A 72,089-nucleotide genomic window follows, 5' to 3' on the forward strand; every position below is an offset into this window, starting at 1 on the left:
CTGTAGGTAGGTAGCACCCCCTACCTGTAGGTAGGGGGTGGTAGCATAACTACCACCTGTTAGGTGGGTAAGGGGTCCTTACCACTTGTAGGATGGGTCTGGGCCCAATTGGATAGGTATGGGGTCCACTACCCATTGGATAGTGTGGTGTTGTGTGTGTTACTGAGGAAGTCTTGTTTGTAGGGTTGATATAAAGCCATTGCTTGGTTATTGACTTTAATACTTAAACTGATACATGACTAGTAGCTACCAAGCTTGGCGGGCGTCCTGTACGCTCTTGTTTACCTCTACTGGCGTCTGAGCCGCTGCACATAGAAAACGGATGGTACCGTTTTCTGTGAACATGACAGATAGGTATGGGGTCCACTATCCATTTTTTTTTTTGAGATATATACAAGAGTTGTTACATTCTTTTACAGCCACTAGTACGCGTAGCGTTTCGGGCAGGTCCCTGGAATACGATCCCCTGCCGCGAAGAATCGTTTTTTCATCCAAGTACACATTTTACTGTTGAGTTAAACAGAGGCTACAGTTAAGGATTTGCGCCCAGTAAATCCTCCCCGGCCAGGATACGAACCCATGACATAGCGCTCGCGGAATGCCAGGCGAGTGTCTTACTACTACACCACGGAGACTGTGTACACGGAGACACAGATATTGGATAGGTATGGGGTCCACTACCGCCTACTGGATGGGTATATGGTCCACCACCACACACAGGATGTGTATGGCGTCCACTACCGCCTGCAGGATGGATATATGGTCCATTAATACATACAGGATGTGTATGGCGTCCACTACTGCCCACAGGATGGGTTTGAGGACCGCTGTCCTCTACAGGATGAGTATGGGGTCAACTACAGCTCAAGGATAGATATAAATTCCACTACTTCCCACGGGGTGTTGGTGTTGGGAGTGGTGGTGGTGGTGGGAGTGGTTGGGGGTTACAAGTAGAATGTCGAATTTCAAGAAAGAACAAGTATATACTATGCTAAAGCACTAATACGCACAGCGTTTTGGGCAAGATCTGGGAAAAACCTTAAAAACTAAGACTTCATACTAATTGAGATCAACAGCATGAACTGAACTGACATATGTTGACATTTAGGAGATAAGGTAAGTTACAATTCAATTTCTTTCTTTATTATGCATCCTATACCCATCCCGTGGGCGGTGGTGTAAAGGATTACAGAAGCACAAAATCTGTTCAGGAAATGAACCCACTAGTTCGTTTAGCTAAGCAAATAACAATCTTTTGACGCTAGTTACACAATTATTAATGTTATATATACATGTACACATACTTAACATTGACAAAACTTTCTATATTCTGTTTGGCAATAAATCCTCTAATCAAATAAATCTCATAATAAACAATACCCAAATTTGTAACAAATTAGATGGCAAATTCCTTGGCGTTCTCATTGACCACAAGCTGAATTTCCAGGGACACATTCTAAATATATCAAAAAAAGTTTCAAAAACTGTTGGCATTCTTTCTAAGATCAGATATTATGTACCCCGCCCTGCCCTGGTTACTCTCTATTACTCCCTTATCTATCCATATCTCAACTATGGTATTTGTGCTTGGGTTCTACTACCCAAAATCATTTACGTCCTCTAATTACTCAACACAAAGCTGCTATTAGGACAATATCCAATTCTGGCCCCAGACATCACTCGGTACCCCCTACTCAAATCTCTGAATATGTTAGATATTAAGTCACTGCACATTCTCTCATGTGTATTATACATATATAAAACGAAGAACTGTAATGCCAATCCTGACCTCAAAAAGCTTCATTGAAGGTTGTAACAGAACCCATGAGCACCACACCAGAAATAAATACAGTTTTGATATTCCAAGAGTACGACTTTATCAAACTAGAAATGCTCTACAAATCAAGGGACCCAGAATGTGGAATGACCTTCCCAACCATGTTAAAGACTGTACCTCTCTCAACCAGTTTAAGATAAAATGAAGCTATACCTAATAAATTCCCTGTAACCTACCTTACCTCTCTATTGTCAACCAATGTCTGTTTTTTTTTAAATGACGCTGTTTGTCGACCGAATTGTATTTGTGCTGCTTTTTCAGCCATGTTCCCCCCTTTTTATTTATTTTTTTATTTTTTTGTTCTCAACTCATTTTATTCTTTATGCTCAATTAGTATTAAGCTTTAGTCATTTAAGTTTTTCCTGCCCGAAACGCTTTGCGTAATAGTGGCTTTAGGCATTGTATGTACTAGCTCTATCTATAAATCCATCACTCTTTGTAAAATCTCTTGTATGTATGTACCTTACCTAAATAAACATTAATTTATTTTATTTATTTATACTCATCCTGTGGGTGGTAATGCACCCCATACTTATCCTGTGGGTGGTAGTGGACCCTATACCCATCCTGTGGGTGGTAGTGGACCCTTATTCCCATCCTGTGGGTGGTAGTGGACCCTATACCCATCCTGTGGGTGGTAGTGGACCCTATACCCATCCTGTGGGTGGTAGTGGACCCTATACCCATCCTGTGGGTGGTAGTGGACCCTTATTCCCATCCTGTGGGTGGTAGTGGACCCTATACCCATCCTGTGGGTGGTAGTGGACCCTATACCCATCCTGTGGGTGGTAGTGGACCCCATACCCATCCTGTGGGTGGTAGTGGACCCTATACCCATCCTGTGGGTGGTAGTGGACCCTTATTCCCATCCTGTGGGTGGTAGTGGACCCTATACCCATCCTGTGGGTGGTAGTGGACCCCATACCCATCCTGTGGGTGGTAGTGGACCCTATACCCATCCTGTGGGTGGTAGTGGACCCCATACCCATCCTGTGGGTGGTAATGCACCCCATACTTATCCTGTGGGTGGTAGTGGACCCTATACCCATCCTGTGGGTGGTAGTGGACCCCATACCCATCCTGTGGGTGGTAGTGGACCCCATACCCATCCTGTGGGTGGTAGTGGACCCTATACCCATCCTGTGGGTGGTAGTGGACCCTATACCCATCCTGTGGGTGGTAGTGGACCCTATTCCCATCTTGTGGGTGGTAGTGGACCCCATACCCATCCTGTGGGTGGTAGTGGACCCGATACCCCATCCTGTGTGGTAGTGGTCCCCATACCTGTCTTGTGGGTGCTAGTGGACCCAACACCCATCGTGTTGGTGGTGGTGAACCCTATACCCATCCTGTGGGTGGTAGCTAGTGGACCCAATACCCATCTTGTAGGTGGTAGTGAACCCCATACCCATCCTGTGGGTGGTATTGGACCGGATACCCTTCCTGTGTGTGGTAGTGGACCCCATACCATTCTTGTGGGTGCTAGTAGACCCCTATACACATTCTGTAGTCGGTAGTGGACGCCATACACATCCTGTGTGTGGTGGTGGACCATATACCCATCCAGTAGGCGGTAGTGGACCCCATACCTATCCTATGGGTAGTTATTGGGCCCAGGCCCATCCTACAAGTGGTATGGATCCCTTACCCACCTAACAGGTGGTAGTGGACCCTATACGTATACCCATCTAACAGTAGTTCATCTTCTTGATAGTAGGTGCAGTTTGCATGAAGGGTTTGTCCTCCCGATGACTGCACCAGTACAGATGTTGGTAGAGGCGTTTATGTTGAAGATGATAAGAGTTTCAAAAGTGCTTGTTGCGTTGTGCTGTAGACAGAGGAGCGGCGACTAGAACAGAGGTGTGTGTTAGAGGGAGACTTGCCGCACTGTAGGACGGTGTGTTGTGTTTATGGCGTCAACTGATCCTTGGTGCTGCGACGAGGCAGTTGTTGTCTGTGTTTAGCTGTTGGTGGCGCCAGGTATAAATGTGACGCGGGTCAGATGTGACCCAATTTGTTGGTCGACTGGAGATATTTAGCCAGTGCTTTAACTATTTGGTATTTTTCTTGTAACGAGTGGTCACCTCCTAATATATGCTCGATGGTAAAGGGTATTTTAAGTGAGATAAGTACTTGTTTGAAATTTACTCTGGCACTATAATGTCGGAAGCAATGTAGGAGATAGTGTTCGATTGTTTCAGGCACCTGACAGTGGATGCAGAGTTCGTTGATGTCTGTTCTGTACTTAGAGCTGTGTGCTGCTAGTTTGGTGTGTCCCAGCCTTAATCTGGTCATCGCTATATCAATTTCTCTGCTTTTATATCTGACATGTTTCCAAGTTTCCCATTTCTTTTTAATGGACCCATAGTACAAAGGTGAGCATGACGTTTTCCATTTCGTCGCAAAATCTTGGGTGATGGTATTTTTGAAGGTTCCTTTACGTGCAACATGGGGAATTGGATGACGGGTAATGTGCGGTGTGTTGTGCATTGCTTTGGCTAGTTGATCTACTAGTTCATTATGGAGAATACCACAATGCGCTGGGATCCATTGGATAGAGGTATCATAACCGTTCAATCGATGTTCAAGAAGAAGTTGAAGACATGGGTAAACAAACTCCTTGCACGTTTTTGAAGAGAACGTAATTGCTTGAATCGCACTCTTGGAGTCACTGCAGATTGTATGTCCCGATTGGTAATGTTGTGATTATTTGGAGAGCTTGATATAAGGCATATAATTCAGCTGTGAAAACAGATAGTTGGTTTGGTAATCGCCATCCCTGCTTGAGATGGTATTCCGGTATCCATACAGCGCTAGTGACCGAGGGTACGTTGTTCATGATGATGCGAGATCCATCTGTATAAATCGCTGTGGTATTTGGGTAGCAATTTTTCATTGTTGAGAGAAAGACTGAGGCTATGACTGAGTTTGGTGCAGACTTTGGAATGTTGTCTTCGAGTTGTATTGCTGTATTAGGAGTTGTATAAAGCCAGGGTGGAATAGGGGGAACAGTAAGTTGGGTTTCCGAGTTTTGGAGTAGAGAGAGGCCTATATTGAGGTTATTTGTAGCCCGTGTGAGGAAAGGTTGTGAGTGATTGGGAAGCGGGGGTTATGTGGGTTAGCTGTTGGGTTAATTTTTGATCTGTATGGGTGTGTCTGGTGAGCAGTGGTACAGAGTGACAGATAGTTGGCACACATTATGTCTCGTCTGGTGGCTAGATTTGTGAGGCCCGTTTCCCCGTAAGGTCCGAGGATAGGAGTGGAACGCATTGCGTCACATATAAGTCGCATGGCATTGTTTTGGATGACCTCTAGGCTCTGTAGGTTAGTTATTAGACACTATACCATCCTGTTTGCAGTAGTTTACCCTTTAGATATTTCAACGAAACATCGTTTTCTATTGACGTTCTTACAATACATTCTTTAAAGATTTTTAAAGCACAAACTAATGTATATAATGTTGATTGGTGTTGATTTTTTTTGTATTCTATGTAATAATTTATAGTACTTATTATAATTTACTAAGAACAACTAATATTTCTCAAAACAAAACTACGAGCCTTCAATAGGATGTAGCTGATCTGTAATATTCTAAGAGCATGGACAATAGTAGGTAAATTTCTCAACCCATGTGGGACCTGAAAACTACAATTTTCATTATAATTGAACCAATCACGATTATTCTGCTGTCTTCGGCGATGGACGGGTACTGTGAGACGTAAATTGATATGTGAGGGAAGAGTTTGGGCCTTGGAAAAAATGTAACTGGGAATATACTACATATACTAATTCATATTCAACATATTGACTTTAAGCATTAAGTCATAAATGTGCTGTCTTGTGCGAGAGCGGGTTGCATCATTAGACTACATCAATAAGTTACATCAACAATGTAGAGACAGACTCATATCTATCAGAACTGTAGTGGGGTACAGCCCTAAGTACTGTGTTAATATTAGAATAGCAAAAATTATGTATTTAGCATATATAAGGTCTCTGATAGACTATCATGCACCAGCTGCCGTCCTGAAAAATGGCAAAAGTATTGATAGACTGGAAAAAATGCAAATTGAAGCACTCAGAATTATACTTGGCTGTCCTATAACTACCAAAGTTCTCAACATGCGGAAAGAATTAAATATACTTAGCTTTAGAGACAGAATATTTGTTAGAATATTAATTACATTTGTAATTAATCTTATGATGGGGCTAAAGCTTCTGCGTGGTAACAAAAACAACATTGTGTCAGTTTCACTGTTAGAACACATACGAAATGGAATCAGCGAATATAAATGGATTCAAAGAACAGCCACTCATATTAAAATAAAGGGACTGCACAATGTATATACAGATGAAAGAGTACAGCACTTCCTTCCACCCTGGCAGATAGTACCTTTTGAGATCCTGACCCCTGCATACCTCACCAAGAAACTAATCACAAACAACCCTCATGCTCAGCTTGCTGCTAAATTAAGCACCATAGAACACATTCACAATTAATATACTAGCTGAAAACAACATAGCACAGACCATATACACTGCCGGATCACTCAATAGAGCTACAGGGAGGGCAGGAAGTGCTGTTATTGCTCATCAGCCCGATGGCAGCACAATTCAAAGGAATATCTGTATTAGTAACGGGGCATCCACAATGCAAGCTGAGTTCGTAGCAATACTGGTAGCACTCGAAATTATTGACAACACTGAAGTAGACAGCTTAATTATTTCCGTCTCCCTTTCCTCACTACTAGCAATAAACAGTTTGCAATCAAGTAATAATGTGCTTGTCTTGGAAGCTAGACGTAGATATATAAGAATACTTAGCAAGAGGGTAAATATAAAAATGTTGTGGATTCCTTCTCACATTAGCCTGCAGGAACATGACAAAGTTGACGCCCTTGCTAAGGCTACAGTAAATAAAGACAGTATTGAACGGAATCTTGAGTTATCAAATAGGTCCCTTAAAAGTGTCATTAGACGAGAACTCCTGGATGAATTTGAAGAAAGTAGAACAGTGCAAACTGGAACTAGCAGGTCCATTGTTCATCACAATGAAATGTGTGAAGTAAAACATGTGTATAAGGCAGGTAACAAAGTAAGTAGATTAACAGATGTTGTCACAGCTCGTATAAGACTTGGCTACAAGTATCTCTGGCAGTTCGGCTTGTATAGGGATCTAGATGAAGTAAAGTGTGTGGACAAAGACAGGGACACACACTCGAACACTCTGGTTAGGCCCCATTTAGATTATGCAGTTCAGTTTTGGTCGCCGTACTATAGAATGGATATAAATTCACTTGAACGTGTCCAGCGTAGGATGACAAAGTTAATTCCCCAAATTAGAAGTCTTTCATATGAAGAAAGATTAATAAAGCTTAAATTGCATTCACTGGAAAGACGAAGAGTTAGGGGTGACATGATAGAAGTTTACAAGTGGATGAATGGACATAACAAAGGGGATATTAATAGGGTATTAAAAGTATCAACTCAAGACAAAACACGAAACAATGGGTATAAATTGGACACGTTTAGATTTAGGAAAGACTTGGGTAAATACTGGTTCAGTAACAGGGTTGTTAATTTGTGGAACCAATTGCCGCGTAACGTGGTGGAGGTGGGGTCACTCGATTGTTTCTAGCGCGGGTTGGACAAGTATATGAGTGGGATTGGGTGGTTATAGATAGGAGCTGCCTCGCATGGGCCAATAGGCCTTCTGCAGTTACCTTTGTTCTTATGTTCTTATGTTCTTAAAACCAAACAAATCCCCAGGGCCGAATGAAGTGTTTGCCAGGGTGCTTAAAGAATGCGAAGAGGAGCTTTCCAAGCCACGGTCTACCATATTTAATAAATCAATAGAGTTAGGCAGAGTGCCAGAGTCATGGAAGGTAGCTAATGTGGTACCAATTTTTAAGAAAGGAGATAGATCACTTGCGTCAAACTATCGTATGGGTATCACTTCAAGATCAACTTGAAGCGATAGCGAGTCTTCTTTCGTGTTGATTTCCTTACCGATTTTTATATCATCTGCAAATTTGCAGATGTTGCTACTCAAACCTGAATCTAAATCATTTATATATATTATAAACAACAGAGGTCCCAGGACAGAGCCCTGAGGTACTCCACTAACAACATTATCCCACTCTGACTTAACCCCATTTATACTAACTCTCTGTTTCCTTTGGAATAGCCATGCCCTAATCCAACTTAATATAGCACCCCCAATACCATGAGCTTCTATTTTTTTAATTAGTCTTTCATGTGGCACTGTATCAAAAGCTTTGCTAAAGTCAAGGTACACAACATCACAATCCTTACCACTATCAACTGCCTCAACTATGCTGGAATAAAAAGTTAGCAAATTTGTTAAACATGAACGGCCATTTGTAAAACCATGTTGTGACTCATTTATTAATTAATGTTTTTCAAGATGAAGACGAATTGCATTTGCTATTTTTGATTCAAGTAACTTTCCCACAATAGACGTTATGCTAATTGGCCGATAGTTTGACGCAAGTGATCTATCTCCTTTCTTAAAAATTGGTACTACATTAGCTACCTTCCATGACTCTGGCACTCTGCCTAACTCTATTGATTTATTAAATATGGTAGACAGTGGCTCGGAAAGCTCCTCTTTGCATTCTTTAAGCACCCTAGCAAACACTTCATCCGGCCCTGGGGATTTGTTTGGTTTTAGTTTTACTAATTGTTTAATTACATCCTCCCTGGTAACTGCTAAACTCGTCAACCTGTCCTCATCCCCACCCACATAGACTTGTTCGGCTGAAGGCATATTGTTAATTTCCTCTTTAGTAAATACAGATACAAAATATTTGTTAAAAATACTACTCATCTCCTTGTCATTATCCGTTATTTGACCTGTCTCAGTTTTTAATGGACCTATCCTTTCCCTAGTCTTAGTTCGATATAACTGAAAAATCCCTTTAGGATTTGACTTGGCTTGCTCTGCTATGCGAACTTCATAGTTTCTTTTTGCTTTCCTAATCTCTTTTTTACCATTTCTAACCAGTTGTATGAATTCCTGTTTTAAACTGACTTCCCCATTTTTAATCCTTTTGTACCAAGCTCTCTTTTTACCTATAAGGTTCTTCAAATTCTTTGTTATCCACTTTGGGTCATTAGTATTCGATCTATTCAATTTGTATGGTATACTACGTTCCAGTGCTTTGTTTAGAATATTCTTAAATAAGTTATATATTAAATCCACATCGAAATCCCCTTTTACGTCACCTATCGCTGGGTTCATGTCTCGCTCCAAGACCGGCCCCCACCCCATACCCAAGACTTTCCAATCTATTTGACCCCAAATATTTCTTAGGCTATTAAAATCAGCTTTTCGAAAATCTGGCACTTTAACAGAATTTTCTCCTACAGGTCTATTCCATTCTATGCTAAATCTGATTACTTTGTGATCACTGTTCCCTAGCTCACTCCCTATTTCGATGTCATTAATTTGTGTTTCCCTGTTAGTTAACACTAAATCTAAAATATTATTTTCCCGCGTTGGTTCCTTAATGTGTTGCGTAAGAAAGCAATCGTCAATTAATTCTAGAAAATCTTCTGCTTCACTATTCCCTTTTTTGTTCAACCAGTTTATTCCACTAAAATTAAAGTCATCCATGACATAAATACTGTTAGATCTAGATGCTCTAGATATTTCATCCCATAGATGCTTTGCTTCCATTCTGTCTAAATTTGGTGGCCTATATATTACTCCTATTATAATATTATTTGCTTTTTCGTTTAATTCTATCCAAATAGTTTCTGTGTGTGGCTCAGTTTTGATTCCCTCTTTGAGACTACATTTCAAATTGTCCCTAACAAATATGGCTACTCCCCCTCCTCGTCTAATATATCTATCTGTGTGAAATAGTTTAAATCCATTTATTTGATATTCAGCTAATAGTTCTCAATTTTCTACATTCATCCACGTTTTGGTAAGTGCAATAATATCTATTTTTTCTGTGCAGACAAGAGCATTTAATTCGTTAATTTTATTTCTTAGACTTCTACTGTTAGTGTAATATACCCTAAGTGAATTGTTATTTTGAGGCCCTTCTCTTTCCCTGATCATTTTGCCAATTCCTTTCTCCCACGAACACATACTTTTATTACCTCCTTCCTCCAAATCAATTCCCATACCACTATCTACTAATAGTTTAAAACCAAACAAACACCTCTAACCACTGGTTCCAACGAGTTCGCAACAGCAACAACCCCAGCTCTCTATAGATGCACCCCATCACGAGCATACATTTCATTTCTTCCATAGAAGTGTTCCCAGTTGTCTATGAAAGATATTGCATTTGATTTGCAATATCTTTCCAGCCGGCAATTGACACCAAGTGCCCTCGACATCCATTCATTTCCTACTCCCTTTCTTGGAAGAATGCCACATATGATCGGGATTCCTCCCTTGCTCCTAACTAATTCAATGGCTGTCCTGAATCTCTGTATTAGTTCCTCACTCCTAACTCGTAAACACCAACAACAAACAAAACAACAGGACTAGACTGAGCTCAAATTGCTGTAGCTCAGTGTCCATTGATGGGGTCAAAGTACGCAGCATTCTCTACTAGTGCATCTTTCACAGCATCAAATGCATTTTGCTCGATATCATTCCAGTACAATGACGCATTTTTCTTCAGGAGCTCACGTAGAGGCTTGGTAATGGTAGCAAAATCTGGAATGAAGCGAAAACAGTAGGTTGCCATTCCCAGAAAACTGTATTTCAGTGGACGTTGAAGGAGGTGCAGCATTCTTGATATCTGCAACTTTCTTAGGCTCTGGAGACAGACCTTTGTCACTAAGTACATGTCCAAAGAATTCAATTTTATATTGATTAAACTTACACTTTGCTCGGCTTAGCGTCAGATTGTTTTCTCGTAAGCGTTGCAATGTTGCACGAAGAGCTTTGTCGTGTTCAGCTTGGGTACGGCCATAAACAATGATGTCATCAGACATGTTGTCAGCATTATGTATATCTTGCAATACCTGGCTGATGATGTGCTGGAATACCTCGGCAGCACTGTTAATACCAAAACTCAGGCGTTTTTACCTATACAGACCTCGATGTGTTGTTAACGTTGTGATGAAGCGACTCTCCTCATCAAGTTCAAGCTGATGATAGCCCTTGTTTAAATCTAACTTGCTGAATACAGTTGCACCATTCAGGCGGTAGATCATATCATCTACAGTGGGTGTAGGATGGCGTTCACGCATTATTGCCTTGTTGGGAACACGCATGTACACACAAATGCGTATCTCATCAGGATTCTTCGGCTTTGGCGGAGTGACAATTGGACTTACCCATGGTGTTGGGCCTGTTACTGGTTCAATGATATCTAGTTCCATCAGTCTATCTAGTTCGGCATCGACTTTCTTGCGAGTATGGGACGGCTGTCGGCGATGTGGTTGGGCAACTGGAATTACATCTGGGTTGATGTGCAGATGTACTTTGCTATCAGTATAACAACCTATGGATTTAAATCGATCAGAAAATTCAGCAACAATTGCATCAACATTGTTTGCAGATTCCACTGCTACAGCATTAGTAAGCTGAAGTAGTTACAGGTTGGTTGAAGTCTTGTAACTGAGTAGGGACTCCTTTGCATTCCTAACAACATGGAACGTAGTAGTAGTGAGCATTGCATTCTTAGACTTAATCTCTGCATGAAAGTTCCAATCACTGGCAAGGCTACCTCTGAAGCATAGGCTGTGGCTTTACCGTTGTAGTTCTCTAGCTTTGGGAACTGTTTTTTAAATTTCTCATAGCAGCACTCAGCAATGATGTCAATGTTTGATCCAGTGTCAATGAGAACTTTGAAGCAAACACCAGCAATGTATACTATAGTCTCTGGGTTGTTTGGAAGATCATTCCATTCTGTGATTGCTTGTACTCCATAAGTATAATCACATTCACTGTCATCTGAGATTGGTTGTAATGACAAGTTGTCTTGTACATTATTAACATTCTGGATATGAGGTGCAATATTGTGTTTGCCACCTCGACCCCTATGACCTGACCTTCCTACAGAACTTTGTTCACTGACTGTGGTTTCTTTAGTGCGGAACGACACATAGCACCAAAATGACCTAATTTTCCACACTCATAGCACTTCTTACCTTGAGCAGGACAAACATTACCTTGGTGTGGGTAGTCTCCTCCACAACTGTAACATTTTGTGTTGACACCCTCTGATGTGGGTCGTTGTGGCTGCTTGGGTCTTATTCCTTGACTTCAGTTGTGATGTGGTTCTCGTCTCAAATTGCTGTTGGGTTTGCCATGATACCTCCTATGATCACGGTGTCCTCCCTGAACCTTACGTACTTCATCACTGTTAGTAACTGGCAGCGCCGTTGTTGGTACAGCACTCCATGACACGAGCATCACGTGCAGCACCGTTGTTGGTACAGCACTCCATGACACGAGCATCACGTGCAGCACCGTTGTTGGTACAGCACTCCATGACACGAGCATCACGTGCAGCACCGTTGTTGGTACAGCACTCCTTGACACGAGCATCACGTGCAGCACCGTTGTTGGTACAGCACTCCTTGACACGAGCATCACGTGCAGCACCGTTGTTGGTACAGCACTCCATGACACGAGCATCACGTGCAGCACCGTTGTTGGTACAGCACTCCTTGACACGAGCATCACGTGCAGCACCGTTGTTGGTACAGCACTCCTTGACACGAGCATCACGTGCAGTACCGTTGTTGGTACAGCACTCCTTGACACGAGCATCACGTGCAGCACCGTTGTTGGTACAGCACTCCTTGACACGAGCATCACGTGCAGCACCGTTGTTGGTACAGCACTCCTTGACACGAGCATCACGTGCAGCACCGTTGTTGGTACAGCACTCCTTGACACGAGCATCACGTGCAGCACCGTTGTTGGTACAGCACTCCTTGACACGAGCATCACGTGCAGCACCGTTGTTGGTACAGCACTCCTTGACACGAGCATCACGTGCAGCACCGTTGTTGGTACAGCACTCCTTGACACGAGCATCACGTGCAGCACCGTTGTTGGTACAGCACTCCATGACACGAGCATCACGTGCAGCACCGTTGTTGGTACAGCACTCCATGACACGAGCATCACGTGCAGCACCGTTGTTGGTACAGCACTCCATGACACGAGCATCACGTGCAGCACCGTTGTTGGTACAGCACTCCATGACACGAGCATCACGTGCAGCATCTTCCATTCGACGAGCAATGTCCATTATCTTGGTGAGAGAACTTTCATCTTCAACAAGTTCCAGAGCTCTTCGACGGAGACGTGTAGATGTTTCAATTATTTGCTGTTTGATTTCTTTGTCAACATCAGCAAACTCACAATGTGCTGCTAAACCCTGTAGACGTGTATGGTATTGATCTATAGTTTTATTAGAGAGTTGTTTGGCTCTCCAGAACTGCATAATTTCCATAGAAGTGTTTTCTCTAGGTTTGAAATTTTCAGTTAATTTGGCTTTGGCAATGTCATAATCTTTGTCATCACCTTTGTCAGTGTCTTTCAGTGTATCAAAGATGTCAACAACACGATCACCTACATGATGAAGTACAAAGGTACCCTTTCCTTCAGCACTTTGGATGTCTGAAACTATTACAAAAATTTCAAACCTTTTTAGCTATTTGGTCCACCTCTGTGACAGGTTTGTCAGGTCACAGTCAGGATCAAATGCAGGAAACTGAGGAATATTTGCCATTTTTACTGTTTAAATGTAAACTTTTTATTTTAATGTTCCTCAGAATACTAAACACTTACTGCACTGTGTATGTTAGTTAAGAATTCACTGTAATTACTTTAATTTTGCAAAGCACACAAGCATTTTAATGCAAAAGTTCACAACAGTGCTCAATACAGCAGCAACTGACCTCTTGCCTAGCCTTGTGTACATGTAGTGTTGTTCCTACTCACAGCTGCACAGTAGTTGGCACAACAGTTGTCAACAAAGTTGTGTGATGCGTTTTCAGCACTGTCAACACAGCATACAGCACGAAGAATTGTGTAGCACTGAGCGTCGTTTTGTACACAGCATCTGTAGATATCACACAGCTTCCTCAACACATAGCATCGGTAGATATCATACAGCTTCAGTTAGCACATAGCATTAGTAGAACACAGCACTGGTAGCACACAGCATTGGTATGGTGCTCACAGACAGCACTTCTTCTCCTCCTCCTGGACAAGACAGCATGTTTATCCCTTGTGTTTTGAGCTGGACAAGTACCTGTGTCGGAATCCGACACACAGATAATAACATAGTCTCCCCTTTCAGTATTCCCTTCAGGAAAGAAAATGGGTGAGAAAATTGCTATCACAAGTCAGCAAACCCTTCGACCCATTAGGACTATTAAGTCCAATCCTAATTAATGGGAAGTTGATAATACAGGAATGTTGGCAACAAAAGATGATCTGGGATGATCTTCTAACACCTGCCCTACAAGAAAAATGGCAAGGGTTAGTGAAAGATTTAAGTATCCTAGAGTCTGTCAAGTTCCTTCGGAACACAGTAGTAAATGAAAAGGAACCAATTAAGCTACATGTATTTTGTGATGCCTCAGGAAAGGCTTATGGCACAGTAGCTTACCTGGTCTCAAATGGGCAAGCCAATTTGCTCACATCAAAGGCCAGAGTGGCACCTTTAAAGAAAAGATCACTGCCACAGCTGGAATTAACAGCCTTACTGCTAGGTGTAAGATTGGCTCATTATCTGATCAAGTCCTTAAGCCACATCCACTTTAAAGAAACAGTAGTAAGGTCAGATAATGAGGCAGTGCTACAGTGGGTTAAAAACAATAACAGTAAGAATCCTTACGTGAGTAACCGCGTTAAGGAAATATGAGAGTTGTCAGCAGGGTATAAAATAAGATATGTACCCACTAAAGAGAATCCAGCTGACTATCTCTCCCGAGGCCTGACTTTACGGCAATTAACAAAGGCAGAGATGTGGTTCAATGGACCTCAGTGGCTAATCAGCGACCAGTGGCCTGAACAAAAGCCACAAGTCATTGTGACCAATGTCACTGTTCCCACTGAGAACCCGGAACTACCTCGGACTTTGGTAATTGATCCTGCTCGGTACTCTGAACTGAACAAACTTATAGGTGTCACCCAAATAGTGTTTGATTTTCTAAAGAAAATAGGAATCAAGCATAAATTCCCTAGTGCCCTAAGGTACTGGGTCAAAAGAGCTCAGACCGACACATTTGGACAGAATTTGACAATGTTCCTAAGAAGCTACAACATGATCTGGGTCTCTGGTTAGACACTGACAATTATAACTTGATAAGATGCGGAGGACGCTTACAACATGCTGACATAGATCTGGAAGCAAAAAATCCAATATTGCTCCCTACCACCACATAGTAAGCAAACTAATTGTGTTACATATACACAAATACTGCACTCTGCATGGTGGGGTATTAGATACTCTCACGGACTTAAGACAACAGTACTGGCTACCCCAAGGTAGGCAGACAGTAAAATCAATAATCAAATCCTGTGTTATTTGCCGGAGACACGATGCCAGAGTGTGTCCATATCCTGGCCCTCCTCCACTTCCGAAGGAACGAGTTGTACATATTCGTCCCTTTGAGACAACATGAGTAGATTTCACAGGAGCACTAACACTAACAGGCACGAAAGACAAGAAACCAGTAAAGGCCTATATCTGTCTTTTTACTTGTGCCACAACAAGGGCAGTCCATCTAGAAGTGACTCCCGATATGAGTGCCGAAGCATTCTTACAGGCTTTCCGCAGGTTTACTTCACGTAGATCTTGTCCTAAGTTAATGATCTCAGACAATAGGTCCAACTTAGTGACAGGAGAAGCATGTCTGAGGAAAATCTGGACACACCCAAAGGTAACGCACGGCCCTAACCCAACGGCAGTGCCATTGGAAATTCATACCTCCCAGAGCACCATGGCACGGAGGCTTCTATGAACGCATGATTGGTATGGTGAAACGTTCCCTACGGAAAACCCTACACCGCCAAAAGATTGACCTACAGGAGCTTCAAACAGTAGTAATAGAGATAGAAGCACGAGTTAATAACCGACCACTTACCTACCTCTCTGATGATGTTTTGCAACGTAAACCATTAAGTCCAGCTTATATGATGTATGGGAGACCTCTCAAAATACTTGTGTCCCTTACGGACGAGGAATCAGAGGATCCTTCATATGTCAAAGAGAGTGATTTGGTTCAACGTTTCAAACATCTATCAGGGGTGATAAGTCGGTGGAATGACGTATGGACTCATGAATACCTTACAGCTCTGAGGGAGTATCATTACGGGGCAAACAACCCCTACAACAGAATTAACTTGAACCCTGGTGACATAGTTCTGGTGGATAGTGATGGACCACGCTCAGAGTGGCCTATAGGTCAAATAGTCTCTGTTCATCCAGTACAGCCAGGGCATCTTGAGAATAGTGAAAGCAAAATGCCGAGGCAACACTACGCTCAAAACTTTAGAGAAATTAGTTCCTTTAGAACTGGCAAGGAAAGAAGACGTTCAACGACTTCCAGCACCCGATACGCCAGTACGGGACATATGTCCCCAAAGGACTGCTGCACAACAATGTAAACTCAAATTAAAGCAGCACTATAATTCTGAAGGAGAAAAATAAAGTGATCGCAGTCCTTACCGGACTTCGACCCATGTTCTTCTCCCCCTGGAATTATGTCGGAATCCAACATATAGATAATAACATAGTCTCCCCTTTCAGTATTCCCTTCAGGAAAGAAAATGGGTGATCCTGTGACGTCAGAGACGCCACATTATTCTAATACTGTTTATACAACAGTCTTGTATCTAAATTTAACAAGAAAGTACTCAAAGACTGAATATAATTACTAACACCAAAATGTAGCTTGACTCCCTTGTTAATGTAAATTTAAGTTCAGAAGTGTAACCATGCCCTCAGGGGCATCAGTCCCACAGACTCACGCTCCTCACATCAACAACAACAAACACAGAGGGTGCTCCAGAAGTGTTGTGATATTAGTCAGCTTGGATAGACTTACTCTGCCCCAAGCAAACTACCACGACAACACTACTACTATCACTAGAGCAATCCTGTATCCCGCTTACCAAGTATACTATATATTTGATTTATTGTGTACACATTTTAATCATTTATAAGGTAGTCGGTTAAGATGTATGAATAACACCCAACAAGAAGAACGTGTACCCCATTTAACACCCACCTATTTCATGCCATACCTGTAATTATATATTTAGGGAACTGTTATTAACTCCTTGTATTCCATACAGGTAAATTGTGATTTGGAATAGCAAGAAACAGAGCAGACAGTTGGCCTTTCACATTTACCTAGCTGTATGCCAGGGCTTATAGTCTTCACGGACGCCATTACGTGGCACAAAGAGGCACAGCGCCACACCCATATTGATACTACCATTACACAGCCTTAGCAGGCCCCTTCAACAGGAACAGCTAAGCCCTCTTTAGTTATAGTAGTATTAGTATTCATAATTAGTAATTATTACTAGTAGATTAGACCACCATATAGTGGTATGAAATAATAATAAATTGGACCACCATATGTGGTATGATAATTATATTAATAAGGTAAACAATTTGTGGTTTAAGCTACAAATTGTCCCTCCAACTGTGTGAGATAATTTCAGGCAGTTTAATCAAGTACATACAGTCCACTCAATTAATTCTTACTTACAAATAAAATAAATAAAATCAACTTTATCTTATTAAAGTCAATTTAAAAAAGGAGAATAGCTGCCTGGAGTTTTCCCCACAACCTGCGTTCACTGTTCATCCTCGTCGCCAGTGTGGTGTTGTGTGTTGCTGTGAAAGTCTTGATTGTAGGGCTTATATAAAATCATTGCTTGGTTACTGAATTTAATACTTATAATGATACATGACTAGCATCGTCCACGTGTGGCGGGCGTCCTGCACGCTCTCTGTTGTTTATATACTCTCTTGCGTATGAAACGCAGCGCATACAAACGGATGGTGCCGTTTGCTATGAACATGACAGTCTTGAACCAGGGTTAATGTTGGCTCTGTTGTCTTTGTTAAAAACTAAAGTAATAATAGTTTCAGATTAATCCGAGTGTGTTACATTAATATTCTACACTTCTATCTAAATAGTCCAAACACTTGGGCTGGACGGTAGAGCGACGGTCTCGCTTCATGCAGGTCAGCGTTCAATCCCCGACCGTCCAAGTGGTTGGACACCATTCCTTCGCCCCTACCCCTGTCCTATCCCAAATCCTTATTCTGAACCCTTCCCAGTGCTATATAGTCGGTATGTCTTGGCGCTTTCCCGACAATTCCCTCCCCTTACTGCATCCTATCTAAATACAGTGTGACGTCATATTGTAGACTTTGCAACGTGCCATATCTCTGCAACAGAATCTCCGTAGCTTGAGCTCTTAAAAGCTATACCAAAAGTCATACAAAGTGGGGTATACCAAAAGTCATACAAAGTGGGGTATACCAAAAGCCATACAAAGTGGGGTATACCAAAAGCCATACAAAGTGGGGGTATACCAAAAGCCATAGAAAATGGGGTATACCAAAAGCCATACAAAGTGTAGTATACAAAAAAACGTGAAATAGAGACTAAAGATATAGGAACTGAAGAGACAGAAAAGTCATAGAGCCTAGAGAGTTAATGGTAAGTCAGATCTTTGTTAAGGACGTTACTGGATCATTTATGTTCAGGGAATGGCAAGAGTCAACAGCAATACATCTAAGACCAAGAGAATAAGGCTCTTGTTGTGTATGAGAGCCGCTGTGACGAGAGGCTCTTGAGGGGTATGAGAGCCGCTGTGACGAGAGGCTCTTGTTGTGTATGAGAGCCGCTGTGACGAGAGGCTCTTGAGGTGTATGAGAGCCGCTGTGACGAGAGGCTCTTGTTGTGTATGAGAGCCGCTGTGACGAGAGGCTCTTGAGGTGTATGAGACCCGCTGTGACGAGAGGCTCTTGTTGTGTATGAGAGCCGCTGTGACGAGAGGCTCTTGAGGTGTATGAGACCCGCTGTGATGAGAGGCTCTTGTGGTGTATGAGAGCCGCTGTGACGAGAGGCTCTTGAGGTGTATGAGACCCGCTGTGACGAGAGGCTCTTGTTGTGTATGAGAGCCGCTGTGACGAGAGGCTCTTGAGGTGTATGAGACCCGCTGTGACGAGAGGCTCTTGTGGTGTATGAGAGCCGCTGTGACGAGAGGCTCTTGTGGTGTATGAGAGCCGCTGTGACGAGGCGGCGCCTGTGAAGAGCAGAGGCAGGACACATTAGTTTATAAGAAGAACAGTCTAGAGCATGGTATAGAGTCCCTAACATGACCCAAGACAGCTTTAAGTCTTTCACTAAGTCTTTGAGTTCTTTAAGTTCTTGTAAGACTTGTAAAAGAGAGGAACTTGAGTACCAAGAAGGTGAGGGTCACTGAAGGTCTGGAGGAAGAGAGAGAGAGAACACCTGTCTCAACACACCTGTCTCAACATACAGGGGTGGAAGGAAGACTGGTGAATGCGATGTGTATGTGTGTCACGTCCTGTATTGTAAGTTGTGTGGGTTGGCCGCAATAAAAATAATATTTGTGAGAAGAGCAACATGTTGTTAGGAAGAGCAGTGTAACGAAAATATTTATATATAACCTCATTAGTGTATCTCTTGAATGAGGGAAAGTGGAACAGTTTCCTGGATGTTACTGAAGTCCTCGTAGCTCTGTTGCTATAGTCAGTAGTCCTCGTAGCTCTGTTGCTATAGTCAGTAGTCCTCGTAGCTCTGTTGCTATAGTCATTAGTCCTCGTAGCTCTGTTGCTATAGTCAATAGTCCTCGTAGCTCTGTTGCTATAGTCAATAGTCCTCGTAGCTCTGTTGCTATAGTCAGTAGTCCTCGAAGCTCTGTTGCTATAGTCAGTAGTCCTCGTAGCTCTGTTGCTATAGTCAGTAGTCCTCGTAGCTCTGTTGCTATAGTCAGTAGTCCTCGTAGCTCTGTTGCTATAGTCAGTAGTCCTCGTAGCTCTGTTGCTATAGTCAGTAGTCCTCGTAGCTCTGTTGCTATAGTCAATAGTCCTCGTAGCTCTGTTGCTATAGTCAATAGTCCTCGTAGCTCTGTTGCTATAGTCAGTAGTCCTCGAAGCTCTGTTGCTATAGTCAGTAGTCCTCGTAGCTCTGTTGCTATAGTCAGTAGTCCTCGTAGCTCTGTTGCTATAGTCAGTAGTTCTCGTAGCTCTGTTGCTATAGTCAGTAGTCCTCGTTGCTCTGTTGCTATAGTCAGTAGTCCTCGTAGCTCTGTTGCTATAGTCAGTAGTCCTCTTAGCTCTGTTGCTATAGTCAGTAGTCCTCGTAGCTCTGTTGCTATAGTCAGTAGTCCTCGTAGCTCTGTTGCTATAGTCAGTAGTCCTCGTAGCTCTGTCTGCTATTGTCAGTAGTCCTCGTAGCTCTGTTGCTATAGTCAGTAGTCCTCGTAGCTCTGATGCTATAGTCAGTAGTCCTCGTAGCTCTGTTGCTATAGTCAGTAGTCCTCTTAGCTCTGTTGCTATAGTCAGTAGTCGTCGTAGCTCTGTTGCTATAGTCAGTAGTCCTCGTAGCTCTGATGCTATAGTCAGTAGTCCTCGTAGCTCTGTTGCTATAGTCAGTAGTCCTCTTAGCTCTGTTGCTATAGTCAGTAGTCCTCTTAGCTCTGTTGCTATAGTCAGTAGTCCTCGTAGCTCTGATGCTATAGTCAGTAGTCCTCGTAGCTCGGTTGCTATAGTCAGTAGTCCTCTTAGCTCTGTTGCTATAGTCAGTAGTCCTCGTAGCTCTGCCTGCTATAGTCAGTAGTCCTCGTAGCTCTGTTGCTATAGTCAGTAGTCCTCGTAGCTCTGCCTGCTATAGTCAGTAGTCCTCGTAGCTCTGTTGCTATAGTCAGTAGTCCTCGTAGCTCTGTTGCTATAGTCAGTAGTCCTCGTAGCTCTGTTGCTATAGTCAGTAGTCCTCTTAGCTCTGTTACTATAGTCAGTAGTCCTCTTAGCTCTGTTGCTATAGTCAGTAGTCCTCTTAGCTCTGTTGCTATAGTCAGTAGTCCTCTTAGCTCTGTTGCTATAGTCAATAGTCCTTGTAGCTCTGTTGCTATAGTCAATAGTCCTCGTAGCTCTGTTGCTATAGTCAGTAGTCCTCGTAGCTCTGTTGCTATAGTCAGTAGTCCTCGTAGCTCTGTTGCTATAGTCAGTAGTCCTCGTAGCTCTGTTGCTATAGTCAGTAGTCCTCGTAGCTCTGTTGCTATAGTCAATAGTCCTCGTAGCTCTGTTGCTATAGTCATTAGTCCTCGTAGCTCTGTTGCTATAGTCAATAGTCCTCTTAGCTCTGTTGCTATAGTCAGTAGTCCTCGTAGCTCTATTGCTATAGTCAATAGTCCTCGTAGCTCTGTTGCTATAGTCAATAGTCCTCGTAGCTCTGTTGCTATAGTCAATAGTCCTCGTAGCTCTGTTGCTATAGTCAATAGTCCTCTTAGCTCTGTTGCTATAGTCAGTAGTCCTCGTAGCTCTGTTGCTATAGTCAGTAGTCCTCGTAGCTCTGTTGCTATAGTCAGTAGTCCTCGTAGCTCTGTTGCTATAGTCAGTAGTCCTCGTAGCTCTGTTGCTATAGTCAGTAGTCCTCTTAGCTCTGTTGCTATAGTCAGTAGTCCTCTTAGCTCTGTTGCTATAGTCAGTAGTCCTCTTAGCTCTGTTGCTATAGTCAGTAGTCCTCGTAGCTCTGCCTGCTATAATGAGAAGCATAACATTTACTGATACAGAACTTCAATATAGAATAATATTGATGATGTGAATCATTATCATAGATGCATTAAATGTCAATATATTGTCAACTATAATACGATGACCAATTTACTTTCATGAGATAAGAGCGGAATTTTCGGAAGAAAAGATTTGATTTATTGAGGATGTTGCAAGATATATTGCTTCGAAGTTTTCAATTTCTTTGACAGTCAGATATGCACATCTGGACTAGTACATATGTATCATAGTAAAACATTTATGGAGTTTTCTTTAGGACACTTTAGAAAGCACTTAATATTTGGCTATTTACTTAGGCGTCCAAACAATAAAAAGATGTGAAAAATCCTTTAACAGGGTTTAACAGATTATGAAATTAACGTGAAACATTATGGAATGTCTGTAAGATGGTGGCATGTGGCATCTGCTGGAGGCCGTGAAGGAATATATAGAGCCACCTCTACAGAACCTTGTCAGCTCTAGGTGGTCAGGTGAGGGAATATCTAGAGCCACCTCTATAGAGACTTCTCAGTCCCACGGCGTAAGGTGAGAGGTATATATATATATATATATATATATATATATATATATATATATATATATATATATATATATATATATATATATATATGTGTGTGTATATCACGAAAATAAACACGTGATTAAGAATGTGACAATGTCAGACCACGGAGGAAAAATGAAACAGGAAATTTCCTTAAGTACTTTCGTATATTAAATACATCTTCAGAAGGTCATTTTACAGATCGAGTGATGGGTATAAATAGGCAGGAAGGAGTGGTGAAGTAAGGTGAGGTACTTGGACACTTGGACAACGCAGACGGCCTATTGGCCCATCAGATGCACCCAATTGGCACATCCGATGTAGCACAATGGCCCATCTGATACAGCAGACATACAAGCATGTATATATTTACTTCTTTATGTTATAATTACCTATATATTATGCTTGTATGTCTGCTGTATCAGATGGGCCATTGTGCTACATCGGATGTGCCAATTGGGTGCATCTGATGGGCCAATGGGCCGTCTGCGTTGTCCAAGTATTGTACCTCACCTTACTTCACCACTCCTTCCTGCCTATTTATACCCATCACTCGATCTGTAAAATGACCTTCTGAAGATGTATTTAATATACGAAAGTACTTAAGGAAATTTCCTGTTTCATTTTTCCTCCGTGGTCTGACATTGTCATATATATATATATATATATATATATATATATATATATATATATATATATATATATATATATATATATTAGGATAGGTAAGTTATATTAGGATAGGCTAGTACAGGTAAATAAGGTTAAGTTAGGTTATGTAAGTTAAGTTAGTAAGTTAGGTTATATAATGGTAGGGGAGGGATAGGTAAGTTACTTTAGGATAGGTTAACTCAGGCAAGTAAGATTAGGTACATATGTGCAAGTTGGGTTGGGTAGATAAGTTATGATAAGTTACATTACGAGTAGACTAGTACAGGTAAGACAAGGTTAGGTAAGGTTATGCAGTGATGTTTAGAGAACAGTTTTAAGATAAAGTGACTAAGAAAATATATTTCAACAGAATAATTAATAAATAAAATGAAAGTTTGATATGAAAAATTTAACTAGTTACTTAAAGAATCGTGTTTTTGTGAAAGAGTTACTATTATCAGAGATATGAAACAGTAAAATGCAAAGATCATGCTGGTCTTAGTACCTTTGTATTAAGTTGATAGAAAGTTTTTAGTCATTCATACATGATGTATAAGTTTATTAGTACCAAAAGTTGCCAATGTTTAGATATATTACATAAAGTTGTTTGTGGCTACATAATGATATGTCTCAGCTTACATATGCCTTGAAAAAGAGGATTTGACTATTTTCTGATGAGTGAAGAGCAATTTAGTTACAGTGAAAGTATTACTTAATGTACGAAGAGAGAAATTCTTTTATATAAAGTTGCGTATAAGAGTGCAAATGACAATTAAATAACCTTGGAACGTATTATTGAGGTCTTGTTGCTGTTGATAATATTTGACAAAGAAATGGTTACTGAATGACAGAAACAATTGCACATTTAATTTTAAAGAACATGTAAGAGAATGCGATGATCACAGTGAACGTGAGGGGAATTTGTACAGAACATGAAAGAGTATGTGAAAAAAATATGGTATGATTATTGGTAATAGTTGTATTTCAATTTCTTGAGGGTACAGAGTTGTGAACGAAACTGGGGAAGAGGGAGTTAGGGAATGAGCGAGAAGCGGGGAAGTAGGGGGTGAGGGAGAATAAGATATGGGTGCTGGGAGTGGGGGAGATAAGGAAGGGGAAAGGTAAGGGGTGAGGGAGATAAGGTGTGTTCTGACCGTGTGATTATTACCTGGTAAGTAATTATTTACATAACTGAGTAAACAAGAGTATTGAAGGAGAGGATATGTTTACTTTGAATAGGTGATGGAGAGGGAGTGAGTCTGATGCTCTGGAATAATTAAATTTGATAAACGTTGAACTAAGGCAGAGGACAGGAGTTGGGACTTGATAACTTTCTTGATCTTATTTACTAATAAGATCTAGTAAATTCTGACTTATTTACTAAGTCAGAATTATAGCAGTTTTAAGTTTAGCTAGTGTTTGAACTGATAAGAGCAGTGTTGCACAGATTAACTAGGATGGGGGCCAGATCTGAAACTCGGTATTTGTTTTTACTTGATTTTACTACGTTAGAAATGTAGCGGGTTTAAATTTCTGGAAACTTGGGCTGATAGTAGTCAATCTGCAGAAGTAAAGTAAGGCGAAGAACGGGAGCTACAACTCGGTAACTCTATTTTCTTTACTTACTCCGCCAGAAGTATGACTGTTTTAAATTTTAGGGGGTTTGGATTGATAGTAACAAAGTTGTATGAATGAACTAAGGCGGAGGACAAGAGCTGAAACTCAGTAAAAATCTTGGTTTATTTTACTTCATCTGAAATACAGCGAAATTAAATTTCAGGGAAAGAAGTTATATGAGTATAGTAAGCGATGGACAAGGGCAGAAACTCGATAATTGCCTTGACCTTATTTAATATGTCAGAAATCAACCCGTTCTCGCAAATTCGTAAAGTCAATATTGACTTATTAACTACGTGCATAGGTGATATACTAAACATAATAGATACCCTTAAAAAGATTCATAGAAAACACCGACCTTACCTAACCTTGTTAGTTTGTTAAGATAAGCATCTTATTGCTTCGTAATTACAATTATTACTTAACCTATACCTATTATAGGTTAGGTAATAATTGTAATTACGAAGCAATAAGATGCTTATCTTAAGATACTAACAAGGTTAGGTAAGGTCGGTGTTTTCTATGAATCTTTTTAAGGGTATCTATTATGTTAAGTATGTCACCTATGCACATATTTAATAAGTCAATATTGACTTATTAAATTTGCGAGAACGGGTTGCAGAAATATAGTGGGTTTATTTTTGGGGGGAAACTAGAGTGATATTAAAGAAGTTGAATGAATGAAGTAAGGCTGGGGGATCGGAGCTAAAACTCGGTAACTGACTTTATCTGATTCACTGAGTCTGAAATATAGCAGGTTTAATTTTCATGGGAATTGATTAGGTATTAACAAAGATACGAGAGGGGGATAAGTTGAGGGGCACGAGCTAGAACTTAGTAATTCTATTTTTATTTATTACTACATTTGAAATTCAGTGTGTTTAAATTTGAGAAGATTTGATTGATACTAACAGAGTTGTATGAATGAACTAAGGTGGAGGACGGGAGCTAGAACTCGGTAACTGCTTTGATCTTATTTCTTATATCTGAAACATGACTTTTAAATTGGGCTAAAATTGGGCAATTAGTAGCGAAACTACACTTATAAACATATATAGCTGGGGTCCAAGAGCTAATATCTGATGAACTTTTAAAAAAAATCTGCTCAACCCCGTAGAGTTTATTTACATCCATAAGAACTCTTTTTAAGAACGTAGGTATACGTAAAACTCTAAATAAGTATAAGTAAAATTATGAATAAGAAAATAATTTGGTCTTAAACAGGTCTGTAACAGATTTAGGTCTTAAACTGAACCCCCTGATAATATTTGAATTTCTTTAATAAGAACTCTTACAGAATGCAGCAAGGACTAAAACACTGACACAACAAATTTTGGTCCTAAAGTTGTCTCTGATTAAGTTCAGTTTTAAACTGGACTCTAAATAATTTTGGTCTTCAACGGGTGTGACAACAGTAAGTGGATATTATAACTAAAAGTTACTGCTAAGATGTCTATTTTCCTTAACAAACTTCTATGAACATACTCTCCGAAAAATGTTAGTCTTAGAATGGGTGTTATAGTGCGAAGAATAGAACTCTGAAAAAAGTAGGGCTCAAATGTGGCACAGCGACGATATTTTGGGAGTTCGTTAAATCGGGTGTGACAAGAAATTAAAGAAAAACAATTGCCACTACGCCTTCAACCCTACTGGTGTGTGGTATGACTGGTTCTCCATGATGATGCTGGTGTGTGGTATGACTGGTTCTCCATGATGATGCTGGTGTGTGGTATGACTGGTTCTCCATGATGATGCTGGTGTGTGGTATGACTGGTTCTCCATGATGATGCTGGTGTGTGGTATGACTGGTTCTCTGTGATGATGCTGGTGTGTGGTATGACTGGTTCTCTGTGATGATGCTGGTGTGTGGAATGACTGGTTCTCTGTGATGATGCTGGTGTGTGGTATGACTGGTTCTCCATGATGATGCTGGTGTGTGGTATGACTGGTTCTCTGTGATGATGCTGGTGTGTGGTATGACTGGTTCTCTGTGATGATGCTGGTGTGTGGTATGACTGGTTCTCTGTGATGATGCTGGTGTGTGGTATGACTGGTTCTCTGTGATGATGCTGGTGTGTGGTATGACTGGTTCTCTGTGATGATGCTGGTGTGTGGTATGACTGGTTCTCTGTGATGATGCTGGTGTGTGGTATGACTGGTTCTCTGTGATGATGCTGGTGTGTGGTATGACTGGTTCTCTGTGATGATGCTGGTGTGTGGTATGACTGGTTCTCTGTGATGATGCTGGTGTGTGGTATGACTGGTTCTCTGTGATGATGCTGGTGTGTGGTATGACTGGTTCTCTGTGATGATGCTGGTGTGTGGTATGACTGGTTCTCTGTGATGATGCTGGTGTGTGGTATGACTGGTTCTCTGTGATGATGCTGGTGTGTGGTATGACTGGTTCTCTGTGATGATGCTGGTGTGTGGTATGACTGGTTCTCTGTGATGATGCTGGAGTGTGGTATGACTGGTTCTCTGTGATGATGCTGGAGTGTGGTATGACTGGTTCTCCATGATGATGCTGGTGTGTGGTATGACTGGTTCTCCATGATGATGCTGGTGTGTGGTATGACTGGTTCTCCATGATGATGCTGGTGTGTGGTATGACTGGTTCTCCATGATGATGCTGGTGTGTGGTATGACTGGTTCTCCATGATGATGCTGGAGTGTGGAATGACTGGTTCTCCATGATGATGCTGGAGTGTGGTATGACTGGTTCTCCATGATGATGCTGGAGTGTGGAATGACTGGTTCTCTGTGATGATGCCGGAGTGTGGTATGACTGGTTCTCCATGATGATGCTGGAGTGTGGTATGACTGGTTCTCCATGATGATGCTGGAGTGAGGTATGACTGGTTCTCCAAGATGACACGTGGCCCGAGATTCAATGGATGTCCTGGAGAACAGTGTATTCAGCACCCTAGGAGAGGATGATTGCTACAACCGAAAATTTGGTTTTAATACACTCACACTTATATATTGGGTGGTTCCTTTACCTTCATTTAAGCACTGAAACTCACTTACTGAGGTAAAACAAATTGTAGTAATTTATCAATAGAAGTTTTATATAGTTTTGACTACATTAATATTTTAATTGCCAGTTTTAAGTTATTTTATTTTTTCCATAGAACGGGAGAGGTGGAGAGAACGTTACGTGAGAGCATGGCGTTCCCTGCTCCTTGGCTTCTCATGCTGCTGCTGGCACCAGGTACCACTGTCTAAACCCATACATCTTCCCTCTATGTTTTGTTACCTGCTGCACCCTGTATAGCTGGCTGGTGGTCCAACATCACCTCTAGCATCACACAAAACTGATCCCTTACACACGGAGTACAAAACCATTCAGCTCACAAACTGGGAACATGGCGATGCTGTCCATCCGAAACCCCTTGATTATGAACCCACAAGCTGTTAGATGATCACATGCGGCCCCCACAAGCTGTTATGTGATCACTCGCGGCCCCCACAAGCTCTTATGTGATCACTCGCGGCCCCCACAAGCTGTTATGTGATCACTCGCGGCCCCCACAAGCTCTTATGTGATCACTCGCGGCCCCCACAAGCTGTTATGTGATCACTCGCGGCCCCCACAAGCTGTTATGTGATCACTCACGGCCCCCACAAGCTGTTATATGATCACTCGCGGCCCCCACAAGCTGTTATGTGATCACTCGCGGCCCCCACAAGCTGTTATATGATCACTCGCGGCCCCCACAAGCTGTTATGTGATCACTCGCGGCCCCCACAAGCTGTTATATGATCACTCGTGGCCCCCACAAGCTGTTATGTGATCACTCACGGCCCCCACAAGCTGTTATATGATCACTCGCGGCCCCCACAAGCTGTTATGTGATCACTCGCGGCCCCCACAAGCTGTTATATGATCACTCGCGGCCCCCACAAGCTGTTATGTGATCACTCGCGGCCCCCACAAGCTGTTATATGATCACTCGTGGCCCCCACAAGCTGTTATGTGATCACTCACGGCCCCCACAAGCTGTTATGTGATCACTCGCGGCCCCCACAAGCTGTTATGTGATCACTCGCGGCCCCCACAAGCTGTTATATGATCACTCGCGGCCCCCACAAGCTGTTATGTGATCACTCACGGCCCCCACAAGCTGTTATGTGATCACTCACGGCCCCCACAAGCTCTTATATGATCACATGCGGCCCCACAAGCTGTTATATGATCACTCACGGCCCCCACAAGCTGTTATATGATCACTCGCGGCCCCCACAAGCTGTTATATGATCACTCGCGGCCCCCACAACCATAACAGTGTACACACTGTGTGAACCATAACAGTGTACACACTGTGTGGACCATAACAGTGTACACACTGTGTGGACCATAACAGTGTACACACTGTGTGGACCATAACAGTGTACACACTGTGTGGACCATAACAGTGTACACACTGTGTGAACCATAACAGTGTACACACTGTGTGGACCATAACAGTGTACACACTGTGTGGACCATAACAGTGTACACACTGTGTGAACCATAACAGTGTACACACTGTGTGGACCATAACAGTGTACACACTGTGTGGACCATAACAGTGTACATACTGTGTGGACCATAACAGTGTACACACTGTGTGGACCATAACAGTGTACTCACTGTGTGGACCATAACAGTGTACACACTGTGTGAACCATAACAGTGTACACACTGTGTGGACCATAACAGTGTACATACTGTGTGGACCATAACAGTGTACACACTGTGTGGACCATAACAGTGTACTCACTGTGTGGACCATAACAGTGTACACACTGTGTGAACCATAACAGTGTACACACTGTGTGGACCATAACAGTGTGCACACTATGTGGACCATAACAGTGTACACACTTTCGTCCAGTGAACTGGACGAAAGGGCACAAGAAGAAAACCCAGATGCAATAGCACTCACAGAAACTAAATTGTCAGGCATCATAATAAATGCAGTGTTTCCCTAGGACTACTGAATCGAAAGGAAAGTGAGGAAAGGGAGAGGAGGATGAGTGGCCTTGCTGATAAGGAAGGACTCGAGTTTTACCTGAGAACCACTAACACTAGTGACCTCAACGAGGACAGGAACAGGCAGTTTGTCGAATGTCCCCTGAGTTGCCTGGATCTTTTCCAGCTGTACTTTAAAGTTGCATTTTACAGTTTCGGCGGGTAGGCAGTTCCATTGGTTTATAACTGTGGGGTGAAAAAGCATCTCCTTTTGTTACATCTAACCTTTTGAATAAATTGTCCAGATCAACATCCTCCAAATTGTTCAGTATTTTAAAAGTTTCAATAAGATCGGCCCTGTCATGTCTGGCTTGTAGTCTTGTTCGTCCTGTGGCCCTCAACCGTTCCTCGTACGTGAGTTGACTATCTCAGGCTGTGAAGAATTCAGAGACTACATAACAGAAACTTTGACAATAGGTGGACCTAAGATAATAGTGACAGTCATTTATAACCCTTTATTAAGGGGCCAATAGGAAGTTTTTTTTTAAATTGTTCGATTTCAATCAAATTGTTTTGAGGAGTTGTATATGAAAAGGATTTCATCTGGTCCAGGTCTCAGCATCGTAGCATAAATAGGAAGGGCGAAAAAAATATTGAATTATGTGTTAAAATTTTTCCAAAATGGTAAAAAACGATTATCAAACACAAGTGTCAACTGAAATCATGTCTATGACTCTCAGCTATCACAATAGCATATATTAGAACAAAATTATAATTAGTTTTATTAAAAAAAATAATAAGTTAAAAAAAAATTTGATTTTTTTTCCAATTTAATTGTTCATATTTGTTTATTGGAAGATTTGATTTGCATGAAACGTATACACCTAACTGCACGTAAGCCTATCTGTAAGGGTGCCAATTTTGGAGGAAATTGGTTGATGTCAACCTCAGCCACAGATGGCAGCACCTTAGACTTTATGTTTTACTTATTTATTTCAAGTAACATAAACGTTCATATAACTCTTTCATTTTTGTTCAATTTACATGAAACTTACACCTTACATGTAAAGTTGTCTCTCTAAAATCTGGGGCCAGCGTTTTTTCCTAAGTTCATTTATTGATTTTATAATGGCAATAAACATGTTACACTTGCATTTTTTTTTTGGGGGGGGGGGTCTTTGACTATTAGTATTAGGAAAACTAAACGTTTTGGAAAATCTGCAGCCTCAGATCCTTTATTATGTGCTAATGTGTCAGAAAAGTGTCATAGAATGATTATATCTGAAACATGTGGTTGTATATACACACTTGAAAATGTGTAATATTCGTTGAAAAAATAAAAAAAAAAAATAAATCTCCCTTTCTATTTTGGCTGCAGTACTGAAACTTGAAACAATTATTGGTCCCTTAAATGATAGAAGACCCAGACAGGAGTTTGATAGAAACAACATGGCAACCATTAATATAATTGAGAGAGCAGCTTCACTATGGAAACAAACATAGGAATGTGCCTCAGTGCCAACAGTGACTGCCCAGACAGGTATAAGAGGAGTGTTGTTAATGCTTATGTCGACCGTGCTCTCAGCCACAGCTCAGGATGGAAGCAAGTCGATGAAGAACTCTGTAGGGTAAGGCAGGTCCTAGCCAACAACGGCTTCTCCAATGGTTTTGTTGAAGACATCATAAAAAGGAAGGTGAAACGCCATGCAACCTCTAAAGAGACAACTAACACAACACCTGTACCCCCTATTAGGCTGTTTTACAGGAACTTCTTTTCCACAGCTCATAAAATGGAGGAAAGGGTCCTGAAAGATATTGTTAATAGGAACGTTATCCCTACAGACAAAAATCACAAGATACAATTGACGATTTACTATAAAACCAAAAAAAGGGCCAACCTACTCATGAAAAAGTCTCTAGACACAAAGCAGAACGCTTTAAAAGAGACCAACGTCGTCTATGCCCTTAAATGCCCACTTGGGGACTGTAAGCCCCAAAGAACTCAGTATATAGGCAAGACAACAACATCTCTTTCCAGGCGATTAACAATGCATAAGCAACAGGGCTCCATTAAGGAACATATAATCTCTTCCCACAACCAGACCATCACCAGAGAAGTCTTAACAAACAACACAGAAATCATCGATAGATACAGCGATAGCAGGCAGCTTGACATCTGCGAGGCACTACACATCAAGAAGTCAACACCAGCAATCAACAGCCAATTAATGCAAAACTATATTCTACCCACTTCAGGACTCCGTACCAATATAGAAGCATCAAGAGGAAATATGGGCCAATAGGCCCTTTGCAGCTACTTCCATTCTTCCCTTTCATCTATACCCATTGAACCGTGTTCTGTCTTGTGTTGAAAGTTTGATCACCTCATCCAAAACTGTTGTAACATATCACCTCACCCAAATGCGAGTATATAAGACAAAAGCTGTTTAAATATTAGCATAGTCATACTCTGTTTAGTGTTTGCAGGTTATAGTTATGTGTGTGTAAACTAAAGTCTTTGAAAATGTAATAAGTTATTATGAAACGCGTTCAAGTGTCGTGTCAGACTAGAAATTAAAATGAATTTTGGAGAATTGATTTTTCAATTACCATCAACAGTAAAAAGGAACATAAGAAATATTGAGAAAATTTGTGTTAGAATTATTAATCTTACTTTTTCGGTCATATTTAAAAATAAGATTAATATATGGTGACATGAGATACATCATATACACAATAATCGTGATACGAGGCTATCAACAAAGATATCACTGTATAGTTTGAGTACACTTATACACCAATCTCAGTATAATCATACTGATGTATGCATGGTTATAACAGGTGCTTAGTGCTATCGCTGTCAGTATTACCTCTAAGAGGCTGGATTGGGTGATTAGGGCTACGACTATTTTGGTTTAAAGTTTCTGTTTCCGCTTCAGTCTTTGATTCAACTTCAGCCTTGGTTTCAGCTTCAGCTTCTGTTTCAGCTACAGCCTTTGTTTCAGCTTCTCCCTTATGCTCACCTTGGATCATAGTAATTCAGTAGCCTCATGTATTGAGTTTTCAGAATCCACAGAGAATATGTTGTTGTTGTTAAAGATTCGCTACCTGGAACAAGAAGTTTCAAGTAGCACGGGCTATGGTGAGCCCGTAGTGGACTTCTTATGTACAGAGAATATGGATAAGTTGTCTGAGAATTATTCAGTTTCTGTTAGTGTAACATTGGGTGAAGATGTGTTGGATGAGGCTGTAGTGAATGAAGTTTTAACCTCAATAATTGAACCAGTGTAAGGATCTAATCTGAGTAGAGGATCTCAGGATCAATATGAGGATGTAATCCTCATATTGATCCAGATCATCCATTTCATGTAATGAGCTAGGTGTTTGCCTTTGTGTGAGTTTGCTGCAAAGGGGATCCTGTCCTGCATAAATATCCTCTGGTGCAAGCACCTTGTTATAGTGATCCAACCTGGTTTGAATTTCGCCTTCATAGTTGGCCAGGTCAGATATGATTTGATCTATTTCATCAGGATGAGTGTTACTGACAGTAATTATACCTATGTACGACCCAATCATTTCTTTTGCTTTTTCGAACTTTTGATTAGCCACCTTTATGGAGATTTCTAGCATCATGACATTAACTGGATGCTCTTGTGACCAATTATCACATTTAGTGAGTAATCTTGTCAGTTGGTTTTGAAAGCCTATCAAGATTCTTTTTACCTTTTCTGGTGTAGCCATGTTGGCTGTAGGTTTAAGCCTTGTAGGGCTTATATGGTTATTACTGATATAGCTGGGGTACTGTTCATAGAGTTAGAACAAGTAGTGTTGGTGATAGTCTAGTATTTAATTTTTATCCTTTACTAAGCTATATTATCCTACCTCACTTAGAGGCTGGCACATATGTTAATTATTGAATATATATACAAGATTTGAGTGGTACTATGTATCACTTCAGGATGTTCCTCAGGTTGTCCTTCATTTTCAATATTGGATGGAGTAGTAACACCTTGTAGCACTCAAAGATGAAATACAATAGAAATAAAATTTTAATTTTAAATAAAATGTAGAAACACAATTCGTGTAGTTGATAATTCCCACCCTATTTCGGGTCTGCACAATAGATTAAATGTTAGCTAAGTTGTACATTCCTTTGTACATCACTTGATAAATGATAATCCAACCCTTGTTGGGTTAGCACAAATAAATGTATTAGGCTACGTTAAGCATTACTTAGTTCAGCTCTAGCCCAAAGTTGTCCTACCCACATATAAGGGTTTGCAAGAATATTATATAAGTTGTGCAGGAAATAGTGTGCGCAATATTTGTTTGATTTTGTTTTGTTTTATATTAAATGGCTCTTTAATTTAGAGAGATGTTTATACAATTGAAATTGGTAAACTCTCATCAACTCTGTTGTTTGATTAGAATTTATTAATTTGTTAGCGACCTTAACGCAAAAATAATCTACACAATTATTGGATAAATTTACGTGAAGGTTTAGTCACAATTTGGTTGGATTATAATGTGCGCGTCAACTCTGCGGATTTAAAACACCACTATTTTCTGCGGATATTTTTTCTTTATTTATATACAAGAGTTCTTACATTCTTGTACAACCACTGGTAGCGTAGCGTTTCGGGCAAGTCCTTAATCCAATGTTCCCTGGAATACGATCCTGCGAAAATTAGTTTTTACAACCAAGTACCCATTTTACTGTTGAATTAAACAGAGGCTACAGTTAAGGATTTGCGCCCAGTAAATCCTCCTCGGCCAGGATACGAACCCAGGACAAAGCGCTCGCGAAACGCCAGGCGAGTGTCTTAATTAACCACTACAGCATGGGGACTGCAAATAGTTTTCAACTGTGGAAAGTTTACAATGTAAACACTGTAAAGCAAAAGTCCTCACAGCTAATCTCAAATCAGTAGGAATTATTCCTTAGCTATATATGTGCTGGGTTGAGTAAATCACCTTGGAGATATTGGTTTCCATGCAGTCTAACCGATGGATCACTCAAATACTTTGTTATATGACCATACACAAACAACCAAGTATATATATAACCGATCGGATACCTTGTACTTTATAGTCTGAAGGTTGCAGTAGCATTGGAACGTTGTAGAACCACGGACGACTTAGATATCCGTCACTACTAATTTGTTTCCCTCGTGATCGAGACTTGATCCTCTCAGATCTTTTGCACAAGTGCGTCTTCCTCCTCCTATCGAGGTGTATGTCATAATAATAGTTACGCTACTAACTTTAACTCGTTCATTAACTAGAACAGTTAGGCATTATTTTATGCTTTAACGAATTGATTCTAAATCCAGAAAATAGTTTTTATTGTTCCTAACGCTGGACTAGAAGTTTGTGGGGTTAAAGCATATCTGGTATGTGCTAGACTCGTGGCGTGACTATTTCACCGGCAGTGAGATAGCATTTACAACTGCGGTAATTTACCACGGGTGGAAGATTACATTAATTCTTTCTAAATCTTAGTTAATTCCAGTCTAAAATAAAGTTTTCTAATTTAAAGAAAATAGTAGACCAGAAATATTAATAATATAAGAAGATTAATAATAGCGCTGCTTCGATGCTGGCTAACGCAATCATCCGTAAATTTTCTGAGGGATTTCTAGATGTTTCCTAACAGGAAATTTATAAGGTTAGTAGTGTTACGTCTCTGATAAAACGATTTTAACTACTTGTATCAGTTATTAATAGTTTTGGGGTCGGAAATTTCCGATACCACCCACGGTCAAGCCCTCATCACCTGCAGTAGTCAAGATAAATCCCGCAATGGCCCATAAAGTCACTGCCACCCCTGCTTCCGGACCCCGTCAGCTCCCTGGCCTCCACATCATCAACAACTGTCACCCCCCTCCACTTCCCTGCATCGCCAACTCCTACAGTGCAGCCCGCGGGCCCCACGATCTCCACCACCGGACATTATCGAACAAGAATGAACACTTCGATTTGTCAGACAATGAAGTCTTTGTAGGGTAGCCGTCACACCACCATCGTCAAATACGCCAAAACCACACCCACCATTCATGTCACCCCAGGAACAACCCCACAAACCTAGGAACACCGACAACAGACGCGACTACAGCTACCATTGCAACAAGGCGCACCGTAAACAAAACAAGTGGACCCTACCATACAAGTTCTACATGCCCCCAGACATCATCGACCGATTATGTGTTCCAGTTACTTGACACACGGTCCTCCAGAATGCCCCGATTCATGGGATCTGACACCAGCAGCATGAGAATCTGAAGCCAAGCTTGCAGGAGAGCAGCGATGAGGAAAAGGGGAAAAATACGCCCATAACAGCGTAACAACAGCCACCCACCACAAAACAGGAGGTGAAAACCTCCATAACCCTCCTTAGGGGGATAGGGACCTAATTTGGCTCGTTTTGTTTTCCTTGCTTGGTACCAAATCCGCCTCTGTGAAGATCGCCACAAAAGACAGAAGACTCCACCATTCAAGAGGACAAAAGTCTACATTTCAAGGTCCCCCAACAAGACGTTCTTATTTATTTATTTATATACAAGAAGGTACATTGGGTTTGAGAGAATACATAGCATAGTATTTACAATCTTGTAAAGCCACTAGTACGTGCAGCGTTTCGGGCAGAAATCTTATCTTATTCTAACCAGCCCTGTGAGAAAGCCACGAGAACGTCGAGCAGCCAGGTCAAGCCTTGACACATTTTATAAGACTATGACGTTTCCACTCACCTTACTATTCTTCAGCTATACCCACTTTCTCGCTAGCCTCATGGGTATTTTGACCTATATTTGATCGATTGAATGACATTATGCATGTAGCTCCTAGTGCCAGCAGCTGGCTTGATGTTTCAGGAGGCTCCATAAGAGGCTTGCAACCAAAATACTTGCGCAAAAATATATTCGTCTGCTTGCCCTATCCTTAGCTTCTCCATAAAGAAATAGATTCTGTGCCATTCCAAATGAATGTACAGGTGGAATAACCCTTATACAGGCAAGGTGAATATTAAGATCATCAGGGAAATATACCAATGCATATTTTAGCTCAATATCATCTATTATTGGTTTTGAGGTATCCTCGATAGCCTTTCTGTATGAAGAGAGAGGGGATGTTTGGACGAGTATGGGGTTGATGGAGAGAAGTATAGTGTCATGGGAATGTGATGTAGTGCTGAAAATGTGCTAGTAATCTATTAGTAATAATTAGAAAGTAATTATCAAAAAGAAGGCATCAAGCTGGGAAGACTATGTGGCATTATTAAAGTTATAGGAGATTCAAAAGGCATTAAATATCATAAAGGATGTCAATACAAAAACAAAAGTACATAAAGGGAGCGATATTAAAGGTATTGAATTCACCAAGGTCACTTTCGAGGGTCAGGTGACTGGGAAGGACAGTCGGGAAGCAAGATACTGATATCTTGGAAGTCAGGACATATAACAAGGACATGACAATGCATGACAATGTAAGAGGGACAATGCACTTTGGACAATAAAGAGCAGGGTGGCGCTCCATTAAGTGCCCGTGAGTTAAACAAGTATGGCCAATATGTAACCTCGCCAGAGCCGTTTCCCACCGTCGGTTACAGTGGTAGGAGGAAGGCCATGGAGATGCGCTACCCCCTTAAAAGCACACAGTTATTACAGAAGACCCTACCAGTTGGCAGGGTCTGCCAATGGACACGTATTGAGGAATGAATGAAGGTTAGAAATCGGAATAAGGAACACCTTTGTTGGAAATAAGCCAAATGTGGATAGCCTCCATAGTGGCAGTGTTCACGCGCTCCTTTGAGCAAATACCAATATGGCCGGGAATCCAGCAAAACTCAACCTGTTTAAATATGCTAAGGATTAGAAACAGCCAATATTGCATTTCAACTACCACAGGATCTATGATATATAAATCTGACATTTATGTATCAGCAAATATTGTTGAAGTTTTTACAGACCACACTCCCTTGACCTTTATTGCTAATATGAAGAACTCAAATCAAAGAATATTTGGATGGTCTTTACTGTTGCAAGAATACATTACTATTACAATAGCAGATGCACTTTCTAGATTGCCAAAACCTGGGATGACTTAAAGTTATACCTCTGCACAGAGTTGTATATATTGATCTATTTATGTTGTTTATTATTGATTATATACAATTTGGGTAAAATTATTTTGAAATCAGTTTTAGTTGCTGAAATGATAAAAAACAACGTGAAATTCACTTCCAGAAAAGGAGCAGTGTGTTAGGATAGCTGTCAGTGAGTTATATAGTAACATGTGTCTGGGTCTCTGGAATCTTTCGGGCAAGGTTAGCACCAACTGACGAAAAGGAGCTTGAGATTTTTCTCTACGCCTACCTCCCTTAGGAGGTGGACTACAAGTTTAAAGGCTGCTCACGGCAGTTAAGCATGAGTCCAATAGAAAAAGGAAAAGTGGGAGCAAACCGCCAGGCCTCCACCACTAGGGGTGAAAACCTGTCCACAATAGGCCGCTGGCTCCTCCTAGTTAAACAGGACGTTAAAACTAATAAAGGGTAACCGACGGGTTCTCACAATCAAATATTTATATTTGATGTGGCGCTATGAATTGGAATTCGAATTCCCAATGACAGCCGTCATATCAAGATCACATCAACATTCAATCGTATAATGCAGAACATGGGTGGAAAAGAATGGTTGAAGGGTTGACATCAAAGACCGTTTTCTATAACATAACAATTTATTAATAACAAGAGACTAAACTACTACATTACCGAGTTTACGTTACGTTAATGTCTATCCAGTGGCACGATAACAAACAACTAATTAGCAACCCTTGCTGTGCGGCTGCATACTGAACTAACCTGAACACAGGTGTGCCCACTAATGACGCAATATTGCAAATCAAAAAAATATCACAGACTAAGTTACACCACAGCGAGTGGTTACGTTATTGTCCATCCGGTGGCAATTGCAACACAGCTATTCAACAGCCCCTCGAGAAATGACAGCAGGCTCCATCCTGCTGACACTTCGGGCTGACAAGTGAACTAACTGAACAATGATGCCCACTGATGATACAAGCTTGCAATCAATATTGTCACGGCTTCACGGTGACAGAATACTATAATCACAATCTTACGGGTCCTCCTTCCATAACAGGAGAGACCCACGTAACTAGGCGGGTAGTCCAACAGTGACTCCCCTATCACAACCAATGAGAACACTCTTTGCAACTCCCTACAAGAAGTTGCACTGTAAACAGTAACCAAAGTCAGGCAAGGTGGGATTCTAGGACACAGCTCCAGTAATCCCTAAGTTACTTTACTCTCGTCAGCAGACGATGAACAAAAGAAATTGCCTTAATCAATTACCAAACTGATCATGTGTTTAATTACGTTAATTGACTGATCACAGCAGTCAGCAACAAAGTACTACGTTAATCACAACCAATTGTCTCCCTTAGACAACAACATGATGGTACTCTACGTTAATCATCAACACTTGTCTCTCTTAACACAAGTCATCTTGTTAACAATAACTCAAAACTCTCTTATATTACATCACACTTGACTCCTTGCAAGTATTCAGTGAGTAATTCTTAATTAAGGTCAAACGGACCACTAATTACATTCCCATTGAGTTACGTTAACTAAGCCTACCCTAACTTGGTAGCTTCTCAACAGTCTGTGTCAAAATTTACTTTACTGAGTGTTAATTACCATAATTAACTCCGAGCAATTAATTAACTGTCACCAGGACCGATAATTAATCATACCAAAATACGTCTCACTCCGCACTGCCTAAGCAGGTCTCATCAAACACTGTGAATTCACGGGAGAAGAGTTAATTACCCTAATTAACATGAGTGCAATTAATCCACTGTCCTCAGACAGGTTATGATTAATATAACGATTTATGCTAGCTCCATGACCTCGCTTTACTGAGTCATCTGAGTCCTCAAGACTCCAGACATTAATTACTCCACTAATTATCATGAGCCACTAATTGCTATACCCCAGAAAGGTAATTAGTCCCGAGCAAATTACGTTAACACAAACACTGACAGATCCTCTCCCACTACGTGAATTCATGATGAGAAGGCTAATTACATAATTAGCTAGAGTAGTCAATTAGTTGTCACACGGACAATTAATTGCACCCGAGACGTATCTCGCTCATGCTCAACACTGTTCTCCTATAACAGCTCTCACTCACTCAACAATATATGTGCACCCCTTATCCAGTTAATTACCCCTTTAATTAACTCACTGAATCCTTAAGTCCTCAACACAACTTAAAGAACAAAGTAACCCCAGTGTTACATAGGTCACACTTACTACGGCATGCAACAACACAAATGCACTGCCCACATACAGTTGCGGCTACTGCAACTCGTTAATTACTGTGCCTACACAGTAATGACACATGGTTGTGCAACAACAAGAGTATACCAATATTACTGCCCCCCTTTATCTTGCAACCGTTGCAAAGGACTACTTCAGCAAGACAATTTACGTTAATATAAAGCACCGTCGCTATGCGGACAGCTGGCACTAATTTTCTTAATTAGGCAATTAACAAATCAATTGCTTGCTCTCATTAAGTACTGTGAATTCCCCTGAATAATCAAAGAGGCCCCTAAAAGCCTCAACACAGTTCCTAGGGCAGTAATATGGTATACCTGATAACAACACTGCACAAACCCCCAGCATAATGATGCCGTCAGCATACCCCACATGCTAATGACATCATTAGGCAATCAGTCAGCAATCACACCTACTGACTCACCACACAACACAGTACATAAAAACATGCAAATGAACACATAGAAATGGCATTCACATGATCAATGAAAATTATATCACCAGAAAAATGTATCCCTAACTACACAGACCTTAGGGTATCCACTGACATCCCTGCAACACTGGCCTGCCTACCTCTGCAATGATATAAATTTACATGCGGTACTCTATAGCATTAATCCAGTCTGACCGATTATATAGAATCGACAACTGGATCATTTATATGGTTGATCTCTACACTGACCGGTTACACACCCGAGTCAGTCTACACACTTATATAAATATACATATAATTACTTGTGTGGTACCGTGTACAACATCCATCTCCAGGTACATCCCAACCAGTCACCTGGACGACAGTACAGACAGCTGTCTCTCAGCTGCTTCCTCACTAACAACTTTTATTGTACTCACGGCTCCTTAAAGCCTCAACAATCCTTTCCCTGGTCACTACCTCTCTGGCTGTAAACACCTAGCTCGCTCCTCGTGCGAGGTGTGGCCCTAGAATGTCCAGGGAAGGTGGCCAAAACATGTGGCCACCTCGTGGCCCTAAGGGGGTGACCACGAGTTGCGCGTGACGACACAGCACCCCACCCAGGCTGAGCTGGCGCGCGGGGTGGGGTGGGGGTATGGCCGGGGTGGCCCCCCCCCTGGGGGCTGGCCAAGGTGGGCGGCGCGGGTGGCACGCACATAAGGCTTGCCTCGGGCTGGCTGGTTGGCGCCCACCAGCATACACACGTGGATGGGAGATAACCTACACTCCCATCAAACCAGCATGCTCGCTCGTACACTCGGGTGACAATGGCCGGCGGCGTCACCACATGGCAGACCAACTAGGTGGAATTCAAAGTACAACAGGGGCCTGTAATATCACCACAATTACGCTGCCCATATTCCAACAATTGTCCATTGTCCATTAACACTAGACAGGATACTCAGACCCGAGGGATGAGGGATCAATCTGATACACCATGAGGCCTGCCAGCTGCCTCATGGGTTAACACTGTAACTGTCTCTTAGTTTGTCTCATCGGCCCCAATTTCACGCAAATTGGGCCTTGACACAACCCAGGATGGCAGGAGTGCCATCCACGATGAGTAACAAGGGATGACACAGTAATTAACGGGGGGGGGGGGTGTGTGGAGGTGGCAGGCTGCCACCCCCACCCAGCTACGTCTTTCTCAACTTGCTGCCCAGCTCAAACTGAAGATTTAGGGAAACTCAAGATGTCCATATCTCCCCCCTACTTTGTCTTGACCAATCAGCACAAAGCCGGCAAAGCCGGCACACTACAAATCACAGCTGTTCGCGCCAAAACTCAGCTAAGAGCAGAGATGCCTAAACCAATCACAGGCCTCCCTCACCCTCACCCTCAGGCGTCCTGTGACGTCACAAGGAGGAGGAGGAGGAGGCCTAAAGACAATGTCTGCCTGTCTCACATGTTGGGGGGGCAACGTTCACCCCTCTGTCCTTCCCCTCTCTAACGATTTGAGAGTCAAGTACCTACTCACACCACATCACTCTCAACTCCCATCCTATTTTCACAGAAACAGGAAAAACTCTGTAACTTCCTCTACAGAGTAATCACAGACTTCTGGCTAGCCTCAAATGATAGCCCATAGCATGAGCTTTCATCCAACACCCCACAAGTGTATGTTAGTTTGAAAACTTCTTGACTAGAGTCCCTAGAGCGACTAGCTTAATCTAGAAAACTAGGAAAACTAGCTGAGGGAATCTACATTCCCTCACAGAGCTAATAAATTCAGTTGTCATTTATAAGTCTGTTTCACGTGTATAACCATCCGTGAATAGTTTTCTCTGTTTGTTATGTGATTGTTGTTTAGATCTTAGAATGTTATAGTTGGCTTTCGTGTGCTTTTCATGTTTCGTTTTGCTTCTTTGAATTTACTCTCATAATAGGAAAGTTTCTCTCCTCATATTATACTGGTAAGCATTGATGAGTATCTCCTAACTACTTCTTTTGTAACTAAGCCAATCCTATTTTTTTTCATATTGATGTTTTTGTTGATTGCTTTGAGTATGCCACCTGTGAGCCAGGGGGGTTATTAAATCTTTTGGCAGTTACTTGCTTGGCGAGGAAAGGACAGTGTGTGTTGTAGAGGCCTAAGGTTTTGGAGAGAAAGATGTTGGCATGTTGACCAAACCACACATTAGAAAGTGAAGGGACGACGACGTTTCGGTCTTTTCTGTGTGCGCGATGTTGGCTTCTCTTTGATCTCCTTAGAGTCAAACTAAATCTATGTAAACACTCCATACAAACAAAAGGACCCAGTCTATGGAACTCACTCCCTAATGAATTAAAAAACTGTCCAACCTATGCCCTATTCAAAAATAAAACCAAAAAGTACCTAATTTCATCCTCATAGTTTCGTACCTGGTGCTTTAAACTCGCACTGTATCTTGTGCTGCTCCTTCCCCAATGTTAGTAATTGAGACATGCAGCTTCACCAGTATAATTAATGCTATCAATATATATTCTAGTTATTATGTAACTAATAATAACTTAGAGTCACTATGCCTGCTTTTACCAACTTCAAGGTAAACTTTGGAGCTGAAGCCCCTAAGGCAGTTCGTTGTTGCCTTCAACCTCGTTCTGATAGTTTCTGCGACGGTGCTGGACCAATTCGTATTTGTGTTTGCCTTTCCATGGGAGACTTTCGGTGCTGTGGAGAAGGGGGACCTGCTGCATGGGTGACAACTTCTCTCCCCATATCCACCTACTCTGGCTTTACACCCTGGAGAGGCCACTCCAGACCAACAACCAGAGCGCAACTCCATAGTCTCCTGAGACTGATGGATGCCTACTACTACCACTACTATTATGTTCACCTAAAATTTTATTACATGTACTTTTAAATACTCTTAGTTTATCTGTTAGATTAAGAAACTGCCCGAAGCGATATGCGTGTTAGTAGCTTTGCAAGAATGTAAGAACACCAATTTTATGTACTCACACAAACCCAATAATCTCTCTTATACATAAATTGACGTAGCCGGGTCTGGGGCCAATGTAACCGGGGATACGGAGCCCGGCCTTCCATCACGGTATGATTCGGGGGGCCTGGTCCCCGAATCGTTAGAGAGGAGGAAAGTGTGTCTGAAGTCGGCATAGAATGAACAAAGAAAAATTCATCCATGATTAAACCTCCACACCCACCATGTAGCCACAATTAGGGGAGTCGGAAAAAACTGACATCCCTTAATAATCTTTAATACAAAATACAGTTAATAATGCTGTTGTTCTTATACTAACAAATTAACCCACACTAACACAAATTATTTTATTTATCCACACAAATATACCAGGAATAAAATGACTTGGGGCATTTTCCCGGATAAAACGAGTAATAATTGCCACGCCACCAGAAAATATACTATTAAAACATAAATAAGCACTTAATACACCAGTCTAGCATTATATTCAATAAAAAAAAAGTATTCTCAACGACTGGAACAAATAAAATAATAAATAAAATCAACACCTCCCTACGTTTGTCCACAAATGAACCGAAAATTGAACCGGTTTCAAGTGACATCAATAGACCGGTGAACGAGGGAGAATGCCATCTGAATTTACATCCACTCCCGCAAGGACACAAGCAGTATCGTCAATACTCGTAACCCGAGCCATCTTCTTGTTCATCTACTGCCGCAACCTCATCATTACGGGAGACCTCATTTCCGGTTTGCTATAATATTGAGCTTTTATTACAGTGCCATTTAATATAAGTGAAACCAGTGATGGGGCGGGCGAAGTCCCAAATAAGGATAAGCCCTTTATAATAATTTAACAATAATTTGTGTTCCATAATATCTGTTATTAGGATGTTATTTGCATTAGTTATAATGTATACTTCCGGCAGATCTTCTGTGGCAACCTGAAGACATTAGCAACGTGATGCAACACGTGACGCTCATGGACGTCATGAGCCCGTGACGCTCATGGACGCCATGAGCCCGTGACGCTCATGGACGCCATGAACACGTGACGCTCATGGACGCCATGAACCCGTGACGCTCATGGACGCCATGAACACGTGACGCTCATGGACGCCATGAACACGTGACGCTCATGGACGCCATGAACACGTGACGCTCATGGACGCCATGAACACGTGACGCTCATGGACGCCATGAACCCGTGACGCTCATGGACGCCATGAACCCGTGACGCTCATGGACGCCATGAACCCGTGACGCTCATGGACGCCATGAACACGTGACGCTCATGGACGCCATGAACACGTGACGCTCATGGACGCCATGAACACGTGACGCTCATGGACGCCATGAACACGTGACGCTCACGGACGCCATGAACACGTGACGCTCACGGACGCCATGAACACGTGACGCTCATGGACGCCATGAACACGTGACGCTCATGGACGCCATGAACACGTGACGCTCATGGACGCCATGAACACGTGACGCTCATGGACGCCATGAACACGTGACGCTCATGGACGCCATGAACACGTGACGCTCATGGACGCCATGAACACGTGACGCTCATGGACGCCATGAACACGTGACGCTCATGGACGCCATGAACACGTGACGCTCATGGACGCCATGAACACGTGACGCTCATGGACGCCATGAACACGTGACGCTCATGGACGCCATGAACACGTGACGCTCATGGACGCCATGAGCCCGTGACGCTCATGGACGCCATGAACACGTGACCACAAATCTGTCTAGCCACTCAAGTGTTGTACGCCAATACCTGAATGTTGAAGCCTACTAGTTAGATAAAGCTTTCAATTATTCATACTAATCCAAGTAGAGTAACCTATTAACAATTAATCTAAATTTTCCTGTCAATCGATAATTTTCGATTGATAGGCTATAATTAATTACCCCCAACTTGTGTAGGATATGACATGTGGGATAATTTAATACCATACAGTCTACTACTGAAATTAATTAATTAATTATAAAATATTAATTATAAATCCTTAAGTAAATAAATTAATTAATAATTAAAATATATAATAAAATCCTACGAGTCAGTATTCCCCACAAGGGGACCCGACAAGAAGGGCCTCCTCAAGGAAGCATCGTGGATACACCCTGCAAGCGTCCAACCCGTTCTCGCAATTTGTAAAGTCAATATTGACTTAACTACGTGCATAGGTGATATACTAAACATAATAGATACCCTTAAAAAGATTCATAGAAAACACCGACCTTACCTAACCTTGTTAGTATCTTAAGATAAGCATCTTATTGCTTCGTAATTACAATTATTACTTAACCTATACCTATTATAGGTTAGGTAATAATTGTAATTACGAAGCAATAAGATGCTTATCTTAAGATACTAACAAGGTTAGGTAAGGTCGGTGTTTTCTATGAATCTTTTTAAGGGTATCTATTATGTTAAGTATGTCACCTATGCACATATTTAATAAGTCAATATTGACTTATTAAATTTGCGAGAACGGGTTGCAGCGTCACCTTAATCGAGATCGGGTTCAGCAACGAGGGCAGAGTATCATAAAAGTTTCCCATCGCTCGACCACGTCAGGTACCACAGTTCGACGGACGAGAGAGAGAGTGCCGTCTCAACTCGCTCGACATCAGGACAGGAGGCGGCAACTGAAAGAATATTCAAGAACGGAACTGAGTCGTTAGGAAGGAACCACAAGAAAGGAGAAGGGGGTGGAGAGAAACACTTAAACAAGTGGAAGAGAAATGGGATCCAGCAACATTAGTGATAAAGGCCGGAGGAGCTCAAGACTTAAAGGACAGAAGAGACCCCAGCCCATCAAACATCACACTCCAACATCCGCCCACCAAGCCCCTCTCACGCCCACAACGGGCTGGTCAATGTTGGGGTAGTAATAGTAAGATCAGCTTTACCACATCCAGCTCGTGAAAGACAAACTGAGACTCTAGAAGAGTTGTAGGTGTGGGTGGTGTAGGTGTGGGTGGTGTAGGTGTGGGTGGTGTAAGTGTGGGTGGTATAGGTGTGGGTGGTGTAGGTGTGGGTGGTATAGGTGTGGGTGGTGTAGGTGTGGGTGGTATAGGTGTGGGTGGTATAGGTGTGGGTGGTATAGGTGTGGGTGGTATAGGTGTGGGTGGTATAGGTGTGGGTGGTATAGGTGTGGGTGGTGTAGGTGTGGGTGGTGTAAGTGTGGGTGGTGTAGGTGTGGGTGGTGTAGGTGTGGTCCAGGGAGTTGTTGTTCTGGTGGAATATATGATGCTGCAAGTTTTGGTCTGCCATGGGAATGACATGCAAGTGTGGTTGGAGAGTTGTTAGGTCTCACTGGTTGGCCAGTGTTTGGGCGAATATTTGTTGAGAGGAAGTTCATATTTGAATGCAACTTGTTAGTATTGATACTCCCACATGTGCCTCACGAGGTGATGATGTAGCTGTATGTCCGATTATATGAATGTTTTTAATGTATTTTCTGTTTAAAATCATCACTTCAGGTCACCAACATCAGGTGTCAAAAGTTAAGTATATCCTATTATTTATTTTCATAATTTATAGGAATGTCCTGTTTAGTCAGTATTGTGTGAATTCTTTGCAAGTGGAAATTTGTTAGTCTATGTTAGTCGTTCCATCAGGGTGCAAGTGTCTTTATGTATCTCCGGTATTAGAGAGACTCGTGTATTTTATTATTTTATTTTATTGATTTATATACAAGAAGGTACATTGGGTTTATGAAAGTACAGAACATTGAAGTTTTACATGCTTGTAAAGCCACTAGCACGCATAGCGTTTCGGGCAGATCTTTAATCTAACATAATTTTAAGAAGGTAATTTCTAGCAAAATGAAATTTTTTTACAGGTTCATTGTAAGAAAGTATAAAATATATTGTAAGAAAATATAAAAATTCATTAAAAGAAAGTATAAAAAATACATTGTACAAGAAATTAGAGGATTAGTAGTGTCACGGGGGGGTGGGCCGGGGCTTTGCTAGCACTCAGCTGCTAGGGGCTCAAAAGGCCGAATACTCAGCCCCTCCGACTCCCGGGATTCACCGGAGTCTCCTTGGTCACACAGGAGAAGACCAACAATGCCCACCTCCGCAGGTCTTTGCTTCCACCACAAAAGGGGGTGCCACTGATTCACCCTGGAAGCCCTTCAGTCAAACACGGGGAAACTGCTGTTAACAGTTCCGGCCTAGACCCGGGGAGGAGTGAAGGAAGATTCAGGCTTACCTTATAACAATAACCTCCCTGAGTCTTGCCTGCCAGACAAAAAGGTTGCAGGAACTCCTTTCCCGCCTGTCTTCTCTATCTTCTTCTTAACAAGGTCGCCAGCTGGGTTATTATATCTGCACCCCAGCAATGCAGTTCAGTGGGTGTATTATATATTGTTTGTAACCAGAAGGTTGCTACTCCCATAGATCTGCTACTAGACTGTCGGCCCAGGGTACTCTCCCCGGAAGGTCTGTGTGGCTTTACCTCTCTCTAGCCACCACGTTACTAGTTGCCACCATTCAGGCACTGATACTGATCGGATGGCTAAGGGTACACTTTTATGTAAGTCCGTGCTGTCTTTACCACTCTCCAGGCAATAAGAACTTCTATAGAGAACGTAGTGTTCCCTAGGTGGTACTATGATAACCTTCGTGTATGCTCATAGAGAAATATTATAATGGAGGAACACTTAAACACAATGATAAAATGTGTGAATTTACTGATGCAAATTACATGAACGCACATACAATCACAAGTAATACATGAATATGAAAATAAGGATAATAAGTCTGGAGATCGTCAGCCTCTTCTTCCACGACCTCCAACACTCCTTCAACTGGGCAGAAAGACAGGAGTCCCACACTCTCTCACAGGAGGGCCTCTGCACCACGTCGGCGCCTCTTCTTCACTGCCCTGCCATCCATACACACAGTCCCCTCTGACAGTCCTGGACACATGCTGCCTTGCAGCCTATTCTACTACTAAAGTATTAATGTCCTATTGCCACATACATAAGTAAATATTGTGGCCTAACTAGCCTACTCACACAAGGGGTAATGGGAGGAAAAACGATCTACCTTACATTCCTGGCTCACGACGCCTATCCCTCGATGGTGTGAGGTTCCCACGCTTCCTGAGCCGATCCTTGACGATCCAGGAACGTTCCACAGGTCCTCAGGTGTCGTGGAGCCTTCGCGTCGTCGCCATTAAAATCCCTGAGATTCAGCTACCCCAATCCTGGTTCATCGATGGGCACTGAGCTAATCAATATTTTCCCACACTCGCCCCTTCCACAAGGCGTTGCTCCTTGTCCTAGGAACGGTGTCGTCCTTCCAAAACCCTCAGTGGATGTGACCCGGTCACAGCTAGGCCTGCCCGCCACACCTTTCCAGGCCCTCAACGTCCATCGTCGCCGCCCAGCGTCGTCGCCGAATATTTTCCAAGTTTGGCACTCTTTTGCTCAATAAACTTGGTTCCTTTTTGCTTCCCAGAAGCGCGGGGTCTCCAATACATAAGATGGGCTGCGATAGCCAGCTCTAATCCACTAAGAAAGGCTTGTAGAGCCTCAAATACTTGAGAGCTGACCGAGGTGCGTCCTCTCGCCTTCATGGTCAGGTCAACTCTGACGTTGGCGCCGCCCGGGGCACTCGGTGACGTCACGGCGGGCCCTGATTGGTCGCCCACGATCTAAGTCGGCCAATCCGCGATCGGCTAGTGTCCCTTCCAAAACGTCATATCTGAAGTAGGGGATACTCTCATTTTATATCAGGGCGTCAATTTCCCCTTACTTACAACTTATAATATAACTTTCTCCCTTAACTGGCAGCCGGTCTGGTCGCCACATATATCAATAGACTCCCTGAACCTCAGAGAATCAGTAGGGAGAGCTGATATGACTCTTAAAGCAGGCAAACGAAAGAAATAGGAGAGGGCACCGTAACAGTAGGTACATTAAAATAAATTTAAGGGCAATCCACAGGTACATTATAGCATAATTTGAGGATTATTGCAAGGTATAATGCAGTAAACTGTGTGTTCAGTATAACAACTATGATATAAGATAACAGCAAGGATTACAATGGTAAAGTTGTATAGCTTAGGTACATATATTTGAGGATTGGGCAGCACTAGATACAATGCTTGTTTCAAGCACTAGGTAGGAAACTATGAGATGAAATTAGGAAGTTTTTGGTTATATTTATGAATAAGGCAAAAGTTTGACATCTTTTCAATTCTTCAGGGGAGTGAGTTCCATAGACCAAGTCCATATATTTGTATAGAGTGTTTGCACAGATTAAGTTTGACTCTGGGGATATCAAAGAGATATTTATTTCTGGTGTGGTGATTATGTGTTCTATTACATCTGTCCAGGAAGAGTTTCAAAGTAGGGTTTGCACTTAAGAAGAGGGTTTTGTAAATGTAATTGACACAAGCAAGTAATTATCAAAAGAAGGCACCAAACCAGGAAGGCTATGTAGCACCATCAAATGCGCAGAATAATCAGAGGGCGCTAAATATCACCAAGGATGCCAATACGAGAACAAAAACGCACAAGGCGAACGATATCAAAAGTATCCAAGTCACCAAGAATTCTATTGAGGGACAGGTGACCGCGAGGGGCGGTCGGAAAGCAAGACACACGCTCGTCCTGGAAGTCAGGACATTCAAGTAAGTAATTATCAAAAGAAGGCATCAAACCGGGAAGGCTATGTAGCACCATCAAATGTGCGGAATAATCAGAGGGCGCTAAATATCACCAAGGATGCCAATACGAGAACAAAAACGCATAAGGTGAACGATATCAAAAGTATCCGAGTCACCAAGAATTCCATTGAGGGACAGGCAACCGCCAGGGGCGGTCGAAAAGCAAGACACACGCTCCATCAAGTGACCATGGGTTAAGCGAGTATGGCCAATACGCAACCTCGCCAGAGCTGTTTCCCAACGCCGGTTACGGTGGCAGGAGGACGGCCACGAGGAAACACAATATTTAAGAGTACGAAGTTTGTTACCAGTAACAGACGACCAAGAAGTCTGCCAACGGGTAAGAATGGAGGAATGAATAACCGGGTAAAAGTCGGAATATGGAATACCTTTATGAGAGATGGGACAAGAGCGGACAGCTTCCTTGGGGGCAGCATCCGCACGCTCATTTAAATACACACCAATATGGCTGTGAACCCAACAAAACTGAACCGACTTAAATTTACTGTGGACAAGAAACAGCCAATGCTGGATCTCGACAACTACTGGATGAACCGGATTAAAGGACCCGAGAGCCATGAGGGCACTACGCGAGTCAACAACAACTACAGAGGAAGACTGACAACGAGAAAGCAGGAGACGAAGAGCATAGAGAATAGCATAAAGCTCCGCTGTAAAGATGCTAGTCTCCGGAGGTAAGCAACACACTATAAGTGCGATCAGGAAAGACAGCAGAGTAGCCAACACCGTCCGCTGACTTAGACCCATCGGTGAAGACAGAAACGGAGCGGGAGTGAGAAGAAAAGTGCTCGAGGAAAAGGCGTTTTAGAACCGTAGGAGGGGTAAAAGCTTTAGTGATACGGGTCAAGGAAGTACAAAACCGCGGAAGAGGGACCCTCCACGGGGGCAAAGAAGGAACAACACGAGGAGAAACATCAGAAATACGAACGGAGAGAGAATCCTGTAGGCGAGATAACCGGACAGAAAGAGGGAGGTGGTGAAGAGGAACAGGAACCGCAGGAGGGGTAAAAGTTAAAGCACGACAGAGGCGAGAGGAAGGATGTTGCAAGGACCGCGCAAGATAGCGAAGACAGTAGCGATCACGGCGGTCCTGGAGAGACAGGAAGCCAGTGTCAACATACAAGCTAAGGATGGGAGTCGAACGAAAGGCACCAGAACTGAGGCGCAACCCTGTATGGTGCAAAGCATCAAGACGGCGAAGAGTAGAAGGAGAAGCAGACGAGTAAGCAGGGCAACCATAATCGAGCTTAGACAGGACGAGAGAGGAATGTAAAGCAAGGAGAGTACGCCTATCTGCCCCCCAAGAAGTATGGGACAAGACCCGAAGGAGGGCAAGGGCCTTAGAGCACTCAACACAGAGGTAAGAGATATGGGGAGACCAAGACAAACGAGTGTCAAGGAATAACCCCAAAAGCTTTGCGGAATCTTTGTATTCAAGGGGATGACCATAAAGTGACAAAGAGGGACGAAGAACAACCCGTTTCCGCGTAAAAGTCATGGCACAAGTCTTAGAAGTAGAGAACTTGAAGCCATGACCTGTGGCCCAAGACGACACGGCATCAATTGCAAGTTGAAGCCGGCGTTGAAGGAGAGGCGAATCATCACCCTGACAACAAAGGGTAAGATCATCGACATAGAGAGCGGAGAAGACACCAGAAGGAAGAGAGGAAAGAAGACCATTGAGGGCAACAAGAAAAAGAGTAGTGCTCAGAACACTACCCTGGGGCACACCTTCGTATTGCTGAAAAGAGGGAGAGAGAGCGGTACCAAGGCGCACACGAAAGGAACGACGAGAGAGGAAGCTGCGGAGAAAGAGAGGGAGATGACCACGAAGGCCAAAAGAATGAAGTTGAGATAGGATATGATAACGCCAAGTGGTGTCGTAAGCCTTTTCTAGGTCAAAAAGGACGGCAACAACGGAGGTCTTCGCAGCAAAAGCAGTACGAATATAGACCTCCAAGTTCACCAGGACATCTGTCGTGCTGCGGCACTTGCGGAAACCAAATTGAGAAGGGGAGAGGAGGTGATGGTGTTCCAGGAACCACATCAGACGAACGTTAACCATACGTTCAAAGAGTTTGCAGACACAACTTGTGAGAGCAATAGGGCGAAAGTCCTTAGGGGAAGTACCCAGAGACCCCGGTTTGCGAACAGGGAGGACAACGGCATCGAGCCAGTCCTCAGGGACTGACGACGACTCCCAGATCCGATTATACAGACTCAGTAAATACTGAGACGTGCACGGAGGGAGATGGCGAAGCATCTCATAATGAATACCATCGGAGCCCGCCGCCGAAGAACCGCAGAGGGCCAGGGCAGAACGAAGTTCAGAGAGAGAGAAGGGATCATTATAGGGAAGCTGAAGATGAGTGCAGAAATCTAAAGGACGAGACTCAAGGACAGGTTTACGAAGAAGGAAAGATTGGGGAAGATGAAGACCAGAGCTAACAGAAGAAAAGTGGGAACCCAGTTCGGAAGCGACCTGCAACGGGTCCGCCACAAGAGTATCACGGAGGTGAAGGACCGGTGAAACATCGGGAACGAACTTACCCGCTATCTTGCGGATACGCTTCCAGATCTGGGCCAGAGGGGTCTCGGACGTAATTGTTGAGACATAAGATGCCCAACATTCACGTTTAGCCGTACGGATGGCCCTACGGGCCACCGCACTCGCTTTCCGAAAGAAAAGAAAAGAATCGGTCGTCTGCCTACGGCGGTGCCTCTTCCAGGCTGCACGCTTACAGCGGACAGCCCGAGCACAGTCCGCATTCCACCAGGGAACGCACTTCCGTGGACCCCGAGAGGAAGAGCGAGGAATAGAGCGGAGGGCAGCGTTGAAGACAGTGTCATGAAAAAGGAGGAGAGCGCGAGAGAGAGGCAGAAGGGAGAGGTCAGGGAGAGCAGCACTGAGGGTAAATAGGGTCCAGTCCGCCTTAGCAAACTGCCACCTAGGGAAAGAGAGGGAAGGGCGAAAAGAGAAAAAGGAAACAAGGATGGGGAAATGATCACTACCATGGAGGTCATCAAGAACCTGCCACGTGAAATCTAAGTAAAGAGAAGAAGAGCAGAGAGAAAGATCAAGACAAGAAAGGGTGCGAGTCCGAGAGTCCAAATGAGTGGGCTCACCAGAATTCAGAAAAGACAGGGAAGAAGAGAGGAGAAACGGCTCAAGGAGGCGACCCCGGGTATTCGTCAGAACGTCACCCCAAAGAGAATGACGACAATTGAAGTCACCCAGCAGGAGCACAGGCTCTGGCAAGGAGTCCAGGAGGTGTTTCAAATCAGGAAGAGAGAGCGGGACACTCGGGGGGAGATAAATGGAACAAACTGTGTACCATTTCCCCACAAAGATACGAGCAGCAGAACAATGGAGAGGCGAAGGAAAAAGTAAAGGAACAAAGGGAACATCAGCCCGAATCAAGAGAGCAGAAGAATTAGAAGCCCCAGCATTGGCTGGGGGGGAGGAGAGAAAGGAATAGCCACGAAAACGATCAGGACGAGCACCAAGCATCGGCTCCTGGAGACAGTCACAAAGGGCGAAAACCGCGAAATCAGAAGTTGGAGTTCGAGGAAATTGGCATAATAACCTCGAACGTTCCATTGAAGAAAAGACATCGACGAGAAGGGAAAGGACAACAACAGAGAACAAGGAAGAAACAAAGGCGAAAGAGCAACAGAGCACGTTAAAGAATATCAGGGTCAGGGTCAGCAAAGTCAGGGTTAGGGGGGCATGGGTAAACTGAGCAAAGACGGAGGGAAGGAAGCGGGAGAACAGACCAGAGGTGGGCGTGCGGGGTCCGGAGGAGGAGGAGGAAGAGGAGGAGACAACGGAGAGGAGCAGTCAAGGACAGCAGCAGGAAGAGGGGAAGTAGAAAGAGAGGAGCGCACCTCAGCAAGAGCTGCAACCGAAAGGGAAGCAGGGGCCAAAGAAACCTCCATAGCAGGAACAGGGGACGCAATCACTGAAATGGGAGGGGAAGGAGCAACAGAGCCAGAAGTAGGAGCTGAGGAAGAAAGCGAAGCCTTCTTACCCGCCGGGGAGGAGGAAGGAGAGGAGCCAGGCTTATGCTTCTGACTTAAAGAGACCGGTGTCCCAGCAACTACGTACCGGGCAACGGATTCCAGTGTCTCAACAGGAGAAGCTAAACGAGAGCACACACGACGGCCGTAAGGAGCGCGATGAACATCCGTCTGCACCGACAGGCGGCGGGGAGAGCCGAAAGATGGAGGAAGAGGATAGGAAGGAGGATCGGAGGGAGACGAGGAAGAAGACACAGGAGACATGACAGACCGGGTAGAAAGAAGGGGAACCCCAGACAGAGGACCAGGAGGGGGACCCCCCGGGACAGAATGCAAAGGAACAGAGGAGGGGGCAGTGGGCGTATCAGGGTCCAAGGCCCGGAAACGGTTGTGAGTCTGAAGAAGGAGGGAAGGACGAGGAGAGGAAGAGCGCAACACGCGAGCATAAGAGACGTTAGCATAAGGCGGGAGCCGGCGAACCTGGTGCCTCGCCTCAGGAAAAGATAAACGCTCCCGGTGCTTCAAGTTGAGGACGGCTGCCTCAAGCTTGTAATGGATACAGGCACGGGAGAAGGTAGGATGGGCCTCACCGCAGTTGAGGCAGCGAGCTTGGGGAGAAGTGCACTCCGACTTAGAGTGACCTTCGCCCCCACACAAAGGACAGAGACAGTCAGTCCCAGAGCAGCGAAGGGTACCATGCCCAAACCTCCAGCACTTGCTACAAAGTCGAGGAGAAGGAATATACTTCTGGACAGAGCACCTACCACCAGCAAGAATGACAGAGGATGGAAGGGTCCTACCATCAAAGGTGATCTTCACAACACAAAGGGGTTGACGGCGACGACCACGAGGGGGACGAGTAAACGAGTCAACCTGGAGGACATAATGGCCTTGGGCATCAAGGATATGCGGAATATCATCGTGGCAATCCTGCAGATTCCGAACACCGGTTGCAACATGGGGTGGGAGGAGAATAGTGCCAACACTGGCATTCATCCGAACGTTCTGGGAGACCCGAACAGGGATCTCGCCAAGGCAAGATAAGGCTGCCAAGCGGGAAGCTGCATCCTGAGAAGGAGCAGCAATGACATGTGTACCGAGATGAGTGGGGTTGAAGGTAACAGACGCATCCACGGAATCTACAAGATGCCGATGGAGGGAGAAATCGTCAGGAGGCGCAGAATCAAGAGGGAGGAGATCAAAGTATTTGGCCCATGAAGCGGGACCAAACAAGGCCTGATACGCGTCAGTACGGGAAGGAATCGAGCGAGTGCGGCTGGGGTGCGAACGGCGTTGAGAACCCCCAGAGAGAGAGGGGTCAAAAGGTGCAGTAGTCACAACGAGAGACTTAGCTGCACCAGGGGACGAAGTGGTCACCACTGGGGGCTGGAGGCTCAACCTAACCACAGAGGAGGAAGGGGAGCTGGGGGAAGAAGTCAGGATGGTCAAAGGAGGAGCAAGGTCGGGGCCCAATGCAGCGGAGGCTACAGAGCCCGGTCTTCCAAGACAGGCCGACTCAGGGGCTTGGTCGCCCACCCCACGAGCCCGAGAGGGTACATCAGAAACATTCAACGACATATAGACGAAGAGAAAGAAATTCATCCACGAATGTGCCCCCATACCCACCATGGAGCCACAATTAGAGGCAGGACACCCAACAGGAAGCTATCGCCGATCATGCCGGGACCCCCTAGGGGTGCGTCGTGAGTATACGCCCCACAAACGCCACCTTAAGAACCGTCAGTCCGTCGAGATCGGGTTCAGCGACGAAACGGGGATTGACAATAAAAGAATCCCCTCGCTCGAGACGTTGGGTACAACAGTTCTACGGGTGCAAGAGTATGCCTCCTCAAGCACCTGGGCATCAAAATAGAAGAAGTCCAAAGAAATAATCCAAAACAAGCAAAAGGTCGGCAGGAAACGACAAGCAGATAGGAGAAGAGGGGAGAGAAAAACGAAACATAATGAAAGGGAAAAGCGATCCGGCACAATTAGAGAAGACAGCAGCAGGAGTGCAAAGCCATAAAAGGACAGAGGACTGTCCCACGGAGCATCACACTCCAGCAGCCGTCCACGAAGCCCCCTCACGGTGCCAACAGGCCGGATGGGGAGGGGGTAATTGACACAAGAGAATGTGTGGAGTGACACATTCTTCTGTTTATCTAAACATTCTAAATCTTATGTTTAAGATTTAAGGATTTAAACAGGGGGCTGAGTGTTGTCTGAAAGCAGAGTTAGTTATTGTTCTGATAGCAGATTTTTGCTGGGTGATGATGGGCTTGAGGTAGTTTGTAGACGTTAAGCCCCATGCACAGATACCCTATGTAAAATAGGGATAGATTAGCGCGTAGTATAATGAGAGGAGAGCAGAGTTTGAAATATAATATGATTTTAGAGAGTATACAAACCGTTTTAGAGACTTTCTTGGTTATGTGTTTTATGTGGGTGCTGAAGTTGAGTCTCTTGTCTAAATATAGGCCAAGGAACTTTCCATCATTTTTATTGCTGATGTTAACATTGTCTATCTGAAGCTGAATTGCATTTGTTGTTCTGCTTTCAAATATGATGTAGTAGGTCTTTCCTATGTTTAGTGAGTATGTTGGTTGACATCCATAAGTAAAACTTTTTTAATTCATTGTTTACAACTTTATTTAATGTATGTGGGTTGGGGTCTGAGTAGATGAGGGTAGTATCGTCAGCAAATAATATAGGTGTAAGAATGTTAGAGACATTAGGCACATCATTGATGTATATTAAAAATAGGAGAGGTCCTAGGAAGCTGCCCTGTGGCACTCCTACGGTAAATGATAGCGTGGGGGAGGTTGTATCATTGATGGCTACATATTGGTGTCTGTCACTAAGAGGATCGGATATAGTTCAGGGGATGGCCTCAGATTCCATAATGGTGGAGTTTAAGTACGAGGTTATGGTTAAAAGTATCAAAGGCTTTTCTCAGGTCAATGAAGAGTCCAATCGGAAACTCATTGTTGTCAAGGGCTGCATAGCTTAAATCAAGCAGACTAATTATTGCTTCATTGGTACTCTTTTTGGGAGCGGATGCAAAACTTTCAGGGATTTAGTATGTTAAGTTTTACGAGGTAGAGCTGTTTGTAAATAATTTTTTCAAATATTTTTTATAATATAGGTAGATTTGATATTGGTCGGTAATTGTTTATGTCTGCCGGATTGCCTCCTTTATGAACTGGCGTTACTCTGGCTTTTTTCAGGGAAGGTACGACACTCTTAGAGATTTGTTGAACAGCAGAGCTATGGGTGGTTGCAAGGGGCATGTGAGAGACTCTTGTATACCATGGATGGTATTTCACTGATGTTCCCAGCTTTGGTTTTTAGTGAGTGAATGACAGACACGTCATCTGTAGGGCTGACTGGTGTTTTATGGTGTTGCATTTTTTTTTTTGAGATATATACAAGAGTTGTTACATTTTTGTACAGCCACTAGTACGCATAGCGTTTCGGGCAGGTCCCTGGAATACGACCCCCACCGCGAAGAATCTTTTTTACAACCAAGTACCCATTTTACTGTTGAGTTAAACAGAGGCTACAGTTAAGGATTTGCGCTCAGTAAATCCTCCCCGGCCAGGATACGAACCCATGACAAAGCGCTCGTGGAACACCAGGCTAGTGTCTTACCACTACACCACGGAGACTGGCATTCCTGGTTTTGAGATAAATTTCAGTAAGAAGATTTTGACAATGGTGTCTACTTCCGAGAAAGATGTGACCCCGTCTGACTACGTTGTTCTTGTGTGGTTGGCAGAGTGGCAGTGTAAGAGTATTAGTGCATGTTATAGGTGGCATGATGGGTGGAGCGATCCCGGAGTTTGCTGTAATGTGGGGTGATCTGTTACCGTCATGTTCGTTTTCTGTGGTGGCCGAAAAAGCACTAGCTGTTGGTGCAGGGGGGGGGGGGGGGACTATGAAATATGGATTGTCAAGAAACTAGCTTGTGTAAATTTTATATTTACATTTATTTATTTATATATACAAGAGTTCATACATTCTTGTTTAGCCACTAGCTCGCATAGCATTGCGGGAAGGTCCATAATCCTAATTTTCTCCGGAATACGATTGGCCAAATCGTTTAACATCCAGGTACCCATTCACTAGTGGTTGAAAACAAAGAAAGAAAAAAAGAAAGAAACAAACAAAACACAAACAAATAAACAAACAAACAAAACAGAGTTAAGGATTAGAGTCAAGTCAATCGTCCCCGGGTCGGATACTAACCCAGGCCAAATCGCGGGGCGAGTGTCATACCACTGCGCCAAGGGGGACTGCAATATCCCGCGTCGTCTACCTTTCACATCACTAAACGGGTGTACTAAGTTAGACGAACTTAACCGAGGACCAACAAATAAAAAAAGGAGACCAATTTTGCAAGCAGCCATGATTCAGAATATCAGCTTTTTCCTTTTGGGAATTTATACACAAGTTAAACCCGTCCTCAGACCAGATCCATTTCATTCAGTTGTCGACCCCAAAGACGCATTCATAAATTAACATGTTCATTCATAATAGGAACTCAAATTAATAGTTATATAATAACATACTGCATATTTAGGCATTTAGGTTCTGATGCCGATCTGTGGCTAAGTAAGTAATTCTCAAAAAAGGCACGAAACCGGGAAGACTATGTAGCATCATCAAATGTGCGGAATAATCAGACGGCGCTAAATATCACCAAGGATGCCAATACGAGAACAGAAACGCATAAGGCGAACAATATGAAAAGTATCCGATTCACCAAGAATTCTATCGAGGGACAAGCGACCGCGGGGGACGATCGGAAAACAAGACACACGCTCGTCCTGGAAGTCAGGACATTCAACAAGGATATGCACGATCTTAGGAGGGACAATGCAATATGGACAATTAGGAGCAGGACGGCGCTCCATTAAGTGACCGTGAGTTACGCGTGTATGACCAATACGCAACCTCGCCAGAGCCGTTTCCCATTGCAGGTTATGGTGGCAGGAGGATGGCCATGAGGACGCACTACTCTTAGGAGTATGCAGTTTATTACCAGTAACAGAAGACCAACACTCCCGCCAAAAGGTAAGGATAGAGGAATGAATAACTGGGTAAAAGACAGAATAAGGAATACCTTTACGGAAGATGGGACAAGAGTGGACAGCTTCCCAAGTAGCAGCATCCGCACACTCATTTAAAGAGACACTAATATGGCTGGGAACCCAGCAAATCTCAAATGATTTAAATTTACTGGAAATAAGAAACAGCCAATACTGAATTTCGACAACCACTGGATGGACCGGATTAAAGGACCCAAGAGCCATGAGGGCACTACGAGAGTCAACGACAACTACAAAGGAAGATTGACAACGAGAAAGCATGAGACGAAGAGCATAGAGAATAGCGTAAAGTTCTGCTGTGAAGATGCTAGTCTCCGGAGGTAAGTGACACATATAAGTGCTGTCAGGAAAAACAACAGAGTAGCCTACACCGTCCACAGACTTAAACCCATCAGTGAAGATGGAAACGGAGCAGGAGTGCGAAGAAAAGTGCTCAAGAAAAAGGCGTTTCAGAACCATAGGAGGGATAAAAGCTTTAGAGATGCGGATTAAGGATATACTTAACTTCGGAAGGGGGACTCTCCATGGGGGCAAGGAAGGAACAACACGAGGAGATATATTAAAAATACGAACTGAAAGAGAATCCTGTAAGCGAGATAACCAGACAAAGAGGGAGGTGGTGAAGAGGAACAGGAACCACAGGAGGGGTAAAAGTTAAAGCACGACAGAGGCGAGGAAGGATGTTGCAAGGACCGCGCAAGATAGCGAAGATGGTAGCGATCACGGCGGTCCCGGAGAGATAGGAAGCCAATATCAACATACAAGCTGAGGACGGGAATCGAACGACAGGCACCAGAGCTGAGGCGCAACCCAGTATGGTGCAAAGCATCAAGACGGTAAAGAGTAGGAGAAGCAGACGAATAAGCAGGGTAACCATAATCGAGTTTAGACAGGACGAGAGAAGAATGTAAAGCGAGGAGATCCGCTCCCCAAGAAGTAAAACCTTAAGGAGGTTAAGGGCCTTAGAGCATTCAACTCACAGGTAAGGGATATGGGCAGATCAAGACAAATGAGTGTCAAAGAATAACCCCAAAAGTTTAGCGGAATCCTTGTACACAAGTGGTTGACCATAAAGCGACAAAGAGGGACGACGAACGACACGCTTCCGAGTAAAAGTCATAGCACAATTCTTAGACGTAGAGAACCGCAAGCCATGATCGGTGGCCCAAGACGACACGGCATCAATCGCAAGTTGAAGTCACCGTTGAAGGAGAGGCGAATCATCACCCAGCAAAGGGTAAGATCGTCGACAAAGAGAGCGGAGAAGACGCCAGAAGGAAGAGAGGAAAGACCATTGAGGGCAACCAGAAAAAGAGTAGTTCTTAAAGCACTACCTTGGGGCACACCTTCGTATTGCTGAAAGGAGGCAGAGAGTGGTACCAAGCCTCACTCGAAAGGAACGACGAGAGGGGAAGCTTTGGAGAAAGAGAGGGAGATTACCACGAAGGCCAAAAGAATGAAGTTGGGACATAATATGATACCGCCAAGTAGGGTTGTAAGCCTTTTCCAGGTCAAAAAGGACGGCAACAACGGAGGTCTTCGCAGTAAAAGCAGTACGAATAAGACCTTCAAGTTCACCAGGACAGCTGTTGTGCTGCTGCACTTGCGAAAACCATACTGAGAAGGGGAGAGCAGGTGATAGTGTTCTAAGAACCACATCAGACGAACGTTAACCATACGTTCAAAGAATATGCAGACACAACTCGTGAGGGCAATAGGGCGAAAGTCCTTAAGGGATGTCCCAAGAGACCCTGGTTTCCGAACAGGGAGGACAACGGCATCGAGCAAGTCTTCAGGGACTGACGACGACTCCCAGACCCAATTATACAGACTCAGTAAATACTGAGACGTGCACGGAGGGAGATGGCGAAGTATCTCACATAATGAATGCCATCGGAGCCCGCCGCCTTAGAACCGCAGAGGACCAAGGCAGACTGAAATTCAAAGAGAGAGAGGGGATCATTATAGGGAAGTTTGAGATGAGTGAAGAAATTCAAAGGACAAGATTCAAGGACAGGTTTACGAAGAAGGAAAGATTGAGGAAGATGAGAACCAGAGCTAACAGAAGAAAAGTGGGAACCCAGTTCGGTCGCGATATGGAACGGGTTGACCAGACCACACACTAGAAATTGAAGGGACGACGACGTTTCGGCCCGTCCTGGACCATTCTCAAGTCGATGGAACGGGTTTGCAACAAGAGAACCATGGAGGTGAAGAACCGGCGAGACATCGGGAACGAGTTTACCCGCTATCTTGTGGACACGCTTCCAGATCTGTGGCAAAGGAGTTTTGGACGTAATGTTGGAAACATAAGACTTCCAACATTCACACTTAGCTGTACAGATGGCCCTATGAGCCACCGCACTCGCCTCCCGAAACAAAAGAAAAGAATCAGCCATCTGCCGGCGGCGGTGTCTCTTCCTAGCTGCACGCTTACTGCGGACAGCCCGAGCACAGTCCACATTCCACCAGGGAACGCACTTGTGTGGTCCCCGAGAGGAAGAGCGAGGAATAGACTGGAGGGCAGCTTCTAAGATGGTTTCATGAAAAAAGGAGAAGGGCACGAGGGAGAGGCAGATGGGAGAAGTCAGAGAGAGCAACACGGAGGGTAAATAGGTTCCAGTCTGCCTTAGCAAACTGTCACCTAGGAAAGGAGAGGGGAGGGTGAAAAAGAGAAAAAGGTAACAAGGATGGGGAAATGGTCACTGCCATGTAGGTCATCCAGAATTCGCCACGTGAAATCCAAATAAAGAGATAACGAGCAGAGAGAAAGATCAAGACAGGAAAGGGTGCGAGTCCGAGAGTCCAATTGAGTGGGGTCACCAAAATTCAGAAGAGACAGGGAAGAAGAGAGGATGAATGGTTCGAGAAGGCGACCCCGGGTGTTCGAACATCACCCCAGAGGGTATGTCGACAATTAAAATCACCCAGCAGGAGCATAGACTCCGGCAAGGAGTCCAGTAGGTGTTTAAGATCGGGAAGAGAAAGCGGGACATTTGGGGGGAGGTAAATGGAACAAACCGTGTACCATTTACCCACAGACACGTGCAGCAGAACATTGGAGAGGCGTCGGAAATAGTAGGGGGACGAAGGGAACGTCGGAACGAATCAAAAAGAGCAGAAGAGGAACGGGCCCCAGCAAAAGCCTCGAGGGGGCGGGGGTTGAGATAAAGGAATAGCCACGAAAGTGACCAGGACGAGCACCAAGCATCGGCTCCTGGAGACAGACACAAAAAGGCGAAAACTGCGAAATCAGAATATAAGAGTTCATGGAAATTGGCGTAATATCCGCGAATATTTCATTGAAGAATAGACATCGGCAAGAAGAGAAAGGACAGCAACAGAGGACAATGAAAAAAAGGGGGAAAAGGGAACACAGCATGTTAAAGAAGCGCAGGATCAGGATCAGCGAAGTCAGGGTTAGGGGGGGCATGGGTAAACTGGGTAAGGATGGAGGGAAGGGAGTGGGGGAACCGACCAGAGGCAGACGAGCAGAGTCCGGAGGAGGAGGAGGAGGAGGAGGAGGAGGAAGAGGAGGAAGAGGAGGGGGGAGGGGAACAACCGAGGGTCAAGGACAGCCGCAGGAGGGGCAGAAACCAGAGTGCACCTCAGCAAGGGCAGCAACCGAGTGGGAAGCGGGGGCCAAAGAAACCTCCATAGTAGGAACAGGGGGCGCAACCACCAAAACGGGAGGGGACGGAGCAAGTGTGTCAGAGGTAGGGGGCAAGGAAGAAAGTGAAGCTTTCTTACCCGCCGGGGAGGAGCCAGGCTTTCGCTTCTGACTCAAAGAGACAGGCGTCCCAGCAACAATGTACCGGGCAACAGATTCAAGCGTCTAAACAGGAGAAGCAGAACGAGAGCAAACACTATGGCCACTGCGAGTGTGATGGACATCAGCCCACACTGACAGGCGGCGCAGAGAGCTAAGAGACAGGAGAAGGGTGGGAAGGAGAAACGGAGGGAGACGAGGAAGAAGACACAGGAGACATGACAGACTGGGTAGAAAGAAGGGGAACCCCAGACAGAGAACCACGAGGGGGACCCTTCGGGACAGAACTTAAAGAAACAAAGGAGGAGGCGGCGGTGGGCGTGTCTGGGTCTAAGGCCTGTTAATGGTTGTGAGACTGAGGAAGGTGGGAACGTCGAGGAGAGGAAGAGTGCAACATGCGAGCATAGACACTAACGGAAGGCAAGAGACGGCGGACTTGGCGCCTCGCCTCAGGAAAAAACAAACGTTCCCGGTGCTTCAAGGTGAGGACGGCTGCATCAAGTCTGTGATGTACACACACGCAAGAGAAGGTAGGGTGGGTCTCACCGCAATTGAGGCAATGAGCCTAGGAAGAAGTGCACTCCGATTTTAGAGTGACCTTCGTACCCACACATGGGACAGAGACAGACAGTACTGGAGCAGCGGAGGGCACCATGCCCAAATCTCAAGCACTTGATACAGAGCCGAGGAGAGGGGATGTACTCCTGGACAGAGCACCTGGCACTAGCAAGAATGACAGAGGGCGGAAGGGTCCTACCATCAAAGGTAATCTTCCCAACCCGAAGGGGATGACGGCGACGACCACGAGGGGGACGAGTAAACGTGTCTACCTGGAGGACAGAACGGCTCCGAGCTTCGAGGATTTGCCGAATATTTTCGTGGCAGTCCTGCAGATTCCTAACACCGATTGAAACATGGGGTGCGTGGAGAACAGTGCCAACACTGGCATTCAACCGACCGTTCTTGGAGACCCGAACAGGGGTCTCGCCAAGGCAGGATAAGGCGGCCAAGCGGGAGGCTGCATCCTGAGCAGCAGCAGTAACACGTGAACCGAGACGGGTGGGGTTGAAAGTAACAGACATCTACTAAATCAACAAAGTGCCTATGGAGGGAGAAATCATTAGGAGGCGTAGAATCCGAAGGGAGGAGATCAAAGTATTTAGCCCACGAAGCGGGACCAAACAAGGCCTGGTACACATCAGTACAAGAAGGGATTGAGCGAGTGTTGCTGTGGCGTGGACGGCGTTGAGAACCCCCATAGAGGGGTTAAAAGGTGCAGTAGTCACAATGAGAGAGAGTCGTGTCAGGGGACGAGGTGGTCACCATTGGGGGCTTGTGGCTCGACCCAACCACAGAGGGAGGGGAACCGAGGGGAGTAGTCAAGGAGCAAGGTAGGGGCCCAATGCAGAAGGGGCTACAGAGCCCGGTCTTCCAATACGGTCCGACTCGGGCGATTGGTCACCCATCCCACGAGACCGAGAAGATACAAGAGGAACAGAAGTCTAAATAAGGACGAGAGGTCAGACTTTCATTCACGAATGAGCCCCTCCAAACCCACCACAGAGCCATAATTAGAGGCAGGACACCCAACAAGAGACATGTTTGCCGATCTTACAGGGGGGCCCCTAGGAGTGTATCTTTAGTATACGCCCCACAATGGTCACCTTAAAAAACCGTCAGTCCATCGAGATTGGGCTCAGTGACGAAAGGAGGATTGACAATAAAAGGGTCCTCTTGCTTGAAACGTTGGGTACCACAGTTCTACAGGTGCAAGAGTATGCCTCCACAAACACCCAGGTGTTAAGACTTGGGGGTTTGTGGAGGACAAAATAATCAAAAAGGTAAGGTAATTATCAAAAGAAGGCACCAAACCGGGAAGGCTGTGTAGCACCACCAAAGTGCGAAATAATCAGAGGACGCTAAATATCACCAAGAATGCCAATACGAGAACAAAAACGCATAAGGCGAACGATATCAAAAGTTTCCGATTCACTTAGAATTCTATCGAGGGACAAGTGACCGCGAGGGACGGTCGGAAAGCAAGACACACGCTCGTCCTGGAAGTAAGTAATTATCAAAAGAAGGCACCAAACCGGGAAGGCTATGTAGCACCATCAAATACGCAAAATAATCAGAGGGCGCTAAATATCACCAAGGATGCCAATACGAGAACAAAAACGCATAAGGCGAACGATATCAAAAGTATCCGAGTCACCAAGAATTCTATCGAGGGACAGGTGACCGCGAGGGGCGGTCGGAAAGCAAGACACACGCTCGTCCTGGAAGTCAGGACATTCAAGAAGGACATGCACGACCGTAAGAGGGACAATGCAACTAGGACAATAAGGAGCAGGGCGGCGCTCCATCAAGTGACCATGGGTTAAGCGAGTATGGCCAATACGCAACCTCGCTAGAGCTGTTTCCCACCGCCGGTTACGGTGGAAGGAGGACGGCCACGAGGAAACACAACATTTAAGAGTACGTAGCTTGTTACCAGTAACAGACAACCAAGAAGCCTGCCAACGGGTAAGGACTGAGGAATGGATAACCGGGTAAAAGTCGGAATACGGAATGCCTTTACGAGAGATGGGACAAGAGCGGACAGCTTCCTTAGCGGCAGCATCCGCACGCTCATTTAAAGACACGCCAATATGGCTGGGAACCCAACAAAACTCAACCGACCTAAATTTACTGTGAACGAGAAACAGCCAATGCTGGATCTCGACAACTACCGGATGAACTGGATTAAAGCACCCGAGAGCCATGAGGGCACTACGAGAGTCAACTACAACCACAAAGGAGGAATGAGAATAAGAAAGCAAGAGATGAAGAGCATAGAGAATAGCAAAAAGTTCTGCCGTAAAGACGCTAGCCTCCGAAGGGAGGCGACACATAAGTACAGTCAGGAAAAACAACAGAGTAGCCCACACCGTCCGCAGACTTAGACCCATCAGTGAAGATGGAAATAGAGTGGGAGTGCGAAGAAAAATGCTCAAGGAAGAGGCTTTTCAGAATTGTAGGAGGGGTAAAGGCTTTAGTAATACAAGTCAAGGACGTACAAAACTTGGGAAGGGGGACTCTCCACGGAGGTAGGGAAGGAACAATATTAGGAGAAACATTAGAAATATGAACAGAAAGAACCCTGTAAGCGAGATAACCGGACAGAAAGTGGGAGGCAATGAAGAGGAACAGGAACCACAGGAGGAGGAAAAGGCAATGCACGACAGAGGCGAGAGGAAGGATGTTGGAAGGACCGCACAAGATAGCGAAGACAGTAGCGATCACGGCGGTCCTGAAGAGAGAGAAAGCCAGTGTCAACATACAAACTAAGGGCGGGAGTCGAACGAAAGGCACCCGAGACGCAACCCAGTATGGAGCAAAACATCAAGACTGCGAAGAGTAGAAGGAGAAGCAGAAGAGAATGCAGGGCAACCATAATCGAGTTTAGACAGGCCGAGAGAGGAGTGCAAATAGAGGAGCATGTGCCTATCCGCTCCCCAAGAAGTATGGGACAAAACCTTAAGGAGGTTAAGGGCCTTAGAGCATTCAACTGAGGTAAGAGATATGGGCTGACCAAGACAAACGAGTGTCAAAGACTAACCCCAAAAGCTTCGCGGAATCCCTGCACACAAGGGGATGACCAAAAAGTGACAAAGAGGGACGAAGAACGACATGCTTCAGAGTAAAAGTCATAGCACAAGTCTTAGACGCAGAGAAGCAGTACGAATATAGACCAAGTTCACCAGGACATCTGTTGTGCTGCGACACTTGCGAAAACCAAATTGAGAAGGGGAGAGGTGGTGATAGTGTTCTAAGAACCACATCAAACGAACGTTGACCATACGATCAAAGAGCTTGCAGACAACTCGTGAGGGCAATAGGGCGGAAGTCCTTGGGGAATGACTCGAGAGACCCTGGTTTCCGAACAGGGAGGACAACAGCATCGAGCCAGTCTTCAGGGACTGACGACGACTCCCAGACCCAATTGTACAGACTCTAAATACTGAGACGTGCACGGAGGGAGATGGCGAAGCATTTCATAATGAATGCCATCGGAGCCCGCTGCCGTAGAACCACAAAGGGCTAGGGCAGACTGAAGTTCAGAGAGAGAGAGAAGGGATCATTATAGGGAAGGTGAAGATAAGTACAGAAATTTAAAGGACGAGATTCAAAGAGAGGCTTACGAAGGAAGGAAGGATTGGGGGAGATGAGAACCAGAACTAACAGAGGAGAAATGGGAACCCAGTTCGGTCGCAACCTGCAACGGGTCCGCCACAAGAGCACCATGGAGGCAAAGGACCGGTGAGACATCGGGAACGAACTTACCCGCAATCTTGCGGATACGCTTCCAGACCAGTGGAAGAGGAGTTTCGGACGTAACGGTGGAGACATAAGACGCCCAGCAAGCATGTTTAGCCGCATGGATGGTCCTACGGGCCACCGCACTCGCCTTCCGAAACAAAAGAAAAGACTCAACCGTCTGCCGGCGGCGATGTTTCTTCCAGGCTGCACGCTTACAGCGGATAGCCCGAGCACAGTCCAAACTCCACCAGGGAACGCACTTCCGCGTTCCCCGAGAGGAAGAGCGAGGAATAGAGTGGAGGGCAGCGTCAAAGACAGTGTCATGAAAAAGAAGGAGGGCGCGAGGGAGAGGTAAAACGGAGAGGTCGGAAATAGTAGCACAGAGAGTAGAGAGGCGCCAGTCAGCCTCAGCAAACCGCCACCTAGGGAAGGAGAGGGGAGGGCGAAAGGAGAAAAAAGTGACAGGATAGGAAAATGGTCACTGCCGTGGAGGTCATCAAGGACTCCCACCCGAAATTTAAGGAAAGGGATGAGCACAGAGAAAGATCGAGACAAGAAAGGGAGCGAGTCCGAGAGTCCAAATGAGTAGGCTCACCAGAATTAAGAAGGGACAGGGAAGAAGAGAGGATGAAATGTTCAAGGAGGCGACCCCGGGTGTTTGTCAGCACATCACCCCAAAGGGCATGACAATTGAAATCACCCAGCAGGAGCACAGGCTCCGGCAAGGAGTCTAGGAAGTGTTTAAGATCGGGAAGAGAAAGTGGGACAGTGAGGGGGGGATAAATGGAACAAGCCGTGTACCATCTACGCACAAAGATACGGGCGCCAGAACAGTGTAGAGGCGAGGAAAAAAGTAAGGGGACAAAGGGAACATCGGAACGAATCAAGAGAGCAGAAGAATTATGGATAAGGGGAGAGAAAAGAATAGCCACGGAAGCGACCAGGACGAGAACCAAGCATCGGCTCCTGGAGACAGACACAAAGGGGCGAAAACTGTGAAATGAGAAGTTGGAGGTCAAGGAAATTGGCGTAAAATCCACGGATGTTCCACTGGAGAAAAGACATCAGCAAAGAGAGAAAGAGGAGAGCAACAGAGAGCAAAGAAGAAAAGGTGAAGAAGGAACAGCACGCTAAAAAAGCACAGTCAGGATCAGGGTCAGCGAAGTCAGGGTTAGGGAGCATGGGTAAACCGAGTAAAGAAGGAGGGCAAGAAGCGGGAGGACGGACCAGAGGTGGACGAGCAGGGTCTGGAGGAGGAAGGGAGGGGAGGAGGGGGGGGGGCAGAAAGAGGGGAGCGCACCTCAGCAAGGGCAGTAACCGAGATGGAACCGGGGGCTAAAGAAACCCCCACAGTAGGAACAGGGGGCACCACCACCGAAGCGGGAGGGGAAGGAATGATAGAATCAGAGATAGGGGGTGAAGAAGAAAGCAAAGCTTTCTTACCGACAGGGGAGGAGGAAGGAGAGGAGCCAGGTTTCCGCTTCTGACTCAAAGATACAGGCGTCCCAGCAGCAACGTACTGGGCAACAGACTCCAGTGTCTCGATAGGAGAAGAGCGAGAGCGAACAACACAACCATCAGGAGAGCGATGGACGTCGGCCCGCACAGTCAGGCGGTGTGGAGAGCCAAGAGACGGAGGAGGAGGAGAAGGACGGGAAGGAGGACTAGGAGACGAAATGAAGACAGGAGACGTGACAGACTGGGTAGAAAGAAGGGGAGCCCTAGACAGAGAACCAGGAGGGGGACCCTTAGGGACAGAACAGAGGGAAACTGGGGAGGTGGTGGTGGGCGTGTCCGGGTCTAAGGCTCGGAAACTGTTGTGAGACTGAGGAAGGCGGGAAGGACGAGGAGAGGAAGAGTGCACTACGTGAGCATAGGAGACACGATGAACTTTGCGCCGAGCCTCAGGAAAAGAAACGGTCCCGGTGCTTCAAGTTCAGGACAGCCGCCTCAAGTTTGTAACGAATACACGCACGGGAGAAGGTAGGGTGGGCCTCACCGCAATTGAGGCAGCGGGCCTGGGGAGAAGTGCACTCCAACTTAGAGTGACCCTCATTTCCACACGGGGGACAGAGACAGGACTAGAGCATTTGAGGGTACCATGCCCAAACTTCCAGCACTTACTGCAGAGCCGAGGAGATGGAATATACTCCTGAACGGTGCACCTGGCACCAGCAAGAATGACAGAGGATGGAAGGGGTCCTACCATCAAAGGTAACCTTCACAACCCGAAGAGGCAGACGGCGATGACCACGAGGAGGAGGACGAGTAAATGTATCCACCTGGAGGACAGAATGACCCTGGGCCTCGAGGACATGTTTGATATCCTCGTGGCAGTCCCTGAGATCCCTAACACTGGTCGCAACATGGTGCGGGAGAACAGTCCCCACACTGGCATTCAACCGGGCGTTCTTCGAGACCCGAACAGGGGTTTCACCAAGGCAGGATAAGGCGGCCAAGTGAGTGTCCACATCCTGAGAAGGAGCAGCAACGACACGGGTACCAAGATGAGTGGGGTTGAAGGTGACAAGAGGCATCCACGGAATCGACAAGATGCCTATGAAGGGAAAAATTGTCAGGAGTCTAGTCCAAAGGTTGGAGGTCAAAGTACTTAGGCCATGTAGCAGGACCAAACAAAGCATGGAACGAAGTAGGATGGGAAGGAAGCATACGAGAGCGGCAGTGGCGGGTACGACGATGAGAACCCGTAGAGAGGTCGAAAGGTGAAGTAGTCGCAAGAAGAGATGGAGCCGTGCAAGGGGACGAGACGGTCACCACAGCAGGCCTAGGGCTCAACCCAACCACAGAGGAGAGAGGGGAGCAGGGAGGAAGAGTCCGGTCTGGGCCTAAACTGGGCTCTGTAGCGGAGGCTACAGGAAAAACACAGACTAAAACTTAATACTAATTGAGATTAAAGTATAAATTGTGTTGAGAAAAAATAAGAAAAAAATGAAAAGAGGGGGGGGGGGGGAACATGGCAGAAAAAAAAAGCAAAAATACAATTTGGTCAACAAACAGCATTGTTTAAAATCGTAGACATGGATTGACATTTAGGGGTGAGGTAGGTTACATTGAGTTAATTAGGTAGAACTTAGTTTTTATCCTAAACTGGTTAGGAGAGGTACACTCTTTAACATAATTGGGAAGGTCATTCCACATTCGAGATCATTTGATTTGTAAAGCATTTCTAATTTGACTAAGTCGTACTCTTGAAATATCAAATAGGTATTTGTTTCTGGTGTGGTGCTCATGGGATCTGTTACAACCTTCTAGGAAGCTTTAAAGGTCAGTATTGACATTACAGTTCAACGATTTATATATATAAAATACACATGAGTATAGGCCTTACGCAGGTTTACAAAACCCTACAGGGAACTCATTTTTATCAAGAGATGTATGTATCAAGTTAGTCATACTAATAAGTGCATCGATAGTGCTTTTTTGGGGTCTGAAGCCATATTGACAAGAGCTAAGTATATTGTGTTTGGCTAGATAAGAGTAAAGCTGCTTATAGATTAGTTTTCAAATATTTTTGACAAGTTTGGCAGAGTTGATATAGGTCTGGAGTTGTTAACATCAGTAGGATCACCACATTTGTGGACAGGGGTTACTCTTGCTTTTTTTAGAATATCTGGAAAGGTTTGGAGTTCAAGTGACTTGTTGAAGAGCAATGCAGTGGCAGGAGCTAAAAATCTGGAGGCTTTTTTTGTAAATAAGAGCTGGTATCTCCTAAAGGGCACTAGACTTGGTTATTAAGGGAAAGGATTATGTCAGTAACATCAGTGGAATTAATAGGCATTAGGTACAGAGACTGTGGATAGTTACCTGTAAGATAGTCCTGAATATTAGTACTGGAAGATGGAATATAAAATAAAATAAAAATAAAATGTTCATTCAGGTATGGTACATACTTACAAGAGATTTTACATAATTTGATCGATTTATAGATGGAGCTAATACATACAACCTAAAGCCACTATACATTAGTGTAGGCAGGAAAAACATAAATGACTAAAACTTAATACTAAGTAAGTAAGTAATTATCAAAAGAAGGCACCAAACCAGGAAGGCTATGTAGCACCATCAAATGTGCAGAATAATCAGAGGGCGCTAAATATCACCAAGGATGCCAATACGGGAACAAAAACGCATAAGGCGAACGATATCAAAAGTATCCGAGTCACCAAGAATTCTATTGAGGGACAGGTGACCGCGAGGGGCGGTCGGAAAGCAAGACACGCTCGTCCTGGAAGTCAGTACATTCAAGAAGGACATGCACGACCGAAAGAGGGACAATGCAACTAGGACAATAAGGAGCAGGGCGGCGCTCCATCAAGTGACCATGGGTTAAGCGAGTATGGCCAATACGCAACCTCGCCAGAGCTGTTTCCCACCGCCGGTTACGGTGGAAGGAGGACGGCCACGAGGAAACAACATTTAAGAGTACGTAGCTTGTTACCAGTAACAGACGACCAAGAAGCCTGCCAACGGGTAAGGACGGAGGAATGGATAACCGGGTAAAAGTCGGAATATGGAATACCTTTACGAGAGATGGGACAAGAGCAGACAGCTTCCTTGGCGGCATCATCCGCACGCTCATTTAAAGACACCAATATGGCTGGGAACGCAACAAAACTCAACCGACTTAAATTTACTGTGAACGAGAAACAGCCAATGCTGGATCTCGACAACTACTGGATGAACCGGATTAAAGGACCCGAGAGCCATGAGGGCACTACGAGAGTCAATAACAACTACAAAGGAAGACTGACAACGAGAAAGCAGGAGACGAAGAGCATAGAGAATAGCATAAAGCTCTGCTGTAAAGATGCTAGTCTCCGGAGGTAAGTGACACATATAAGTTCGATCAGGAAAAACAACAGAGTAGCCAACACCATCCGCAGACTTAGACCCATCGGTGAAGAAAGAAACGGAGCGGGAGTGAGAAGAAAAGTGCTCAAGGAAAAGGCGTTTTAGAACCGTAGGAGGGGTAAAAGCT

General features: G+C 44.2%; 1 protein-coding gene across 1 annotated transcript; it reads right to left on the reverse strand.

Annotated features, from left to right (window-relative positions):
- Positions 1–18,581: 18,581 nt before the first annotated feature.
- Positions 18,582–32,435, reverse strand: LOC138366695 (uncharacterized). The gene is made up of 4 exons (XM_069327965.1): positions 32,273–32,435; positions 29,503–29,648; positions 26,099–27,388; positions 18,582–19,127 (listed from the first exon to the last, which is right to left on the reverse strand). The coding sequence occupies exons 1-4, from the start codon at positions 32,433–32,435 to the stop codon at positions 18,582–18,584; spliced, it is 2,145 nt and encodes a 714-aa protein (XP_069184066.1).
- Between the last annotated feature and the right edge of the window lie 39,654 nt (positions 32,436–72,089).

Source organism: Procambarus clarkii, chromosome 20 (assembly GCF_040958095.1).
Source record: "Procambarus clarkii isolate CNS0578487 chromosome 20, FALCON_Pclarkii_2.0, whole genome shotgun sequence".
NCBI lineage: Eukaryota > Metazoa > Arthropoda > Malacostraca > Decapoda > Cambaridae > Procambarus > Procambarus clarkii.

Excerpts from the sequence above, each read along its gene's own strand:
- LOC138366695 (XM_069327965.1), bottom strand. The coding sequence starts at position 32,435 with ATGATCCAAGGTGAGCATAAGGGAGAAGCTGAAACAAAGGCTGTAGCT. Across the intron at positions 29,649-32,272 it reads CCCAATCCAGCCTCTTAGAG|TTATAAACCAATGGAACTGC; the intron begins GTAATACTGACA and ends TTCACCCCACAG. Across the intron at positions 27,389-29,502 it reads CTAGTGTTAGTGGTTCTCAG|CAATCATCCTCTCCTAGGGT; the intron begins GTAAAACTCGAG and ends TTTCGGTTGTAG.